At 33.7% G+C, this 72,089-nt stretch overlaps 4 protein-coding genes and 1 pseudogene across 8 annotated transcripts in view; 3 read left to right on the top strand and 2 right to left on the bottom strand.

The window, feature by feature from the left end:
• The first annotated feature begins 21,485 nt into the window (after nt 1-21,485).
• LOC142625767 (transcription factor MYB44-like) lies at nt 21,486-22,918 on the top strand. The gene has a single exon (XM_075799479.1). The coding sequence runs from the start codon at nt 21,617-21,619 to the stop codon at nt 22,568-22,570; it is 954 nt and encodes a 317-aa protein (XP_075655594.1). The 5' UTR covers nt 21,486-21,616; the 3' UTR covers nt 22,571-22,918.
• Nucleotides 22,919-24,484: 1,566 nt separating this feature from the next.
• On the bottom strand, nt 24,485-38,101 carry LOC142626102 (putative cadmium/zinc-transporting ATPase HMA1, chloroplastic). Its single transcript, XM_075799890.1, has 13 exons — nt 37,444-38,101; nt 35,332-35,482; nt 35,021-35,205; nt 34,348-34,494; nt 33,454-33,649; nt 32,294-32,406; nt 31,748-31,989; nt 30,246-30,351; nt 29,404-29,568; nt 27,044-27,260; nt 25,939-26,126; nt 25,772-25,858; nt 24,485-24,866 (listed from the first exon to the last, which is right to left on the bottom strand). The coding sequence occupies exons 1-13, from the start codon at nt 37,939-37,941 to the stop codon at nt 24,690-24,692; spliced, it is 2,472 nt and encodes an 823-aa protein (XP_075656005.1). The 5' UTR covers nt 37,942-38,101; the 3' UTR covers nt 24,485-24,689.
• Nucleotides 38,102-43,367: 5,266 nt separating this feature from the next.
• On the top strand, nt 43,368-46,131 carry LOC142626103 (putative cinnamyl alcohol dehydrogenase; annotated as a pseudogene).
• An 8,331-nt stretch (nt 46,132-54,462) lies between these two features.
• LOC142626251 (putative cinnamyl alcohol dehydrogenase) lies at nt 54,463-58,004 on the top strand. Its single transcript, XM_075800051.1, has 5 exons — nt 54,463-54,579; nt 54,661-54,774; nt 56,461-56,688; nt 56,934-57,373; nt 57,643-58,004. The coding sequence occupies exons 1-5, from the start codon at nt 54,503-54,505 to the stop codon at nt 57,843-57,845; spliced, it is 1,062 nt and encodes a 353-aa protein (XP_075656166.1). The 5' UTR covers nt 54,463-54,502; the 3' UTR covers nt 57,846-58,004.
• A 2,824-nt stretch (nt 58,005-60,828) lies between these two features.
• Nucleotides 60,829-72,089, bottom strand: part of LOC142626101 (protein MRG1) — an 11,770-nt gene continuing 509 nt past the window's right edge. Inside the window, exons 2-11 of one of the 5 annotated variants that reach the window (XM_075799887.1) lie at nt 71,493-71,546; nt 71,289-71,302; nt 70,365-70,510; nt 69,855-69,890; nt 68,127-68,167; nt 67,541-67,642; nt 67,243-67,322; nt 64,637-64,806; nt 62,042-62,126; nt 60,829-61,236 (exon numbers count right to left, since the gene is read on the bottom strand). In XM_075799887.1, coding sequence (XP_075656002.1) covers nt 61,146-61,236; nt 62,042-62,126; nt 64,637-64,806; nt 67,243-67,322; nt 67,541-67,642; nt 68,127-68,167; nt 69,855-69,890; nt 70,365-70,510; nt 71,289-71,302; nt 71,493-71,546 — 819 coding nt within the window. In that variant the 3' untranslated portion in view covers nt 60,829-61,145. Of the gene's footprint in view, nt 61,237-62,041; nt 62,127-64,636; nt 64,807-67,242; nt 67,323-67,540; nt 67,643-68,126; nt 68,168-69,854; nt 69,891-70,364; nt 70,554-71,284; nt 71,303-71,492; nt 71,547-72,089 lie in introns of all 5 variants that reach the window. The other 4 variants (XM_075799888.1, XM_075799886.1, XM_075799885.1 and 1 more) reach the window with 4 other exon arrangements.

Raw genomic sequence — 72,089 nt, 5'->3', positions numbered from 1 at the left:
TCTCAATCTCCCCTTGCTCAATAGTTAGTAAACTAGAAGAGGAACGCTTGTGGCGTTGTCCTCCGATGAAATTATTGACAAACAACTTACTCAACTCCTCAAACGAGCCCACAGAGTTTGGGGGTATTTTGCTGAACCACACCCACACTGGTCTCTTAAGTGTGGTAGGGAATGCTCTGCACAAAATCTTGTCCGGAACCCCTTGAAGGTGCATGGTGGTCTTGAAAGTAGCGAGGTGATCACAGGGATCTCGGTTTCCATCTTATGAATCCAAAAAAGGCATTTTGAACTTCGGGGGTAGCGGATGACTATTAATGGAAGCCATGAAAGGAGAGTTCGTTCGGTGAACTAAATCATCCACGGGGTTCGCTCGTCTCATATTCTCCTTCATTTCATCCATAGCTTTTCTCATATGGTCAATCTCCCTCTCCAAGTGTGGCACTCTTCTTGATGCAGGTTCCCTTGACTGATTTTCGAACTCAACATTTTCTCCTCCACCTTCCTGACTTTGGGCTCGTCCTTCCGTGTTCCCATCATGGCGCTGCCTCCTTAGATTGATCTCCCTATTCAACTCCTGATTCTGACGGGTCAATTCCGTTATAGCAGCAACCATGGACTGTATATGTTGAACAGAAGGCAGTTGCATGACAGGCGTTGACTGACGATCGCGGAGGGGATTACTAGTAGCATCCCTACTCTCTTGGTGGCCTGGGCTGGTAGCCCTTGATCTTGTTCGAACCATTCAGCATTTTGTCCAAGAAAGACTAATCGTTGAAAACAAGCAATCGAACGAAAAGAAAACTCTCCCCACAAATAGCGCTAACTGATGATGCGAAGAAAATCAGTAGGCTGGATGCTTCGGACTTGAAATGACTACTTGCTGTCTTGATGGCCTGAAAAAGAAAGGAAAGTAATCAAAGGTGACCAGGAGCTAGCCAAGAACCCTCCGATGGCGAAGTTAGTTTTCTCTCTATAATTTTGGAGTTCCAACTTTTTAGGAAATGTAAAGTGTACCTTTGATTTGTCTGAATAAGCGTTTATATAGTGTCCTAGCAACAGTTATTAGACTTGTAACCTCCCCTAGATTCGAGGAGGTGTGAGGGTTCAGGGATAACTTCCTCAACTGTTTAGGAGTTACATTTTTCTCACATAACGGTCACTAGGAGTTACGCGTGTGATACGGAGTTATTGTACATACTCATGAATTTTTCCCAAGTGTCAAGAGCTCGTCCAGGGGTCCTCGTCCGGAGGTCCTATGGACAAGCATATTTCACTTCTAAGGGAGGTCGTTCCTTTATGGACGGCCTTCTTAAGGACGAGGTTGATGGTTCCCTTGGACGGCACGGTGTGGTTTTGCAGAACTTGACCACGCAAAGTTTCGTCCAAACACCTTCATGCATGGATGAGCTCTTTATGGACGAAATTCTTACAACCTTGGCTTTCTTGGTCTTGCCCTGGACAACCTCCATGGACGGTATTAGAGTTTGTTCCCCATTAATATTAGTTTTGAGTTTTACAATCTTATCTTATAATATTCGTTCTATGATGATTGTTCCTTATCATTAAGTCAAGATTCTAATTGATTTTTAGTGTAAGCAAGATTTGAATTCTAGATTTCTTATTTAATGACAAGAGACATTATAAGTTCAGTTAATTGAAACCCATTATTGTATTGTTTATTTTATTTTAAAGGATTTGAGTTTTATCGGAGGAAGAAAAGTGATTTGTGAAGTGGAAGAAAGAAACTCTTGTGCCTGATAAGTGATATGTTGCTTAGAATTACCTATCCAAATTTAAGTCAACAACATGAACTTGGAGAGAGGCCAAGTACTTTATTGATCTTCTTTTTTTATTTTTATTCTTTTATACACAATAGAAATTATATTCTAATTGAATCTAAATGTATGTATGTATGAAACTTTTTTCTAAAGATTTGAACCTCAACTCTTGCTTCCCACACCACATAAACACTTATATTTATAGAGTGGTCACTGCACCAACAGTGCGCTGTGAAAAAAAAGTGATTTATGAAGTGGAAGAAAGAAACTCTTATGCCTAATATGTTGCCTAGAATTACTGATCCAAATTTAAGTCAACAACATGAACCTGGAGACAGGCCGAGCGCTTATTGATCGTTAACGTAACGTATGATGGTAAAACATATTCTGATGTCTTAATCACTTGGAGTTGGAATCATTGAAAATCATACCTAGCGGAAATGGGAAATTAGTGGGGAATGACCTGTCCATGAAGTTATTATCCTTTCTTTTATATATATATATATATATATATATATATATATATATATATAATCTGTCAGTCATTACATGCAAATTTTTATCTCTTTTTTGGGCTATTGGAATCTCAACTTACAAAGCTTTTGTTTCTAAATGCAATTGGTGTCACAAAGGGTTTTAGCCATTTAGATAGATGTCGTCATTTGCAAGAACCTGGAGAACTCTATATGCGCACTTGGGCGACAAAAACTGCCTAGCCAAAGTAGCCTCGCCACCAAAATTGTGCTAGGTGAATTATTACTTTGGCCACAGAGCACTTAAAAAAAATGAGGAAATACTGTATTTTAAAATTTTAAAAAAAAATCTCCATAGTGCTAAGCAGTGAAAGTCTAATGTATTTTTTTTTATCTGACATGTATTCTCATCACCAGTCTCCATTCTCCAATTAGCCATGATGTTGAGAGGCCTGGACACCTACTCTTTCCTTCTTGAGCAAGACAATTTTTTTATTTATGTAAACTTTAATTGCTTTATTTTTTTGGAAGAAATCAAGTGGGAGTTTTCTTTATTTTATCTTAGATTTGATTTTTTTTTTATCTCCTATAACTACATTTTTGTTTTAATAGGTGCTAATGAGTTGTACAAAAAGGAAAATTCTCTTTCCTTTAACAACTCTCTCATACATTGAACTTGAAACTTTTTTTTCAATATAGAAGCTGCAAGAGGTACCATTTCAAAAAAGAAAAAAGAATGAGATGCTAATTTTATTAGAAAGATTAATAATATATATATATATATATATATATATATGTGTGTGTGTGTGTGTGTATTGTTCCTTTTTTTTTTGCTGAAAGATAGTATTGTCCCTAAAACTGTGTACTATAATTCGTATGATAAAAGAGATACAAGAGCAGAAAAATGCATTGATTAACTCAGTCAAATTTGTTGGAGGCTGAAATGCCAAATCAGTTTTCAATTATATTGTCAGTTGTCACACTTGCTTCCACATTAAGAACATAGAACAATATAACACATAATGCCCAACTCATAAATCACTAACAACTCCCAACATGAGTATGTTTATAATAATAAAAGATTGGATCAAATGGGAAGTATTATACATTATATATACATAAAGAAGAAAAAAATACATAAAGTATTAAACCATAAGAGTATTTATTATGGAAAACAAGGAAGTCATATCTGTTTAGTATTCCATAAGATATGATCAAGATGAATCTGTTTGGTATTGCACTCACTTGAAAAAAATAAATAAACCTATTATACATTTGAATTTTATTAAAAAGAAGGTCAAGTGATTGCATAGTCGTAATATTGTAATAGCATCTTTTGTGGTACCCCATACCTCTGGTTTGAACCCTACCTCCCCTTACTTTTCTTCCATTATCTATTTATCAAAAAATAATTGTTAAAAAGTATGATATGTTTGGAACCAAGGTAAATAGACAAAAAAGAAAAAGAAGAGTAGATGAGAATATATTCAGAATATACTAAAATTAAGTAAATTTTTCTTACATTCCCTTCCCCTCCTCCTAATCTCCTTCCATCCAAACATAGGGTTATAACTAAAATTGGAATTTTGAATTTATTTTTTTGTATTTTAACTTTTGTTTCAATGGAAATTTGAACTAACAATAAGTTTTTGCACTATTAATTCAACTTTTGGTGGAAATAATGCTTTCTTTTCTTTTCCAAATGATCGTCAATGTCTACCTATTTTGAAGAGATAATAATAATAATAATAATAATAATAATAATAATAATAATAATAATAATAGTAAGCAACATTAGCCATTAATTGAATTGACTTTGTTTTTATTTATTTTTTCTTTTGCTAAATAAAAAAAAAGTTTTTAATGTGGACTCATCGACTTTACACTATGTAACATAGCGATAATAAGTAATATCACGTATACTACCGGAACCTTAATGGAGCTATTATCGTGATTTGTAAGTACAATATATTTGTTGAAACACTATTACTCAAACGGCTTAATTCCTACCCAGCATTCATATGAAGTAATATGAGAATTCTTACTACCAAGCCACATACTGCATGCGGTAGTTAATTGATGGAGTTCAAGTATGAAAATACAACACACTTTTATTATGTCAACTTCTTTCCAAGCCACACACTGCAGTGGTTAATTGGTTGTGTTCAAGTATAAAAATACAACACACTTTTATTATGTCATCTTTCATTCGCGGAATCGAAAACTCTTATCAATTTTGTTTTGAACCAAGGATGCTTCAAATCACATATCACTATAATTTACCAAACATTTTAAATGTCAAAACTCTTTTGGATTCTAATTTTTTTTTACTAGAAAAGTCTACGATAATTTCAAACGAACCGATAAGAAAGGAAGACAATGTCCGTTACAGTTAATTTGTTAGTACAACATTGGTTTTGGCCCTTTATCTGCAAAATGCAAATTTCTGGACTCTCTATAAAAGCTACCTGCAATCCTAAAGCAGAGAGAGTATTAAGGTGGAATCAAAATAATAATAACTTTTCAATACCAATGTCATATATCTAATCCAATAAGCATAAAAGTTTCATTGAAAACATTTTGAAAGGAAAAAAAAAAATTCTATATTAATAGACTACTTTCATCAGGTCCCTACATTCTTAAATTTAAAATGAAATTTGATCGAAAGGTTCAATCAATTTATTAATTAAGGGTCATAATCATATCGTTATATATTGCCCAACAAACTGAAGATTATTCATACAGATTTTCTATACGTATGTGCCAGACTGCCAGTAGGTTTTAGATAATATGATAAAGAGAACAAACTTATTGAGAAAGTTGAACGTGATATATAAGTTTGGTATTTTAATTCTTGTCTTGTGAACCAAGTTTGGTACGATTACTTGCCTGAGTTAAGTTGGGTGACAGAGAGAATGGAAGACTTCAAATTCCATTTCCCCATCTCCTGCCAGGGCCATATAAAGAAAATAAAAGATTGGAAGGTGGGCTTTCATGGTAGTGGACCCAACCCAAATTTATTATCTCCAACTTTGGACCAAGTCAAGCCGAGAATGCCATCATTTAAACATGATAAAGAATACAATCACCATCATTGAATAATTTGACATATTTTATTGTTTCCATCGAAAAAATCTCGGGTTTAAATCCTTCTTCCCTATTATATTTAACCAACTATCATATATATATATATAGCATTTAATACATTAAACTGGAAAAAGAAAATTATGCACTTAGACAAAAAGATCTTAACAGTTAATAGTCATTATCAATGAAATGAAACGAAACAAATTAAGGTCTAAAAAAAATAAAATTAAAAATAAAACAGAAAAAGTATCCTAATGATTACAAAGGCCAGAAGGTCACGAAGGCACAAACGAACAAGAAAGAGCCACCTTAAAAAAATTATAATTATAATAGTCCCTTCATTCCGAGAGAACAAAAATTTAATATAAAAGATAGAAAGTATCTATCAGGTTTCAACTCTGTGCCTATCCATTCACACTCAGCGCACGCCCCACACGACCAAACCTACCATCCAGTAACTGAACGTTGAAATCATTACGTAGTTAGGTACTATTAGGCGGCTTCCTTAACTTTGCTTTGTTTGGTTTTCAAGAAAAAAAATCTATAGAGGAAAGAAAATATGAAAGAAAAAGTGGTATTTATTAACAACCTTGACATCAATTAAAGTATTAGACCATACTTGTCACGTTTGTTTCTTTTTATAAGATAAAAATTTGGAATTTTGGCTGCAAATTAAGATTGGTTGCAAATTGCAATCATGAAATGTTGCTCGCTGACTATAAATATATGACTAAAATCATTTGCCATTACAATAATTCTTAATGTGTGACTAAAATCATTTGCCCATGTTACTATTTTAGCCAAACTGAAAAGCCATGAGAATGGATATTTCTAAACGAACTACCACATTCATTAAAATATAGAATATTCGGATAAGACTCTGGTCTAATTTATGATATTAACTACTTTGAATGGACTTTTTTGGAGTATCTAGCAGCTTGAGTTAAGAAACTTGCAGGATTGGCCTAATTAAGCTCTCTCAGATAGTTGGAGACAATGACCTCTGACCTAATCACAGGTTAGTCGAAAAGATGACATGGGGTTCAACCCCTTTGTCAAAGTTCATATCGTTGGGTGGCCAACGGTTACCTGAAAATCAAAAACTCATAACAGGTTTTGAGAAAGCCCTTTCTCACTATAAACTATAAAGCCTAAAGGAATTTTGTAGCTAAATGTATAAGCTAGCTAAGTACTTAAACCATACCAAACATGCGTCTATTGGTTGTCTTCTCATCCACTGACTATGACATGCATATACAATAGATTCTTTGCACCATAGTAATAAGAAATCATTGAAAAATATTACTCAGAAATGTCTGCCTAACCAATTCATTTGAATTCTTCTTTATTCAGTTAATTCCCTTCCTATTTAATTTTATTATTTTCTATCAAAATTTACAATAGCAATAGGATTAAAGCATAAGTACTCCAGCCAATGTTAACTAAGTAATTTGTAAAGAAGAACACAAAATAAAAGAGAGTTTTTCTAGTATATAGCCTACACCTTAGAAAACCCTTTGTTAGAACATAGGTTTTTTTTTTCCCTCCTCCATGGCTAGACTAGAGAACTTTAACATTGGCTTCCTTCTAAACTAATTCTATCATGAAGTTATTATCGCTACTTTTTTATAATTGCCAAATAACATTACTTTAGATAACCGTTCACAAATGAATTCATAAGAGCACTTACGTATTAGCCATTAGGCTATTCTAACTAAATTGCCTATCCAACGCCAAAAAAAAAAAAAAAGCTCACATTTAATTAGTCAACAAATAGGAAAAATGCATTTGAGCTACTGTCCTTATCCATTTTTGTCTAACAATATCGCTAAGCAATTTTTTTAATTCAATTTTATCCATTTCTCTTTCTCTCATTTATTAAAATATATGGTACTCTTTACGTGAGTAGCCGATACAAGCAGCAGGGATGGAGGCACTCTTTGACTTAGGGTGGGCAATGAGTACCCCTCCCACCAATTTTTTTTATAAAAAATTTTTAGTAAATACATAGGTTTTAGTAAATACATAGGTCCTAATTTTAGTAATTTTGTAATATAAAATTTCACTTTGCTCATCTTTAATAATATTATTGATTCTTTTAAGAGTAATGTCATAATTACTAACTTTTTTATAACATTTTTACAAAGTGTTGAAATAACAAATTCTTATTAATTTGCGTCTGAGCCCATTACTTACACCACTTTTTTACTTACTAATAATTACTCACCACATCAAAAAATGTGAAGAAAAAAAGTTTTACTTCTAGCATTTTTCTCCTTTTAAAGACTATAAAAAAAATTTATACATCTGAAATTTAAAACAAAATATACAAAATTACCAATAATGAAGTTAAAAAAAAATTAAGCCCAAATAACCAATTTTACCAAAAACAAACAACTTAGTCTTTTAAAAAAATTTAAACAAAATAATGTTGTTCATACCTAGCAGCAGATGCACACATTTAAAATAAAATTTTTAAAAAAAAAAAAAAAAAACCTCAGCGGTTAAGTAACTAGAGACCGAAACCATCTAAAACAGCTAGCAACAAAGCAACCTCAACTCCAAGTCCTGCCTCCATTCTTGACAACTAGGGGCGCCTGTGGGAGACGTTAAAAACGGTGTTCAGCGCCAAGCTCAAATTTGGTTTCTATGATTTTTTTTTTTTGGGCTGAATTTTGTTGTATGAGTTGATCTTTGTTTGCTGGTGTAATGCGTTGATAAGTTATTGAAGATTAAAGAAGATGAGATCAATGTTGATCTGTGTGATTGTTGAATCTACAACAACAAGGGAGCAAAGTAAAATTTTGCACCGAGAACTGCAAGAAACAGTAAAAGAAAATAAGAAAATGATAAATAAAAAAATAGTGAAAGAAGTAAAATATTTTTAAGAGTGCTGCCAGGAATACTACATTACTACATAAACCCTACAAAATGACTTGTTGCCAATCACAAAAAAAAGAAGTTAAATATCCATTTATTTAAATTGTTAAAGTGACATTAATCATATTTTTGACATATTAGTTTGTAAGCTTTTGTAATGATTTTTGCATTTTCTAATTTTTAAATGCCGATGTGGTATTGCTAACATGAAGTTATTCGGGTTATCTAAGCACTTATGTGAGTCTTTTAAAATAATTTAAATAAGTTTTTTATTATAATTAAATGACACATATACAATCTATTAGCCAAATCAACATTTTTAGTTACATGATAATAACTTATTTTTTTAAGAGAGTTTCAATATATGGTATCCACTCCTGATGATTGCTTTTTATCATCAGACAATCATCAGACCAAGATACCAATAGGTTTTTGGTGTAGGCGGGGATTAAATTATAGATCTCTTTTTTAATTATTCAACATGATAGTAATTTAGTAAATATGAAATTGAAACCATCTTAATACAAGGATTAAAGTGAAAAAGGAAAAATGTTCAAAGACTAAAGTGAAAATACTCATAAGTATAGGGACATATATTAAATTTTTGTCTATTAATTCTCATAAATTAAACACAAAGCAAAGTAACCTCCTTCCAAATAATTCGCATAAGAGTGAAAGTTTGTATTGGCACCGTAAGAAAAAATTTTAAAAAATAGTTTTTGTAGAATCATGTCATTTGTCATTATGCCTACAATCAATTAAAGTGATTAATTATGAATGATAAACAGTCACTTTCATATGAACCTATCTTTTTCTTTTTTATAGTTTTTATATTTTTTAATACAAGATAGAATTTCTACTCTAATCTAATCTAAGTGTATATGTGTATGAATCTCCCTCCTGAAGATTTGAACCATGATCTTTGCCCTTCTACACTCCACATACATTTATATTTGTGAAGTAACCACTGCACTAAAAATACGTGATAGTGCACTTATATTTATGAAGTAATTATTACATCAAAAGTGTGCAGTGGTATCAACCTCGCACTCATAATCGATTACATTAAAGTTATAATAAAAGTTGTCTTGCTAAAACATTAAAAGCAATAAAGGGTGAAAGGAGTAGTTGGGTGGGCAATTTCTAAGTCCTTCTCTCTGCGCTATCAAACAAGGGGCTCTCATCTCATGTCCTCAACTTTGGTGGTAGTCAGTTGAGGATCGCAGTTTCTAATTAAAAAATTATTCATAATCTTCCTTTATATTATATACTAACATGAACTGTATACTTTTTAGAGTTATACAATACAATACCACTAATATGGGTCACGTCTTACCTAACATATTAAAAACCTTAATTATTAAATAAAAACATGGAATAAAGTCAAGAACTGCTATAACTTGTGTGACTATTATTTTAAGATATCATATTCTCATATTGGTGAGCTTTTTTTAATGCGTTCAAATCAAACATATATAGAGATTCTTGCGATACGATTGCAACCTCTCTAACAGACCGGAGACATCTAACTACAGAAAAAACTAGTAGTATAGTTGCATAGTATTTTTTTTTTCTTTCCATTCTCTTATACTACATCATCTATTTTTGGCACAATTCCAAAGCAATTATTAAGCCTAATCTGCGAGGGGAAAAAGAAAAAAGTGTCACTGGTTGTAAAAAATAGGGTAAGAGTTTTGTGATGAAATATTTTTTTTTTCAATTTTTATTATCAATAAGTTTAGACGCAATATTTTTTACAAATTTTTTCAGAATCATTGACATAATTTTATTATGAATAATATATAATAAAAATAATATTTGTAATAAATCTTGTAAAATTATATTTACCACATTCTAAATTTATAATACTTTTAACAAATAGAAAAAAATATTACCTCTAGCATTATTTTGAATATTCTTCTTTTATTTGTTGTAAGAAAAATTTAAGTATAAAATAGAATTTTTTTAAAGAGATAATTACAACATATTGCTAATTTTATAATTAGAACTATTTTCTCTCTAAACTTGAAACATGTAATATATAGAAAAATGTTAATTCAGTTACATATATAGTCCTTAGCGCGTAAAATAAAACTACAATTAGCAAGAAAAAAGGCTAATATTTACACCTGAAAAATACTATAATACATGTAGTGATGCACCATTACAATCTTTTACAAAAATAAAAATAAAATTTTGCGATGAGATTCTAAAAAAGAAAAGAAAAGAAAAGAAAAAACAAGGGCACGAGGGAATGGGAAGAAACAAAGAAAGAGTTCAAAGTGGTACCATCCATGGGAATGGAATCATACGGTTTTATGAGACCGCGGGAATCATGGGATGTGTGAAGGTATCATCCTACCATCATCCACTTAACAAATCCCCAAGCTAACCTAAAAGAGATGCTGTCTTTTTCGGGAAACTCAAAACAAATATTTCCTTATTCTACTCCATATATAAAAATCCAAATTATAATAAACAAAACCAACAAATATAAAAAAAGACAGAAAAGAGTAATGCGTTATAGCTGGCGAGACCCCATGACGTGGCTTTCCTTAACCCTTATCTCATTGACGGTTCAAAAGGAGACAGCAACAGACTCCTTTGAAACATCCCATGAAATTAATATATAACCAGCCTCTGACCACGCCCTAAACTGCGTGATCAGATGCTCTTCTATTTTTTAGGTAAAAATTAATAATTTATATATATTATAATTTTTAATTTTTAATTTTTTTAATCACAAAAAAAAAATTTAAGAGTGTGGTAAATACGCGAGGTGAATTTTGTAGATTGGAGGAGTTTTAAAACTAACAAAAAAGTTATCTTATTTTGTAGGGAGTTAGTGAGTAGATGTAAGAATTTAAATCAACGGGAAAGTAGGAGATATAGGAATTTATTTTTTTTGTCAATTTACTATTTTAACCATATTTTTAAGTTTTAGATAGGGGTATTTTTTACAATAAAAAAGCAATAACTAACTTTCTTTTGTCAATTTACTATTTAAATCCCATTTTTAAATTCTTGATTAATTAATTCAGGGGTATTTTTTACAGTAAAAAAAGCAATAACTAACTTTCTGAATCCTCTTAATATATACAGACTACGCAGGTGTTCAGAGGCTCTTCTATTTTTGGGGTAAAGATTAATAATTTGCATTTATTATAATTTGGGATTTCTACTTTTTCCAATAAAAAAAAATCTGATGGTGTGATGAATACGTGGGATGAGTTTTGTAGATTCGAGGAGTTTTAAAACTAACAAAAAAGTGATCCTATTTTGTAGGGAGTTAGTAACTAGGAGTAGGAATTTAAATCAACGTAAAAGTAAGAGTTTAGTAGAAGTAGGAAGATATTTCAACGTCGAAGTAAGAATTTATTATTTTTGTTAATTTACTATTTTAACCCCATTTTTAAGTTGTTGATTAATTAATTTAGGGGTATTTTTGGCAAGAAAAAAGCAATAACTAACTTTCGGAATCCTCATAATATATACAGAAGATATATATATATATATATATTAATGTGTGAATTTTACTTATATGTATTTTTAGTGCATATAATAATAAATTATTTTAAGAATTTTTTATGAAAAGAATGAAAAAATTACAAAAATTTTAAGAAATTTAAGAGATTTAATAATTTCATTCGTAAATTAAATAGATAATTTTTGAAACTTTTTTCATAATTTTTAAAAATAAAAAAAATATTTACAAAATCAATATCTTTAAGACAACTTTTTGTAATAATAATTTGGTTAAAATTTGGAGGTGTTTAAATTTTAAACTCTAAAATTTTAAAATTTGAATTTTAGAGTTCTAAAGTTCTTTCCATTTGCTTTAGCTGTCTTTCCATTTATATTTTTGATTAAGTGTTGCATAAGCTTGTCATGTATGTTTAGTTTATTTAATAAAATCATGTCACATCAAAAATATGGATGGAGGGTTGGTTGATGCAAATGAAATATAACTTCAAATGTGTAAAATTTAAAATTTGAAACTTTAAAGAATGTTTCCAAAAAAAGTATTATTCTCTATTCATTTTTAAGTTTTCTGTGGGATCCACCACTATAAAACTGGTTTGATTTTAGTATTTACACTTAGTTTTCATTTTCAGTATCCTAAAAGTTTGATCTAAATACAAAAAAATGAAAATAACTTTTTAGCATTTTCGCTTTCTATGAATATGAATACAGTGACATATTCATAAATATTGTGAAACACAAAGTTACTTTGTTTGAGTGATATGATTGTACATAAGTGATAAAAGTTACTTTTTTTTTTTAATAGAAAACAATGACTAAACTCGATATGAAGTATTCAATATCAAATTATATATTCAAAACAACTTACCAAATAATATCAAATATAAATATACGTATTTTTTTATATATATATTCAAATTCAAGATTTAAATATAAAATACAAAAAATAGAAAGTAGATACATCATTTTTTGAAACCGAACAAGCACTTAAGTTCATGATGTAAAATTCAAACTACTTCCGATGTGTAGTTTTCAATTTTGCATAATAATTAAGATACAAGATTGCCCACAAGAAAAATAATAAAATTTTTGTGGGGGGTTAAGCCATGACGTTTGAAATTCCAAGTAAAAGGAAGAGTTGTGGGGTCCAAGTTCAACAACCTGGCGGGGTGGCGGAAAACCGAGAAAACGGACATGGGGACTAGCTGTCTGAGGTTGAACAGTCTATTCTATTACCGGTACTTACGTGGTAGCTGTTAGCATCTAGTTTTTTTTTTTTTTTTTGAATCAATGTGGTCTGAACAACTGTCGTCCTTGTCCGTTTTAAAACCACGGTGCCCGCCCTCTATAGGCCCACCTTTGGTACCCGTTTTCCACGTGCAAAATGTCTTATGCGAATAATTTAGGAGAGAGAAAGTTGGATTGGACCCTGTATTAAATTCTGGACTTCAATTTGGACGGTTGAGCTTCCCTCTCATGGATTTTACGCCATTTTCTTTTCGGGTAAGATTTTTGTTCAGTGAAAATTTTTATTGGACATGTACAGATTTAGACACGTGTCTAAGAGTGGATATATATCTATCATCTAACGTGTCCAGTGGAAACTTCCACTAGACACAAGCCACCCCCTTCCTTTTCAACTATTTTTTAATAAAAAAACATTTCATTGCTAAAATTGGCAACTATGAAAAATTATAGAATTTTGAAAAAAATTATAAATTACCTCTCAATTTTAAAAAGTGATTAAATTTTACACCTTAAAATTTTAAAATTTGAATTTTATCTCTGAAGTTTGAGATGTTTGGATTTCACACTCTGACGTTTTAGAACTTGAATTTTACCCCTAAAGTTTAGGATTTTTTTGGATTTTTCACCCCTAAATTTTGAAACTTTAAGGGGTAGAATTCAAATTTTGAAATGTTAGGGTGTAAAATCCAAACATCACCAAACTTTAGGGGATAAAATCCAAATTCTGAAACTCTAGGGTATAAAATTCAATCACTCCCAAATTTTAGAGGTGTAATTTGCAATCTACCCTAAAATTTTATAAAAGTATACTAATAAATATGTATTTATTCCTCTTATAATAATGGATCTTATTGTGATTAGGTTAGAGTAGAAATTTTATCTTGTATATATATATAATATAAAGGTCTTATTGTGATTTTATTTAATAGGACTCACTATTATATTAGAAGAGTGAGTTCTATTTATTGTATTATTGAAATAATCTAAAATAGGAAAATATGAAAATTATAACATTTTCTTAGAGTATACTAATAATTATGTATTTATTCTTCTTACAATAATGGGTCTTATTGTGATTTTATTTAATAAGACTCACTATTATATTAGAATATAGATTTGTTTTGATACTGCTTATTGCTGAAAACTGAAAATACTGTAGTAAAATAATTTTTAAATGTGTGAATAGTGCTGTGAAACCCAGTTTTAATGAAAATTTTGCTTAAAAAAGAGGTTTGTGGGTCCCGTGAACAATGCACAAGACCCCTAGACACCCATTGCAGAAAAATTCCAAACACTGAAGTTTTCATCATAATCCAAACATACACTATATAGTAAGTTCGTATTTATGGTATTCTTAAAATAATCTATAATTACTTACGTATTCCTTCATATAGTATCTACTAAAGGTAAAAGTATTTTAAATTATGTTCACATGTGAAATGAGTTTTACTTCTAGGTCAATTATGGAATTTCTTACCCACGTGAAATTTACCACTTTACTAGATTAGTGCTAATATATTGAAAATGTGAATGTTTATGGCTACAAAATGTCATGTCAGATGTCACTTGTTGGTGAAATCTACAAAGTAAGTGAACATTGACGCCACATTTTTGACCAAAAATAATCATCACCTCATTTTAAAACGAATGCATGTTGTGAGTTCGAACCCGTACGTGAGGCATAGACTCATCGGGAACAATAACTATTTAAGGTGTCGGTATGGGTTAAACCATAACCTCTTAAGATGTTCTTTCAAGTGAATGATAAATACTCAAGATGTTGGTTCTAGTTGACGAAAACCAAATAAGGTGTCGGTTTTATGAATTTTAGGAGACTAATGTTAATATTATGGATTTAGGAGAACAATATAAGTCATATAGACCTTTCTCCAAAAAAAAAAAAAAAAATATATATATATATATATATATATATATATATATATATATATATATATATATATATATATATATATAAGTCATATAGACTTGGAAGACTATTTTTTATCCAGTGAATTTAAGAGACTAATGTTGATTGTATGGATTTAGGAGGCTATGTTGATCCTATGGATTTGTAAGAGTAGGCTATGAGATGTGGAGTGGAAATTTACTTTTAAAGAATGTCTACTGTGATTTTTTTTAAACATGTTTGTCGTAAAAATTTTCCTTTATTTTCTTTTATGTTCTTTGTTAATTCAATATATTTTTGTGAGAATTGCAACCCAATGAAACCGTTTTTTTTTTTCGTGTGTTCTAAATTCTAATAAGAATTAGTGTTTTCTAAATAAATAAAAAACCCCGCTCTTTTTCATAAGTTTCTCCCCTTAAGAAGTAAAACGAAGATGTTATTAGGTTAAAAAGAAAAGAAAAGTAAAGATGACGATTCAACTATCAATATTATTTTGCCCCTAATCTAAGAGAATTATAATGAAGTGTTCACCAAACTATCATACAATTAAGTGATATAAACATCAAAATAGAAAAAAGACACAACAAATACTCTCCGCACGTGAAGTGTTTTCACATTTAAAATATAACTACTAACAGGCTATGATACAAGCAGGTTAGTCATGAGCCAAATGAATCGATAACCTATTATATTTGGATAGATTAAAAAATGATTTGAGTAAAAATATTTTAAGAAATAATTATGTATATATATTTCTTTTGTTAATATTGAATAACTACTAGTTTTATATATCAATTTTAATATATTTTTAATTTAATTTGTTCATGCTTTGATTTCCAAAGAAAAAAAGTTTAATTCCATCCTGCGGGTCACAAATTGTTTCATGCCCACATATTTATGAAAAAGAAATCATAAATATAATACAAGTGGCAGATGTAGGAAACAATTATTGAAACGAAAGACCCATGGTATTAATAGTGCATGGATGGCCATATCCTTCAATGTTTATAGATATATTTTTTGAAGAATCATATCCTTCAATGTTTAGTCCAATTTGTTAAAAAATGATGGACCGACCGTGTGAGTAGTTAACATAATCTAACAGTTTGGACGTTGTACTGTAATATCGGGCAATACTCTATTGAATTACAATTTAAAAATGTGAGGAAACCTCCTCGACTGTTCACTATCACGTGAGCCAGATTTTAATTCACCAACCATATAATATAATGATAATAATAATAATAATGTTATTATTATAAATTTCACCAGCCTCGAATTACTTTAATGCTCTTGGATTTCCTCTGAGAAAGGCTGACTATGGAGGGTTATTGTGTAAATTCGAGATTGCTCCATGCTGCTCCAGAGGTTGCAAGTCGCACGTGTGTCTCCGTTGCGCGAGACTTGAGCACGTGATAAAGTCTACTTTGCACATGTTGGCCTGTTTGAACTTTGAATGTAAAAACTAAAAAACAGGCTGCCCCAGGAAGAAAAGAAGTGGTACAGGTGCACAGCTGTCCCCACGTAACGGTTACAAAGCTGAAAGTGTGATTCTCCCATATGAAGGCAAATCACCCTTTTGCTTTGTAATTGTAACACTATTTTCTTCTTTTTGTTTATTTATTTTTGTTAAGGATGGGATATTAGAAGTCGGTAAATCCAAATTGCTTATGATACATCTGGATTGGTTATTGATAAAGTAAATATATTCATCATTGCTTGAAATCTCTCTTGTGATCTTTGAGAGGATTTTAAGAATCGAATTGTTATAATCAAATTGAAAATCGAAAATGAAAATTGACATCTCTATATTATTTTCTAAATAACAAATTATAAATATATAAATAAATCATAATCTCCGAACTTCAAAGTTATAACTTGTTAACGCTCAAATCATTCACGTGAAAGCGAAAAAAAAAGGTTTAATAATTATTATAGAGAAAAGAAAAAATAATAGCGAGTAAATGTATAAATGATTGATCATAACTCATAAATTGATAAATCAAAATATGAATAGTAACTTCATCTTATGTATGCGTTGTTTTTGTAGGTTTTAGTTAGCTTAATTAGTAAAGTTGTTTATGGTTGAATAAAAAATTTAGAGTTTAATTTTCGCCTACACTAAAACTATTTAATAACTTGGTCTGATAATAAAGAACTATCATCAAGAGCGAACGCTATAAATTGCAACACTTAAAAAAAAAATGTATGTGTTGCTTTCAAAGTTAAATGTTATCAAGTTTTCATATGTACTTGTGACAAAGGCAAACCCTTATAACAAAATATCTTTGAAATCAACTAAAGTGCATTTATTTGAACGAGTTTTTCCTTCTATTCTAGTACGTATCTCTGTTTATATTAACAAAAGAAGTTCGAAAACATTATTTCTTGGACAATTACTATAAAATGAAAGGGTAAAGAGTCATCAAACAAAGTTGATTTTGATTCATATTTTCACCATTAATTAAAAAAAAAAATTGCTTCATAGTTGCGGCACTACAACAACAGCGACAGTTCTTGACTCGGCAGTCGGCATACATTTCAAATGAGTAATTTTAAGGCTCCAAGTTATAGCTTTCGTAAAATGACCATTGGGAATTGAAGGAAATGAAGTTATCTTTTAAACCTTTTACATTTATTTTATAGACTTTAGGCCAACTAAAGGTTGCTTTTGGACCAGCCAGCAAAATCCTTTCATTTTAGGCTCATAAATACTAAAGGTCCATTAATAAGAAATTAAAATTTCCGTTGGAAGCATGCATGTATTGCGATTCCCATGTAGAATTTAATGTTGTGCCTTGCGATCTTTAATATATGTACAGTTTGTAGCCCTCTCAAAAAAAAAAAAAAAACGAAAAAGTTATGTAGTTTGGTATAGGAATTTGGCTTCTACAGAAGCTTGGGTAAGGCTATGTTGTGATGTATTATTAAGATTCGTTTATTTCTAGAGTAATATCAAAGAAGAAAGATTTAATGGTATTAAATTACTTGCTTATGAAATTAAACTTGCATTTTCTCATTAGCTGGGCATACAATGTAGATCACGATAGCAAAGAAAATTAACATTTCAATTGTTGGTTGATTACACGTATCCATTCATGTTGCATGTTGACCAAAATTGATGAATATGTATTTTACGTTTCATAATGGTAATCCTCTAATATGAATCGGTCAATGTAAAACTACTAACTACTAGCTTTTTATTTAAATATAAAGACAAGTAGAGTTTTACTTTGACAATATCTGTTTGACTTTGAGATAATCCTTAGATTACACATGCATAAAAACAACTCAGGAAGAGAAAGTATCTTATGTATTAAATATATGCATTATTTTTTTTTATAATATATGAATCTCATATAATTGTAGGGTTAATATATTATGAGATGAAGGATACATATATTCAATAGATAAAAATAATTACTATTAAAAAGAGGTTGTTATTTGATAAAAATATCTTGTATGAGCTGGATGTATATACCTCATTACGCTAAATACCACATTATTTCGATCCAAGAAGCTATAAGCCTTATGGATGGGGGAAAAAAAAAGTAAAAAAAGAAGAAGAGGAAAGTGACCCTTGGATCGAGTTTTAATGCTATAAAACTCAGCATTATTTGCAGTCACTGACCCTAAAAGGTCAATCAAAAAATAAAGCATAGCCATAAATAAAAGCATACGATTTATTTTTAGATACAGTACTAAAAAAAATTAAAAATCCTACGACCCCCACGCCCATGCGGGCATACGGCATACAAAATAACTTGTGGTATTTGGCAGTAGGTACGACGTACGAGTAACAGAAATCGATACGAGATCTCTTCATCATTTTTATTACAAGTCCACCCTAATCCCTCCATTATAATGAATCATCCCCCACTTTTTAAATACAAAATTTACTTTTAATATTAAAACTCCCTTAAACTCAACTTGAAAAAAAAAAAAACCGTTTTCCTTTTCCTTATTTTATACTAATCCTAAGCTAAGCTAAAGCTTAATTATAATGATTAGTTTATTTAAGGATGACGAAGCTAGGAAGAAAGTCCTTAACCTTAGCCTCTGCATCCAGTGCACTAAAACCTGTGTACAACCGGTTCCGTACAGGTTCAGTGTACCGGTGAGGCGGTTTTTGGTTGTCAGGAAAAGCAACGTGTTACCGGAAGATGTCGGTAAAAAAAATAAAATATGAGAAAGAGAAGTGTGGCCGTTAAAGAAGGTGGTGGCGATAGTAGTAGTGGCAGAGTTTACAGGCTGGACTGACAAAGAAAGTAATAATAATTCGCCTTCCGATTCGGCGACCACTTTTGTCCTTTTGTGCCAGCTCAGCCTTTTTTCCGTGCGGCCGTTTTTATTTTATTTTATTTAAAAATAAAGATATGGAAAGAAACTAAGAAAGAGAATTTAATATTCGAAGAAAAGAAAAAAGAAAAAATAAAAAAGTCCCACGCACACGGAAATGCTCTACAGCCTGGCTTCCTCAGTCAAACTCAGACTCGAAATCAAAAACCTTACCCAACCGTTATCGTCGTTATCTCGTTATTAATATTATTTTATTTGGTTTTTATTTTGTTTTAAATTTTCTATTTAATAAATTATATTCCCCCATCGTGATAATTCTGGTTCTCAGTGCGTAGCTTGTCTTTATATGCTTGCTGGTACAATACAACTTCCCAGCAACAAAGCAAATCATATATAGAAATTATATCTAGAACAAAAAATATTTATCTACGCCCTAGAATGGCGCGTGTAGTTTGGAAGTTTCTTCGTAGCAGTGGAAACCCATTTCTTTTCAAATGAATATATTTTTTGATAGGGTTGTGTTAACGACTGTAGTGCCCGTTAACAACACATTTTAAGTAATTTTTTAATAATTTTTATAATTTTTGACACTTTTTTAATTTTTGGAAATTTTTTTTAATTTTTTAAAAGAAAATTTGACAATTTTTTTTATTCTTTTTAAATGAAACACAAAAAAGAAAATGTTAACAAGTACCGCACGGTGCTTGTTAACATTTTCCTTTTTGATAATCCTTGAAGGAAGATATTAGTAGGTACTCGATTGTACTTGTTAAGAGGTATCAAATGGATATATTAGATTAAATTGGAAAGTACTGAAAGTAAATACTACTTAGTGAAGGAACATGTTAATATGTGTTTGATTGGAAAGTAACCAAAGTAAATACTTTTTAATAAAGGGATATGTTAACATGTGTTTAATTGCATTCCTTATGAAAAATTAAATAGGTTTTACTAAATTGAAAACTGCAAAAGTACATAACAAATACTTATTTAACCTAAGTGTTGTTCAACTCCTACAAAAAATTTGATCATTGTAATAAAATAAACTCAATTTATTTTATTTTATTTCCAATTAACAAATATTGAAGTATATTGATTAAAATTGACTTTTTTTTTATAAATATAATCAATATACTTCAATATTTGTTAATTGGAATCTAAAATGAATGTTGTGTGAGTTCTAAAAGGAGCTAACCGATTGTAAAATATATATAAAAAAAAACTCAATTTTAATCCATATACTTCTAAATACTATTAAAATTCAAGAAATTAATTGTTTTCATGACCCAAACAAAAGCTTCTAAACAAGTACTAATACTAAAATTTTCCAATCTACAAAGTAAGTTTATCATAAAAAGAAGTAAACTTATTAAAATGAATTTTAGTTAGCTCAATTTTTTTTTGATACAAGATAAAATTCTACTTTAACTTAATTTAAGTGTATATGTGTGTAAAGCTCCTTCTTGAAAACTTGTACCCTGACCCTTGCCACCCTCACTCATTGTGGAGTGACCATCACACCAAGAGTGTGTGGTGATTTTAATTAACTCAATTAATAGTAAGATTCATCAAATAATATTTATAACATTACGTTTTTTTTAAATTAATTTGGGGCACTTGGGCTCTATTTGAAGGCCCAAAACAAGCAATAAATAAATAAATAAATATTCATTCATAATACTCTTTAGTATTGTTATGAAATCGAGATTTTAAAAGATTTTAAGATCTTGATTGAAATTCCACCTAAATCCCACTACAGTAAAAGATCTCAATAAAATCCACAAAGTTTTAGGAACATAGAATCTTAAAACCTTATCAATGACTATGTTTGTTCTGAGATAATAAAATGAGCTACTTAAAATTTGAAATTCTAATACAGTAAATGCCTTTTAATTAATGAACTATCAAAGATATAGGTAAAGGCACGCTCCAACTGACAACGGTCATTATCGGAACTTGATTGTGCTATTATTTGGTACAAAAAAAAAAAAAAAAATCCTCTTTTTTATAAAAAAAAATTTGAGTGCACGAGACGCTCCTATAAGGGAGCGTCCATTTTGAAAAAACGAAAAAAAGAAAGATAAAAAAACAGAAAAGCATAGGGAGGGATTCAGAAAAATTTAAGAGAGAGTAGTGAGTTATGTAAATCAGTGCAACTAAAATCGACGCGTGTACATTAGCCAGCTGTATTCCAAAACCCAACCGCTTCCTTGGTAGAAGCGGTGCACAATGTCCCATTATCTCCCATTTACACTCCTCACTCTTTACCTGCTCAACCGGTTACTCTTCTCCTTTCCCTTATATATCTAAGCTCTCCTTCTCAGCCCCACTCTTGTCTTTCATAGATTCACTCAAATACAATCCCAACAAAAACAAAACCCAAGCTCTATCTCACTCTCTCTCTCTAAAACAAATTTCAATTTCACAAAATCTCAAAATTTTTTTTTTTATATGATCCATTGATGGCTATGAATAAAATGGAAATGGATCGGATCAAAGGCCCATGGAGCGCTGAAGAAGATGAGGCTCTTCAAAGGCTGGTTCAAAAACACGGTCCACGAAACTGGTCCTTGATAAGCAAAGCGATTCCAGGTCGCTCCGGAAAATCTTGCCGGCTCAGGTGGTGTAACCAGCTTTCACCGCAAGTTGAACACCGGGCCTTTACTCCTGAAGAGGACGAAACCATAATCCGAGCCCATGCCCGGTTCGGAAACAAGTGGGCCACAATAGCCCGACTCCTCTCGGGTCGGACCGACAACGCTATAAAGAACCACTGGAACTCGACGCTCAAAAGAAAGTGCTTCTCCGACGGAGGGTACGATGGTAGTTTCGACCAGCAACAGTTACAGCCGTTGAAGCGGTCGATGAGTGCGGGTTCGGATGCACCCGTGCCCATTTACATGAACCCGAGCAGCCCATCCGGATCCGACGTCAGCGATTCGAGCGTGCCGGTCGTGTCTTCGTCGCACGTGTACAGACCCGTGGCGAGAACTGGGAGTGTCGTGCCTCCGATCGAAACGACATCGTCGACGACGGCAACGAATGACCCTCCGACATCGTTGTCGCTGTCTTTACCGGGCGTGGAATCATGCGAGGTATCGAACGCGGTTTCACAAGTGGCAAATACTTTAAATTTGATGCCGGAGAAGGAGAAGGTGGGGAATGGGGAAGAGGATCGGAGTATAGGGTTGGTGCCGTTGAGTGCTGAGTTAATGGCGGTGATGCAGGAGATGATAAAGAAGGAAGTGCGGAGTTATATGACCGGGTTAAAGGAGCAAACTGGAGCTGGCTCTGGGATTTGTATGGGTATGAACATGGCTATGGGTGTGGGTATGGGTATGGGTATGGGTATGAGAGGTGAAGATGGGTTTAGGGAAGTGGCTGTGAAGAGAATCGGCGTTAGTAGGATCGATTAGTTGTGAAGGGGATGAAAAAAAAACACCGGGTCTTTGGTTTTTTTTTTTTTTTTTTTTAATTGTGGTAGTTAGCGAATAAGTAAATGTACAGTGAGAGAGAGAGAGAGGGAGAGGGAGAGATTGAGGATGAATGAATCCAAGCGAAGAGGATTTTTAGAAGGGACTTTGATGGAGCAGAGTGAATTTTTTTTTCAAATTTCTGTTTTGGCTTCTGGCCTTGTTCAGAGAGCTGGTTTAGGAAAAAAAAAACATGCTGCCGCAAAGGAACAAAGAAGGAAAAAAAATGGAAAAGAAATTCGATATTTTTGTCGAATTATCAAAATATATCGTTTTGGGACTTTTCTTCAATCGTTTTCTTGTTTATTTTTCTCCATGGTGTCCTTTTTTTTTTAATTATATTTTGTTATAGTTTAAAACTTGAATCTGAAAAAATGTAAGTGTTTAATATATAAATGAAAGGAAGGAAGGAAGGAAAAAGAACTGGAATGCAGCAGGACAGTGGAATAGACATGAGTGAATTTTTGTCAACAATGATTTATCATACTTTTTATTTTGACAAGGCATGATATATACTTTGGGTAAATGATAAAAACAAAAACTATCAATTGTCAGTTACTGCTCATGTCATGTGTACAAAAGCAAGTTAATGGCTGGGAATGGTAGATCATATCACGCTTGTCGGTGTGTAATTTTAATCAGAGAGTACAATGATTTTTTTAGTCAATCGTTCGTGGCCAGGGCTGTGTCGATTTGGGTTGGTGAATGTGATGCTTAAATGGATAACGCCCTCCTAGTCCTAGTCCTAGTCTTAGTCCTATCTTTGTAATGAGAAATTACCCAATTTTCCTTTGGATGGCTATAACTATAAGGGCGTCGGTAAAAGTTTCTTTATCTGATATTTTATTAAGCTTGGTGTTTACCTCACAGTTGTAGGCTCTACTATGGTCCACACGCTCAATTTGTCCGATTCTCGAATCTCGGAATTTGTGCATATGTATGATATTTGCAACTAAATTCAACGTTGAAAACAGTGAACAGGATATTTGATTATTCCCTTCTATTTAGGCACGGTATAATTTTTTTTATTTTTTTTAAGGAATAGGATAATATTGCATTAAGTAAAATTAGAAGAGTTGAGACATAGCCTCTCATAATACAAACACCCTCTCTCATAATACAAACCTCCTGACTCATAATAATAATATGCAACTGAGTCACAATACATGAACAAAATGATATGCAGCACTATCAAACATAGCTTCATTTCTTGTTAACTTGTCTCATAGCTCTCCATTCTTTGCTAACTCTTGTTTCTCGGAAGCAATGTTAGGAACAGTATAATCATCTACGTTATATTTCACAACCAATATTAACCTAAAAGTATCTCCTCATTCACTAATAGGGGTGGGATATTTAGTTAATATTTATAACCACTATGAAAAAAAAAATAGTAATAAAAAACTCTTTCTATGAAAGATTAGTATTCAATGAATGATTAGCGGGGTGAGAGAGAATTTGTATTTGACAGGACGATTATACGTGAGGGTCCTTTGGAGCCGTAAAGAACAAGGACAGTTAGCAGTTAGAAAATGACATGCATATTTCATTGATCATTGTTGTTGAACAATATAATAGTTCTATCAACTATTGTTCTGATTTCCTAGTTTATATAATATTTTTTCCACTAAAGTGGACTTTTATTTTTGTTCACATTTTTTGCAGTTGCGTCTTATTTGCAGTCCATTTTACCGATTACACTGATAAGAAGCACGGCTAAAATGGCTAGAAGAAGTCTTTGCCAAACAGAAATTGACTAACACATTCTGGAATTAAAACCAAGGCTGTCTTAGAAAAAATAGTTTTAAGGACTAAAATCAAAAACCCAAACTGAATCTTGAATAAAATAGAGAAAAATTATTCAACAGAACCGAGGTTTATTTATCTTTTTCTTTTATAAAAATTAGATTCCCTGAAATATATCTGGTAATTTAACCATCTTCTCATTATACACATCTGAGAATCAGCAAATGCTAGCTTTCTATATAGACCGACGTAGGAAAAAGAATTAAAGGGAAATAAGGAAAAGATTTTTTTTTGGTTTTTGTTTTTTAAAGATGAATTACTGAGTTGCAGCAGCCTGGATGGAGCTGGTGTTACGTCTACTCAAGAACAGTAGTCTAGACTTAAATTCATTAATCAAGTGCAGCAAATCCTGTCTCCAGGACCATGTGGGATCATTTAGAGCACGTATCGAATTAAGGCAGACAAGAAGAGTACCTCCCTCATGTAAAAGAACCTGCACGTTCATAGATAGTAGATCAATCATAAGACAAATAAGCTTTTGATTAGAGAAGTCAAGTTCTGAAATTGGAAAAAAGCAAACTGCACAATTAATTATAAACACATGTTTAGTGGTGTTATTCTAGGCAAGTTATTAATGTGCTTGTGTCCTGGTTAGCTGCGTATTGTTTGGGAATAGAGATCAATCTCAGTATTGCGCAAGTGATCTCATCCTCCCTTGATTTCACCAAGAGCTCGTTTTTAAATTTAGGAAGACATCAACATGGTGTGCAGATTTCATCTATGCCAGGATCTACTGATATTACAGATTAGCGATCCTTGTGTACAAGGACAATTCTCTTAAATGTAATTTGATTATCTCTACCTGAGATTAATTTGTTCAAAAAAACATATAACTCCATGTGCTTCCATGTAGAACAGAACCAATAATTAGGGATGGCGGACAGGAAAGGGCCCCCAGATGTTGGGTGCCCCCGCCCCATCCCCTTTTTGAGGCAAGGAAAATCCATGTGTGATGAAAGCAGGGTTGGTTGGGGTGGGATGGGGCATGCCTTTTAGCATCCCTGATGAGGTGACACCAATGTTAATGAGGATAAAGAGGAGGGACACCAGAGAGAGTATTGAGAGAGGTGTGTTTTGAGAGTAGGGAACAAGATGTGTAAGACACAAATTTGGGGTGGAGCGGGCAAAATCCATCTCCACCTTGTCCCATCTTCAGACTCAAGCAAACCCAATGGGGCAGTGCAGAACTGGACGGGCCAGCATGGGTGGAGTGGATATACTTTGCCATCCCCTACCAATAATGTCCATTCAAGATATTTTCCATGTTCCTGCATGATAGATTCTGAAAAACTTGAATAATGAAAAGAAAAGATATTGAATCATCAAATTGATTCATACCGTTAACCATAGGGGAAGGAATCCCAGAACGGAGGGAAGAGATGCCAGAAATATACAAGATAAAGCAAGGGCCACACTTTGTTTAACCTGCGGGTACATATAATTAAAATCAATAAGAGTAAGAACAGAAACCACCAGATAATGAAGAGACTGACAGTAGCAAGTACCAGTGAAGTTGTTTGGCGGGCCTTGGCAATACAGAAAGGTACACAAGAAATATTGTCCCGTAGCAACAGCACATCTGCCACAGCTATAGCAGTTGCACTAGCACGTCGAGCAAGCACAATACCCACAGTGGCAGCAGCAAGTGCTGGTGCATCATTAATACCTTCACCGACCATGATTAGACCTCCCCCTAAAATCCCAAAACATTGTAAGTTGCACAACCTTAAGGAAGTGGTAAGACTTTATGTAACCAGAATGAGTCAAACATAATGAGTCAAACATAAAAACCATGTGTGTAAAATAGATTCAAATAGCAAGAAGAAGATTCAAATAGCAAGAAGAAGGCCAGGGAAAATAATAATGAACCCCTCTCTCTCAAAAGATATGTCTATGAATTCTTGAGCTTCCATCATCTCAAAAAGTCCATTCAAATAAGAGACATAGTGCAGCGATAGTCGCTATTTCCCTTCTCGATGTTTAAAGCAACAAAAGCAAACATCATGTGTAGATATGTATGTCTGTGCCTCTGTACATATATTTTTACCCAAAAATTTATAAACATGGGCAACTATTGCTGTATTACATGTGTGCGTGTCACACACAAAATAGAATAATAGAGATATAAAATAGCTGCATATAATCAATACTTGAAGAGCTCACTTTAAAAAAAAAAAAAAACTCGGGGGAGGTAAGAATTAGTAGATTATTCAGATGAGGTTGTTAGTGTCAAGAAAAATACATGCTATGATGCTAAAAAGGCTGGAATGGAAAAACCAGATCTGCAAAGCCTTTCCTCTCTTCCAAGAGGACCAAGATAAAACAATGAAGATGATAATGATGAGGAAGTGAAACCTTAAATTTATGGAAGTTACTCTCAAGATCCAGTGTAAATGACATTAAAAAGATGATTTATCCAAATACACATCCATGCACACTCAACAAGATGGAGACACAGTTAACAGACGAAGTAATTAGAACCATTGCCAATACAAAAAAGAGGAAATTTACACACCCATTATCTAAAGACATGTATGCAGACATAACATTCTATTTAATGTTAGACATGAATATAATGAAGATTTCCAGATTGCTGATAAGAAAACTCACCCATATCCCTTGACGCATCTTTCACATGACTCAGTTTATCCTCAGGCTTCAAGCTGCAATAAACCTCTTGAATCCCCACAGCATTTGCCACTCTCCATGCACTTGACTTATGATCGCCAGTTAACATCATTACACGTAGCTTTGCTTGATCTCGTAACTCAGCTATGACATCTGGAACCCCAGTTCTAGGTCTATCCTCTAGGTGAATCAGTGTAACCTGCATGGAGTTGGTGGTGAATACAATTCAGTGTACTGGTATTTTGCACCACCTAGGGAAAAGGTACAATATAATGTGATATAATAATATCAGAATTAAGTTATGATGGAAATGCAAACAAACTCCACATCTTTTAGCTTGTGATCATCAAAGTACATATATAGGTTTTCTTATCCTAATTTCGTAATAAGCCACAAGAGCCTTTCCTAGACACAAACAAAGAAGGGAACGTCTTTGAGAGACCCTCACAAAGTTGCTAATCCTATGCACAAGCTAAGGCCACAACTCCCAGATAACCTCACATTCGAAATTGAGCATGCTTTCATTTATTTTACGGTTACATCTGAAGTGTGTGCCCAAAAAGTTCCACTGCTCTTTCATGCTAATTCAGCACATGACCATATGTTAACCATCACACCATCAAAAAACTAAAAAAAAAAAAGGAGAGAAGAGGGAGGGGAGGCATATGTTAGCCTGATCTTGTGCTGATATAGATAGATACTATCCTTTTTTGAACTAGCATGACCACAGCATTTAGCAACAGCAATATGTTACCTATACTAACCATAAAAAAAATTTCAATGATGCATGAAATCTAGATGATCAATGCTAACAATTTTAAAGTGCAAACGGCAAATTTTGGGTGATCTTTCTTTTGTCACTTCTGAAGGCAAAATGGGTTGCATATTTATGCAACAGTGAGAGCATCTCCAATAGCTTATCTAAATTTTTGTACTGTTTGGATAATGAACAGCGACATTTAGCTTTTACCTACCTATTTTTTTAAAAACATTTTCCAACAGATTCTCTATCATTTTCTCCATCTCATTTAAATATTATTTCTTCATTCATTCTTTATTCTTTTTTAATCATCATTTATTCTTCCTATGTTCATTCCCAACAACTATATTTTTCAATGAGAAGTGTTATATCCACAACATTTTTCGCAATACTTTCACAAGAATCACATCAAAATCTTATGTGGAAAGTTGTTACTAGTTCTAATTTGAACCTACCACTGAAGTGTTATATCCATTACTTAAGATTTATTATGAAAATATTGTAATAACATTTCTTAATTGTCGTTTCTTATTCTTTATATTATTTTTCCTTTCTTCATTTCATCCGTACATTTTTTTTCTCCACCACACATCCCACTCCTATCTCTATCCTCCCCCCCCTTTTTTTTTTCCAGATCACTTTCCTCCAGCTCTCTCTCTCTCTCTCTACCTTTTCTATTTCTACTTGATTCTAGAACACTCTCTAGCTCTCTATGTGATAAGAAACAGAGAAAGAACAAGCGAGAGATATCTTGCTTGCTCCACCGTTGATCGAAGGACACAGGCAAGCGCATAATCGGTGTTCACTGTGCCAAGCTGCACCTTCTGCTTCGCTGCCGCTCATCTTCCTCCCCAACGCAGCCCAGATGGGTCAGATGCTTTTGTCTTTTTTTTTTTTTTTTTTGCTATATTGTTATGATTTCATTAATTTTAAGATTGTGTTTTTGAGTTTGTATTTTGATTATGCTTGAGTTTAGAGATGTTTAAGAGAAAAAATTGTTGTGTTCATAGCCGTTGTGAATGTTTGTAGCCGCTGTGAGAGGAGAGAGAATTTTTTTATTGAGTTGTATGATTTTTTTAAGTAGAAAAATTCATATGGACTTGCTACAATGTTTTCTACATCTAGAGAAGTACTGTAGCAACTTCAAAAAAATTTTGGAAAAGTTTTGCATTTGGAGAATTTGTTGTAGCTGATTTTTGGGGTCTTTTCTCCAAAAAATAGATTTAGCTAATCTATTGGAGATGCTCTCAGCATGGAACATGTTTTTCCTTCTCTTCTTCCTGGTTTTGTATTATTTAAATAGGTTTCCCCCCTAAAGTTAAGAATTAAGGAAGATGAAATTGATTGTTCAATTGGGAGATTTGTGAGTTTAAAAATGAGATATTTCCAAAAATAAAATAATAAAAGAAGCAAATTTAAGAATTAAGGAAGATGGAATTGGTTGTTCAATTGGGAGTTTTGACTTTTCGGTGTAAATTTGAGATATTGCCAAAAAAGAAGCTAAATTTGAGAAAATATCAACCCCCACACACCCCACAAAAAAAAGAAAAAAAGAAGAAAGTCATGTAGAAAGGAACGTCACCTTTTCATTCACAGAAAGAGCAGCATGAACAAATTCACTTCCATATGAAGATGCATTTACAGCATCCTTGATCTTTTTTGATTCATCTTCTGATTTACAAAACGAAGTGATGAAGTCCACAGAACCAAGTGACGCTTTCAACAGTTTAACCCCTCCAGTTCCTGACTATAACAAGAGAAAATTCAATGTAATGTCACTGACCAAAACACAGTTAAATGAAGGTGGGTGGAACAATATAGATGCATGCATATTATCATCACCATATCAGATGCATGTGCAATGGTGTCAATGACTCAATAAGCCATTAGAAAAGCCAATCAACATGCATACTATAAAATGTGAATAAATGAAGAAAGTTTACCATGACACAGAACTGGCCATGTTTGATGCGAACAAATGTCGTGAAAGAAAGGTAAGGAATGTAATTTTTACCAAATCCACAGCATAAAATTCTCATACACATTTATGTTTTCTATTTTTGATAAGTAATCAGAAAATTACAAGAAAAAGAAGAAACACGTACGAGAATGAAAAAAGGCATAATTGTGTTTTAAATATCAAAGAACAAATATAATATTAACAGTGCCATATCTAATATAAAAGTAAAGATTTGCATCATACCTTGATGATATACAAACATACAAAGAAAACAGCAATGGCACCGATACGTATAACATATACCACTAAAAAAAAAAGAGTAAATAAATAAATTTGGATAGTAACAGAAATATAGAGATTTGAACAATAAGGTCATCTTTTTGAAGCATATAGGCTTAGTGTTTCATCATTAAAGTTTGCTAAGGTATATGAACGCTAAGATATATGATGATAAAGAACATTACCTCAATGCTATTGAGAGTTGCAACGAGACCTCTGCCAGGAAAATACTCAAAACGTTCAACAGAAACAGAAGGAAGATCTTTCCCTACACTGTGGTCTACAACAGCTCTGAAACAAAGAAAAGTAACAAAAACTTTAACAAGATAAAATAAACATTTGCAACATGTCCAACACGTTTGATAGTAGATTTGTTCTCCCCCCACCGCTTTTTTGAGCAAGAGCAACAAAGTAAATTAGGACTAAATTAGTCAGACTTAATGCAAGATCAAGATATTATGATTACTGATAACTAATATTACTTCATTGTTTCACACAAGAATATGTGTGCATACAGAAATTAATAAAGTTGAATTTAATAAACTAAATTATGAAATTTTAAAGATAAAAATATAAATAAATAAGAGGGTCTCTAAGAATTATGGAAATCAGGCTAGTAGCATTTTCAATTACTGGATCAAATTCAAAGCAATGGTTCTTGAAGCATTACAACAATCAACCTAGCAAAAGTCCATCATAAATACCAAATTTCAATGGAAAAATGGGAATTATACAGTATTCACAACAGAGAATCACTGATTCTTATACAAAGAATACCATGTTTATCAGTTACATCCTAGGAATGCTTCCAAACACATAGATACTTATAGGGAAAATGAATGCATCACATTTCCTTCTTTCTTTCTATTTTTGTTGTTTGGGGGGGGGGGGGGGGGGGGGGGGGGCGTGATATGCCTATTTATATTGGTTCCCCATAATTATTTATCTCAAGTCTATGGCCTCATCCATATGAATTCTTAGCCACAAGTTCCATCATTTAACGTCATGTACAGGAATCCAAGAGATTTTTATTTATTTATTCTCTTTCTCCATCTTACAGCTTATAATATGGTGCAATAGGTTATGCCCTGGAGTGTGGTGGACAAGTTGGCTGGATGGACATGTTTGGCAAACTTAGGGGTGGCAACTGTTGGAAGCCGTTTTTTTGTGCCTTATGTGGGCCACTTGGCGTGAACAGAACAATCAGGCTTTTGAAGGATTGGAACGTATGACAACAGAGCTTAAGATGATAGTATCAAGATCATTGTTAGATTGGATGGCTGTAACGCCTACATACTGGAGCTCCAATTTTTGAGTACTGGGGTTGTACTCTGCCCTTCTAATAAATTCTCTTATTTAACAGCTTATAATGCTTATATCAGTTATATGTACATCACAAAATGTGTACATAAAATATATGTGCTATCAGTGACATAGATACACTTAAAACCAAGCTACTTTTATCCATTCAACTAAATTACAGATTTAATCTGGTCATGCTCAACAAAGAAATGGTAGACCCTGCTGCAAACAGGTGACGTCAGCTGCAGCAACAAGAAGTTGGTCAAGGTGTCCAGTTTATTACCTGGAGTTGAGTAAACACTACTACCTAAATAAGTCTTAACTACAAGAATTAATCTAATCAACCATTTAAACCTAGGAAGGCATTTCAGTTTAACAAAACTACCTTCCAATAGGGTGAGTAGTTCCCTTTTCCATAGCAGCAGCGACAGCAAGAGCTTCTTTCTCACAGTTGGGAATGCAACAGGAAGCAAAATTTGATCTATTGTTTCCGACAAAATGTCCATAAATTGGTTCAATGGCTTTGAAAACAAGCCCCCCCGTTGTCAATGTCCCAGTCTTGTCAAATGCAATAGTATGGCAAGAAGCTAGGGCATCTAATGCATGCCCACCTTTCAGCAGTATTCCCTGAAAGGAAATACAGTAATGTATCACAACTGTTACAAGGGGTGCCTCACACACAGAATTTTTGCCGAAACTGACCTACAATTCAGCATCAATAAGAGCTATTTCAATAAGAAATAGCATATCAGTAGTTGGACAAAAGCAGGAAAACACAACAATAGTAGGTATCAGTATCATATTTTCAGAAAAGTGTACCTCTAATATAATTCAAGTCATATGCAGTGGAGTGGAACATAAAACTGTTTATAATATCTAACTAAGACCAAACCAATTCAGCATTTAATTAAGGAATTCAGTTGACTGATACCTTCCTTGCACAGGAACTGATTGCAGTAGCATACGCCAATGGAGCTACAGCCAATGCACATGGTGATGCTGCAACCATGAGCCCCAATGCTCTGTAAACAGATCCTCTGCAAGCTACATAATTAACCAGACATTGAACAACTAGAAGATGAGCATTCCTCCAAAATGGAAATCCAGACACAGTGAAAAAAAAATCATTGAATATGATCATAAATGAGAGAGAGAAGCATCAAATTCCAAGAAAGATAGAACACTGAAATGGCAAGAGGATATAAGAATAAATAAAATAAAATAAAACTAAGAAACAAATTATTCAATCACTACTCTTATAACATTTTAATCAAGTTGTATTGCTTGAATATCTTGACAGCTTAGTGAAGATATAATGCTCCTGTTGTTTCAGCAAAATACAATTTTTAGCAGTTCTCAGAGGGGGGAGGGGGGGGGGGGGATTCTTTATCTGTCTCATGAATTATTTTATCATGAAACATTACACACTAGCAAGGTTGTATCTATTAAATCAGGAAATTTATTTTTAGGTTGCTTGGGAAACCAGTTACTGCTATATATAGAATCATTGATTTTCCTGTGAGATACTGAGGAGCAAATTTGTAGTAACTGGGAAATTAAAAAACTCAAGTTATCTCAGTTGATAAAAACAAAGTAGGAATGACTTGCCTACCAAAAGGGGGAAAAATTACTGGATCTGGATGCAAACGAAAAGGAAACAATATGATAGGAATTTGGAAATGTTTAAAAAAAGGCTAATGATTTTTGAAGTTATCTCTGTCTCTGTCTCTCTTCCCCCCCCCCCCCAAAAACACACGTTTTTTGATTGATAGATAAAGGTTAATTTAATGTCAGGTAACCCACTGGGTCACGTATCAGAAACATACACACACAAAACAGACAAAAAAACCATTAATGATCTCAACAATTCAAAACAGCCGTGTCATTACAACTTGAGAATATGAAACATGATGAATGACTACATTCAACAGAATTGGGACATATTGTAGCATTGAGCACTTTTGAGGAAAATGAAGTGAGCATCCAACAAAACTAACAACATCATCAATATAACACACTTTAACACTAGTGGTAAGAAATAATAAATTATTTTGAGCATTCCTATAACTACAAGAACTTTCTCCACATTACCTGACGTACTAATGAATGGCCACTTGAATAAAAAGGGCCCAATGACAGCAATTGCAACAGACAACACTACGACCACCTTGCTGTAGCGCTCACCAAATTCATCCAGCCATCTTTGAAGCTTTGGTTTATTCAATTGTGCTTCTTCAGTTAATTGCACAATCCTGCTCAGTGTTGACTCTTTCCATGTCTTTGTTGCCTGCAACAAAGTTAAAACTTATGTGAATAAGGAAGGAAAAAAAGAAGCACAAATCTACCATAAATACTGCCAACTTAGAAAGTAGCATCACAAACAACCAGCTAGTAGTAGCACCATAACCTCTAGTAAATATATATTTTTTAATTGGTAATTACATAAGCACCTGGTAGGTCTTCGATTGAGGACCTCACCCTTCACCTTGCTCTTACAAGGAGGAGGTGCTATTTAAGCTAGAGATCATTAGCCCATAACCTCTAGCAATTGAATCCAATGTGTCATAAATATCCCTCTAGAAGAAAATATCCAAGCATCCAATCCAACGAAAATAATAAATTATCCACAGAGTAAATTTTAAAAGCAAAAGTTTAAAGAGTCATGTAAGAAAAACGAAAATTTGGGCTTGATATTGCTATATCTTCATTGGGGGAAAAAAAGATAAAAGAAATCAGAAAATTGTAAATAAGCCATAATAACAATCTGGAATGTTATGTGTAAAGAGAAAAATTTAAACATAACTTTCGAATGTTATTTATGCACTGGAGGACATAAAAAAATAAAAAATGAATAAAAAATCATTTGCAAAAGCAAAATTAAAATAAAAGGTAAGAAAAATTTTAAAGATGAGTAAAAAAAATAAATGTCATTCTACCTATCCATTCATGATAAAAATTTAGAAATAAGTAGTCTCATGAACGTACCTTCACAATCATTCTACCATCTAAATTTCTTGCACCCCCAGGAATTCTGTCTCCAACTTCTGTCTCCAAAGGTTTGACTTCCCCTGTTAAATGCTCGACAGTAATTGTGGCATTGCCTTGGAAAACTTCACAATCTACAGGCACAGACTAATCACAATACCATCCCCCATTACAATGCTTCCATAATCTAAGGTATCACTTTGCCACGAAAAAAAGTAAAATACATAAATGCCACATAAAAGACTTACTTATACATGACAAGAAATAAAACGTTTATTCTTCTTATATTTATCCATATTACAGATATGCAGTGTATGCTAAAGTACATGAAGCTTGGATGCACACTTTTTAAATTCCACCCCCCCAAATAAGTTCTAGCCCCATGACAGAGAGGAAGGGGAGATAATAGCTGGTGATACCTGCATCATGAGGTATGGTCCCCATCTGATTGTGCTATTGAGGTACACAAAATCCTTAAATGGGGACTGGGACCCACTAATCATCATGTTTTGTGATGAATCTGGCTAAAGCATGCCTGTCAACTTTTTACATTTTCTAAAGGAGTTGGTAACAAATACAGAACTATCATCATGATCTACTCATCTCTACTGGAATTTTAATGTATAGAGATTATACTACAAGAACAAAAGGAAATCAAGCTGCTGACACATACCTCACCCGCTCCAACAAAGAGATATGAGCCCACTTCTACATCGTGCACAGGAACCCTTTGGTATGCCAAATCAGAAGTATTAGGAAGGTTATCATTAGTAATATCCAGCACAAGAGCAAAATCTGGATAGTTTTCCTTCAATTCTTTAACATCAACCATTGAGCGGCTGGTAAAATACTCTTCAGCTGCAATCACCATACACTTCAAATGATAAAACTTAAACCTCTCATTGGAATATTTTAATACACACACACACACACACACACACACACACATAGTTGTTACTGAATATGATAGTTTGAAATGTTTACCGATATGGGCCAAATTAAACATGGCAAGAAGTAATCCTCCTTCTAAGGGGTTCCCCATAAATACTGACGCAAAGGCTGCAAGTGCCATTAATACATGGATATTTACTTTTCCACCAAAAATGTCAGTAAGGGCATCAAGTGATGCAGAGACCTGAACACAAACGGCACGTAGTTTAATCAATTACAGCAGTATCAAGATACTTCTCAGGAAAAGAGGAAGAAGAAGATAATCCTGTGATGACAACCAGTAGAAAAGCCTAAAACAATAAAAATAAAACAAATGGCATACGTATGTACAACCAATTGCCGTCAAAACTAGAGTCCTCATGAGGATAAAAGAAAACAGAAAGGATACACTACCACATGATTCACATTGAGCAGCTGAGCAGGCAAGTTAGCACACTCTTCTCATATCCAAAGGAGAAACAGCAGCTATCCTAAGTGTGTTTTTTTTAACTCCACATTTGTCTATACTTAGTGTCATATATTTTGTTCACAACCGTTCCTGAGTATGGAAAGGGGAGGAGAGTTGTGTTAGGTTGATGGCCAGTATAAAATTTAGACTAAAATCTATAATGGATACTTTATATATATATACAAGTAAGATTTAATTTATTGCAAAAAGACTACTCCATGTAGAAAGGACATAATAGAATTATGTCCTTTCTACAAGTAACCTAAAGAATACAAAATAATAGAATTATGTACAAATGGAGAATGACTATAAATTTAGGGATGGAACTAGCACTAGGGAATCCCCATGCTCTAGACCAATCAAATAAAGAACCACAAAACAGAGCTACCAAAAGTATTCATGTAGTCTCTGTGTCCTCAAACGTACGATGATTTCATTCCCAACAATTGTCCACAATATACACACTGGGAATAAATTCCAAATTTCCAAATTTCCAATGAATGCTTACCAAAAAAATGAGCATTTCCAGTAACAACCATTGACTCCCAAAAGATCAGAATGCACAACTCCACAATTCAGATGCAACAGAATAGTGTAACAACAGATAATCAACCATCTCCCCTTATACCGACATATATAACACCACTCTACTAGTGTATAACCGCACTTAATGAGATGCTTGTGCTAAAATCTTCTCCCAAGCCACAGTCCAACAAAAAAAGAAGAGACTCGACAAGTGGCTTAACACTCCAAATAATCTTCCAAGGATATGTCAGAATAAATGCACCTATTAATGCATAATAATATGAGCGCACATCGAAACCTCCGCTTCTTTTCAATCTCCAACATATTTTGTCTCCTTCCCTTATAGGAGTATTAGATTCAAGAGCATTGAGAAAAACAGTTACTAAATCTAACTCCCAACCATTAAAATCTCTAATAAATCTCACATCCCAACACCTCCTACCCCCCATAGTTTGACACACAAATATGGAACCCACTGATGCTTCTTTATCTATTGAGCACTCATACAAAGCTGGAAAAGTATCTTTCAGAGAATGATCGCCGCACCACCTGTCATGCCAGAATTGAATTTGGCTAACCATTTCAAACATCAAACCGAATGTACTCCAAAAATTTATCCAACCCCATCCTAATACTCTTCCATAACCCACAACCATGAGTTCTCCAAACACTATTATGGGTACACTACATTCCCTTCAAAAAAAAAACAAGCCCAAATTTCCTGCTCCGTTTTTCACCTCTTAAATTCCACACCACCAAATCAAAATGAATACAAAACACTAAATTAATGTTCATGAAAGTTTAAAGTGCCTAGACTCAGAAGCAAATGAAAACAACCTACCACCAAAATCACAAAACCCAAAACGCAATTGCCTCTAGCTGTTAATATGGTTAATAATTGATACACTATAAGTCGTCCCAAAAGCCTAAGCTAACTTAATCACTATTTTAGCGATACCATGTAAGCAAACTAAAAACCAATCATGAAATTTCTATTCACACAGAACACTGGAAATTCAAGTTCAATTGATATATAATAGCATCTGTGTGTATTTTCAGTCACCTGACTTCGTTAGTGCGTCATGTAACTTGTTTAAATAGAGTATAGATAAATAGTATTATAAACTGCCAAAAAATATAGCTCTAAACAAACATTGTTCATATAATATTACCCCGACGAGAGGGAAAGCAACGAGCATGAAAGCATTTTGCAGAGCCTTGACAGCCGGCTTCGGCACGACGTAAGGGCAAGCAGCAGCAGCTAGAAAAAGCGCAGTGGAACAGCAGCACAATTGCAAGTGCTCCCTCAGGAAATTCGCCAAATCGGTCCATCTGATCGCTTTCGCGACCCCAATCAGCGCTCTCTGTGCCCCACTCAGCTCCGTTTCCTCATCGCAGTGATGGTGGTGGTGGGGATGATGATGATTATGATGGTGGTCATGCTCGTGCTCGTGCTCGTGGTGATCGCTGGCTTTAGCGACGCAACGGAGTTGAGAGAATCGACGATTCTGGAAATCGAGAGGAGGAGAAAGGGATTTGAAGCGAAATATGGGAGAATGGAGGGTTTGATTGAAAATAGGCTTGGAAAACGAGTTGACTCGGAGGCGAGTTCTGGGACTCGGAAGCGCGCGGAATTTTGTGGCGCCGATTGGATAAGGGAGGGTTTCCATTTCGTGTGAAAGGGTTTGGGGCTTTTGCGATTGGGGCCCCTCAAGCCATGGTCGAGTTCGACGAACGAAGAGAGAGAGAGAGAGAGAGTTGCGGAGCCTGTTGCAGTCGGAGACGGAGATACTCTGTTTATAGTGTGTTTTGACTTAACTGACCAGTGACAAGCTTGGGGCGTTGTTATGACATCCACACTTCACCATGTGCTCATTCACTTGCTCGGGGCTTATATGGAAATGTCTGTTTCACTGAAGAAAGTGTCGTTAATAGTTGGAGAAAATGGGCAATTAGCCATATTTATGGAAGAATATAGTTAGTAGGCAGTGGTTTAGAAGAATATAGATTACTAACATCTCGACTCTTAGAGAGTCGATTTTGAGCCTATAAATCGACTCTTATATACTCGACTTTCATGGTCTGATCACATCTGATGTGGCGATTTTTCCACGTGGCGGCCACCTAGAAATCGAGTCTCTAAGAGTCGATTTATATATCGACTCTTAAATACTCGGTTTACATGTGACGTGTACAACATGTGGAAGTTATTGAAGTGTGTTGAGCCACCTGGAAATCAAGTCTTTGAGACTCGATTTCTAATAGGGGTTTTTCAAAATTAAGCCAAGTCTAGCCTCTCGCACAGACCTGTCCTCTCTCTCGCGCCTCTCTCCACTCTCTGTCACTCACCCTTTCACTCTCCCTCTCGCGCCTCTCTCACAAGCTCTCCACCTGACCTCTCTCTCGCGCCTCTCTCCACTCTCTGTCACTCACCCTCTCACTTTCCCTCTCGCGCCTCTCTCACAAGCTCTCCACCTTCTCACAGTCGTAGCTCTCCACCCACTGCCGCTAGTGGTGCTTCTCACTGGCATCAAAACGGTTGGTGCTTCTATTCTTTATTTCATTTTTTTTTATTTTTGTTTCGATTTTTATTTGTTTTCTAGACAACACTAGCTGAATAGCATTTTGGTTTGACTCTCCATTCAGGGTATTTTTCTTTGGTAGCTTAACCATCCTTATTTCAACCTTTGTCAGTTCCTGAGTATAAGATACAATTCGGCAATCTCTTAAATTAATAATCCAATGAATTTTATTAATCTTTTCCTACCTTCTGTGATTATTTTGTGGTTAATAGTTAATACCATTAACTTTAGTTGACATTAATCGAGTAAAAGGGTTTCACAGGCTCTTCCAGCCACCTTACTTAAAATTTTGTGCATGAATGCAGCTGCACAAGCCGACAACTGAAGATTTGGTTTTCGCATCTATGGCTCTGAAGAAAATGCATTGAACGATAATTGCAGGGAGTATTTTGTCATCTTCAGCCACTGTTTGTGTAATACTTATTCTAAAGCAGTTTCTTCTATTGAAATTAAGTAATTACTCATCTCTATAAATCTATCTGCCTCTCTCTGTCAATATCTGTCTATTGTCTATCCATATACCTGCTCAATGTGTATTGAGATGTCTATGTGTTCGTGCATGAAGTAAATTTGCTGTGTTTATCTTCATAGGTCTCAATCTAACAAGTTTCCGATTGGTATAGGACTTATAGCTCATCATTTTCATTCCAAAAGAAAGCCCCAATTAAGTCTTTCACTAGCATTTTCTCCATAAAAGATTTTGCAGTTTTCAAGAAAAAATAATTTGATGCTCCAAAATATGTGCCTGTAGCAAAAATTTTCTCAAACCTCCCCTCTACTTTCCAAAATATGCGTATATTATCAATGCACGCTTCACCGCCTCTTTATTTGCAAAAGTCAACCCTTTATTAAAATGCATCCCATCTTCCCAAGTAGAAACAAATGGTATCTGAAGACGTGAAGGATCAACCATATTTTCCCAAGTATTTGCGGAGAATGACTCGGCAGGAGGTGTGTAGGCAGTGGTCGTATTTGTAACATGCTGGACACCAATATCATCGTCCGCATCACCTTCATCATGGCACTCCATATTTTCCTCTTCAAAATTGGGAGCAAGTTCATGGTCATCCACATCCTTCTCAAAGTCGCCTCGCTCAATCCTCTCTTCGTACTCATCCATATCATCGAGTTTTTCATCATTATTCGCAAAATGATCTTCGTCCTCCACCCCTAAATATGTCTCTTGAGGTTGAAGTGTTTCACTAGTATTGGCAGCATAATCTTGAGATGGGAATGTGTAACCTCCCATTGTAGTGCATCCATCGTCTAATTGCAAAGATGTAGTTGTTTGTTGCTGCAACTCCTCGACATCAACTTCTGCGAGTGGCTCGGAACTTACGTACAACTCAGCAGCATTTACTTGTGGCATTTTATGGATTCTATTAAACATGACCTTTACATGTTTATCTTCTTTGATCGCCATGTACTTGTAATTTATCCGCTCATGAAGGACTTCTTGTGGGTAACGATATAAAATATTTATGTCATAACAAGTAGGGCTCAAACTCAGTTCTTTCATTATTTTCATCTTTAAATCATTCAATGTCTTCAACTTACGACGTATCATCATGTAATAGCATTCGATACTCGGCCCTTGAAATGCGAATTCGTCAATCTGTTCAGGATTGAAAAGGGGACCACCGTAGTATACATTTATGTCAATATTCTTCAGAGATTGTGAACCTATTAGAGTCAAGGGTAATATGTTAGTGACATATTTTAACACAATTACAAAACATTTTTATGTACTCAAAGTAGGAAAATTACAACTTCTTACATCCAACACACCCCACATTTGCATATACTCACTCCACATCACATACAAACACACTCAATCATTATTATTTCATACTCAAACAAATAAAAAAACTAAAGACAACACTTACCCCCACTACAAAATTTCAAATCATTCTAACAAAAAAATAATAACAAATATTAAACCAAACGACAACAAAAATAGCCATGATAAAAGCCTAACAATACAAATATATATCTTAAATATTTTTTACTTCTTATAAAAAAAAATTAAAAAAAAAGCCTAGCATATATACACTAACTTGTTACATCATATGCATATACAAACCCCACATTAACATATATACTCAATCATTACCATTTGTTTCTAAACCAAAAAAAAATTCATTAATCATACTCAAATTTAAAAAAAAAAAAACTAAATGCACAAATATTCAAATCATTCTATAAAAAATATAAAGAAAAATTACAAACCAAATAAAAAAAGTAATGATACATACCCATAAAAAACCTAACATTACATATATGTAACTAACAACTACCCATAAAAAAACCCTAACATTACATATATGTAACTAACAACTATTCAAAAAAAAAAAAAAACTAACAACTAGAGAGAGTGTATAAAAACCTTACTTGACATGAGAATGTGTAAATGGAGGGTGAGTTTGATTTGAAGTTTTCTATGAGAGTGGGAGAGAGAGAGTGAGAGAGAGAGAGGAAGAGAGAGCTGCTGGATTTTGTTTTGCAATGGCAAACGACAGACCTCAGAAACTTATTATTGGGTGATAAAAAGCAGCTGCCCTAGCCACGTGGACTAAAGTGGACCAAACATTGCAAATCGAGTCTCTGAGACTCAATTTCCTGCACAAGTAAATCGAGTCTCTAAGACTCGATTTCCAGGTGGCCACCACGTGAAAAATGGCCACATCAGATTTGATCAGAGCATGGAAATCGAGTCTTAAAGACTCGATTTTTAGGTTGAAAATCAACTCTCTGAGAGTCGAGATGTTAGTATGTTATATACTTTCCTTCCGGAGCCTACTAACTATATTCTTTAGCATCCATGCCTAATGGGCCATTTTCTCCTTAATAGTTTGTTGAACTTTGTACTATCCTTTCAAAATGGTCCACATTGTTTAAAAGCTTTCATTTTACCCCTTTTTTCTAGAACGAAATATTCTTCTGCTGCCAACTATTTCACTGCTTTTTTTTTTTTGTTATAAATGTGGTGTAATAAAGTGTGAGTGGTAAAAAATATCGTGATTCTATGTGTAACTAATAGGTAGTTATTCATAATTTATCATGTCAGAATTCTAAAAAATTTGTAAAATAGAAGGCTAGAATCACTTTTAAGTACTTATATTCTTTGTTGTTCATAGCCTAACTCCCAATTCTAAAGGCACCCTAGAAATTGGATCGAAACTTCTCTATCACCAAACAAGCATAAAAGAAGCAAATAAAATATTTGAATAATCAATTCATTCCCACTGGAAACAATAGGAGTCATCTGAGTTACAACTTGCATGGCTCTTTGGTAGAAAAGAATAACATGTACAAAGACGGTCACCAAAACATTGTAGCCAATTCTCACAAAGGCAATGGAGGTAAAATGATGTTTTGGTTCACTTGGGCCTGTTTGGTATTATAACTCAAAACTCATATTTTTACATTTTAAACAATTTTACACATTTTTTCACCTACACAAATTTTAAAATACTACAAAAATTTCATTTCAAACTACTCAACCCAACACCCTCTTGGTTTCTGTAAAAGTCAGGGCATTAGAATAATATCACATTCTCAAAATAATAGTATAGATAATAACACATTCATATCAAAAAAAGCGCACAACAATTTTTATGAATTAGCAATTTTTCTACTATTTGTGCCTGAGATATATCTTTTTACTTATTACGTAATAATAATTTACCAACTTGGTAGTTATGAGTATTTTTAACCTCTAAACTTATTTATTAAGCTTATTTGTTGAAGTGTTTATTTCGATGACATGTGCAATGACCAATGAGGATGAGGTATCTACTTTGGTCTCTCATACCACTAAGGTCCAACGGAGACTTGAAAATCAACCATTGTTTCTGCAGTTCGGTTCATGTCAATCACATAATTAGAATTATGATTATAAAATGGGGGCAAAATAATGATAATAATTGTTTTGGATTTATATTTTTGAGAGGAGAGGGATTTGGATTTATAACCTGATTGGTCAAGAAAACCTGTAAGTTATCACCACGAAATTTGAAAACATTTTTAGAAAGAATTGATAACTGACATAAAATTTTTTAAAAGCATTTTTTCACGTCAAGGTATTTTGATTGGAATAGTAATATCAATTTTACTCGAATTTGAAAAAATATTTTTAGGCGCACTAACCAAATAAGTTATAAAAAATTTGGTATCACACTTTTTCATTTTTTGAGATATTTTTAGAAAAAGTGACTAGAGTCGCAAAATTTTTCACAACATTCTTTTGCAATTCGTAATTGGTCATGGCCGCCACTGATGCCTTGCCTGCATTATTATTATTATTATTATTATTATTATAGCAAAGCCTGCATTATTTAAGTGCGGTATTTTGACTATTCTATGGGTGGAATGCAGTGCACCTCCTTAATAGAGTTCTTTTAAAAATAATTTTTGTTTGAATACATTAAAGAATTGCGAGTACCAAGGCCAAGACTCAAAGACCATGGAGCTTTCCATGGATATAAAATGCCAGTACAATCATACCGCACATTCATGTTTCTGAGTACAGTCTTCTCTCTCTCTCTCTCTCTCTCTCTCTCTCTCTCTCAATTTTTCTGTTTAGCGTCTTGTTTTGAAGCATAACGAATGGAGGGAAGAAAGGTCATTGGTTGGGCTGCTAGAGACCAATCTGGACACCTCTCTCCTTACTCCTTCACTCTCAGGTTCCTCTCTCTCTCTCTCTCTTTCTCTCTCTCTCTCTAGTCTCTTCGGTGAGTAATTCATTTTTCTATGCTTTTGTTAAACAGGGAAACCGGTCCAGAAGATGTCGTATTCAAGGTTTTGTACTGTGGGATGGACCACACAGATCTTCATCAAATGAGGAATGAGATTCACTCCACTAACTATCCTTTGGTCCCAGGGTAGGCACCTTTTCTTTCTCCAATTACATAATTCGCTTACAACTTTAAAGACCAAAATCAGAGAACCACACCTTGTATATTTTTAGGTTGATCATGCTACTATGCTTGAAATCTGTCTCTTAATTTGTCAATCACGTTTATTTGATTTGAAGGCATGAAGTGGTGGGAGAAGTTGTGGAGTTGGGATCAGAAGTAAAAAAGTTCAGAGTTGGAGACATAATAGGAGTTGGGTGTATAGTTGGGTCTTGTGGGGAGTGCTTTTCTTGCAAATCAAACATTGAGCAATACTGCAACAACAGAATCCTCACTTACAACGGCACATACAAAGATGGAAGACCCACTCAGGGAGGCTTCTCTTCTGCCATGGTTGTTCATCAAAAGTATGTGCAAGCAGCAAACTATTAATATTGTTGTTCTTAAAAATAATTAGATTTTACCCAATTAATTACTTTGATATGGGTCCATCAATCAATTGATTGATAATTGATATTATTCATCAAAACAGTTGCGAAAAATATCTGCCCCTAGACTTAGTGATTAATATACTTGAGGCATTGCAGGTTTGTGGTGGGGATTCCTGAAAAATTAGCACCGGAGCAGGCAGCGCCGCTACTTTGTGCTGGGGTGACAGCTTATAGTCCCTTAAAACAGTTCAATAGGTCTGACAAGGTTGTCAAGGCTGGAATTTTAGGTTTAGGAGGAGTTGGTCATCTGGGTGTTCTAATAGCAAAGGCAATGGATCATCATGTAACTGTTATAAGCTCTTCTGATAAGAAGAGGGTGGAGGCATTAGAACACAGATGCTTTTCTGGTGAGCTCCAACAGTGCTGAGATGGAGCAAGCAGTGAACAGCTTGGACTATATCCTCGACACTGTGCCGGCTGTGCATCCTTTGCAATCCTACCTTTCACTTCTCAATGTTGACGGGAAGCTAATTTTAGTTGGTGTAGCTCCTAATCCTCTGCAGTTTGATTCAGTGGACTTAATCCTAGGTATGCCTGATCCCCACTGGCGGCTCCAAAGTTAGAGTCAGGGTGGTCCTGTGTGACCACCTGTCCTGGAAAAAAAAGTCATTAATATATATAAAATTTAAAATTTTTATGATTATTTTACTTAAAAAAAAAGGGTGGCCATCTTAGATTTTTTTTTTTCAAGTAAAATATAATTAAACTTTGGGCAAAGTTTAGCAATAAACTTGATTGTAGATTAAGACTATAACTACACTCAAATTTTTTTTATTAGATATGAATTTTAGCAGTTTTACAATTAGATTACATTTTTTTTCTTCTTATATTCTTCATACTTGCAAAACTTCAAGAAAATTAAAGATAAATAGCTTATGTTATCAATTAAATGTTTAATTTTCTAGTTTTTAAGTCTAAAATTATACGTAAAAAATAAGTTTATGGATTAAATAATAAATGACATCTGATTGACATGTGTTTTAAGAATATAAAAAACATACAATTCAACAGTTAGATTTTCAAAATATGAAGTCATGTTAATTTGTTTAATAAAAGTTGTAGTTTTAAGCTACAACTAAGTTTATAGTTAAACTTTGGTCATTTTAACAATATATTGAGCATTTACAAACAAAAAGAAAAATTCAAGAAAATTTTTATTCAACTAAAATTTTGAAAGAGATAAGCTTGCAGCATTGATAATGAGATAAAACTGTCTTTTTTATTAAATATTGTATGATTTAAGTTTTTTAATGACCAGTTGACCACCCTAAATTCTTGGAGCCGCCACTACTGTTCCCTTTACAAAGTTAAAATAACATGTGTAGGACCTACTTTGTTTCTTATATTCAAACAATCTTCGCTAATTTGTTCAATAATGGAGACCAAAATTCCATTTTATGCTTGCCATATGTTTAGACAGGATGTCATAGCATGGTGTGGCACTGACTAGATAATAAAACCTTGTCCTAGTTAAATATCTTCATAAATTTGGGTGAACATTGTTATGAACAATAATGGCAACTTTCTCTTGCTATATAGGAAAGAAGACCATATCTGGGAGTTTCATTGGAAGTATAGAGGAGACGCAGGAGATATTGGAGTTCTGGGCTGAGAAGGGTTTAACATCAATGATAGAGGTAGTAAAGATGGATTACGCGAACAAGGCATTTGAAAGAATGGAAAGGAATGATGTGAGGTATAGGTTTGTGCTGGACGTGGCTGGCAGCAACATGGAATCTTGAAGCCCATATTTGTGCCTACATTGTAAAATTTTCTGTTTGCAATGGCAGTTTCATTTCAAGAATAAAATTTTCTGTTTCATTTCAAAAATAAAATCGTTGAGCCACGTCAACGTAGCATTCAGACTACTTTGGTCAATTTCAATTGTAAGACCTATTACTAAATAAGTTAATTTAATTATTTTGTCTAAATCTATTAGTACATAAAGTCATTGAAGCATTTTTTTTAAAATTAATATTAATCAATTATAGTTAGATCTTTTAAATAATGCATCTTAGGAATGTTTTTATCTAAATTTGTAATATAAAAAGTACATTTAAACGATGTCGTTTACTAACTAAAAAATTTATAAACTGACATGATTGGTTAGTTTTATATGAACAACATAATAAAAAAATTCATAATTATTTTTTAGTAATACTATAGTTAGTACAAATTTTACTACATATAAATCTTATAAATCTATATTTTATTTCATATCATATCATATACTATATAATATAAGTTGAGCTTAGAAATCATCGTTGTGCCAAGTGGCTTCACTAAATTGCAGTAATTTTTCAAGTTGTACGGTGTTGTACCAAGTGGCTTCACCAAATTACATTTATATTTTGGATAAAAACATTATTTTAGATAGAGACAACGGCTTATTTGCTCTTATCAATTTCTTTAGATAAAACAACAATAATTGCTTTAACAAAATATGCAACATACATCTAAGTTTCAGTTGATTGAGACAACAACTTATTGTTCTTATTAATTTTTTAAAATAAAAATAACAATAACTATTTTAACAAGACATGCAACATGTATCTCAGTTTCAATTGATAGTCTTATTAAAAAAAGTTACAATTGATAGAGACAACAACCTATTTGTTCTTATCAATTTTTTTAGATAAAGTAACAATAAGTATTTTAACAAAGCATGCAACATGCATCTAAGTTTCAGTTGATAGAGACAATAACTTATTTGTTCTTATCAATTTCTTTAGATAAAGTAAGAATAACTATTTTAACAAAATCAATCATGAAATTTCTATTCACACAAAAGATTGGAAAATTCAAGTTCAATTTCTCTAAAGCTTAAAGAATGAAAGATATATAATACCAAGCCACTATGTAGTAATTGAAGAGACCATCTATGTGTAGTGTGACTTGTTTAAAACTTTAAATTGCATATAAATGAATAGTTTTATTGATTGCCACGTAATGGGTTGGAAAATGTAACTCCAAACAAATATTGTTTCATATAATATTTCCTCGACGAGAGGGAAAACAATGAGCATGAAAGCATTTTACAGAGTCTTGATAGCAAGCTTTGGCATGACGAAAGGGCTAGCAATAATAGCTAGAAAAAGCGCAGTGGAACAATAGCACAATTGCAAGTACTCCTCAGGAAATTTGCTAGATTAGTCCAATTCCAATTGATCGCTTTTACAAATCCAGTCAACCCTCTCTATGGCCCATTTAGCTCCGTTTCCTCATCGCAGCGGGTGGTGGTGATGATGGTGATGATTATGATGGTGGTCATGCTCGTGGTTGTGGTCATGATTGCTGGCCTTAGCGACGTAAGGGAGTCGAGAGAATTAACGACCTTGGAAATTGAAAGGAGGAGAAAGGGATTTGAAGCGAAATATGGGAGAATGGAGGGTTTGATTGCAAATAGGTTTGGAAAATGAGTTGACTTGAAGGTGAGTTTTGTGACTTGGAAGTGTGTGGAATTTTGTGGCATCGATTGGATAAGGGAGGGTTTCCATTTCATGTGAAGGGTTTGGGGATTTGCGATTAGGGCTTCTCAAGCCATGGTTCAAGTTCGACGAACAATGAGAGAGAGAGAGAGAGAAGTTAGTTGCGGAGTCTAGTGCAATCAGAGTCAAAGATACTTTGTTTATAGTGTGCTTTGACTTAACTAACCAATTACAAGCTTGGGGTGTTGTTATGACATCCACACTTCACCATATGCTCATTCCACTTGCCTAGGGCTTATATGAAAATGTCAGTTTCACTAAAGAAAGTGTCATTAATAGTTTTTTGAACTCTAAGATTGTTTGAAATCTTTCATTTTACTCATAATTTTTAGCACAAAAAAATCTACTACCTCAAACTATTACACTACTTCTTTGTCACAACTATTATGCGTTAGAGTTTGAATGGTGGGTCTATATGTAACTAGGGGTGGTCACCTCACCATGTGGCATGTGGAAGGTGTAAGTCTCGGGCTGCCATCGCTCCACTAAGGCCGTTATCATCCCATGATCAATCTCTCTACCTGGGGTCTTAAGGAGTCCCTCCAAACAACTCCCTTAATTATGTCAACCACACAGACATCCACCATTGGCTCTAGATTAGTATACTCTTCATTATGACTGCGGCAGATAAGTACCCCTAGATCCTGCACACGATAGAACCATGGAATAATATAGAATTTATATAAAGTTATACTATGGAAAGTTAAACGACATAATGTGTGTCTACATTCTTTGAATGAAATGGGGTACCATATGAAGGATAGAATTCATATGAGTTTTAGTGTTGTGTTTTACTTACCCATTCCAAATAGCATCTGATCGATGTCGGGCTTGCAGAGTCAACACCGAATCATCAATGAGTCTAGGCCGTGCAACCTCAATCTTGTCAGCATTCACAGCAGCCATACTGCACAAGAATGATAAGCCGTTAGTTTGATAAATGAACACACAAGAATCACATTACAATTAAAACCAACTAATCATTCTATCAACTTCCATTGTTATTATTATAAAGGTTGAAAAAACTTTCATACTAGAAATATGCTGACCTAGCTCATAGCTTGAACTAACACCCTACCTTTGCTTCATAAACACTTAGTACCAACTCCCCAAAACGGTGAGGTAGTTCAACTTCCATTATTATAGTCTAAAGCCTTGTAACTTTTAGTTACATTATCCAATTCTATCATGAAGGGAAAACTAGTTTCGAATCCCCCATATCATTTAATAGTTAGCAAAACAAAATTTCCTATATTTTTCTTTTCTTTTCTTGGTAACATTTACAATCATAAACTAATTAATAAGCTAGTTGACATTAACTCCATGATTAATTGGTGAGATCAGATTTGGCTTTGATGTTGCTTATATTTTTAAGGTTAAATGTAGATGTACACGTTTGTGGGGGAAGCATATTAGAAATAAAATAGTTATTTCTATTTGTTTTAGATATTATAATTGTAAGGACATAATTTGCACTCGGACCCAACCGTGTGAAGGGTGCAGGCCCAAAAGGCCTTATACAATGAAATTTGTAGAGCATGAGCTTGAAACCTAGGTTTTATGGATATTAGATAACAAGTATGGTGGGCTAGATTGCCAATACATGCGCAATGAAATGATTATATGACATAAATTCTCCTCGGACGTAAGCCAATGATAACTTATATTGCTTTTCATTCTTTTCACAATAGATTATAGTTGAAGGTGGTGTGTACAGTGATTTTCTCTTTCTATTTTGTCGATTCCTTTTCTTGAATGCCACCGTTTCCTCTCATATTCTCTTCATTTTTCCCACCATCTTCCACGTATGGACCAGATCACCAATCTAGATATTTGTCCCATCCACCGTCTTCTTGAGGCCCTCAAACAATAGCTGTAACACTGCTTACCCCTGTTTAGAGGTTATTTTCTCATTAATGCGGCCAGAGAGATAGGTGTAGAGTCTTTAATGCGGTAATAGCAGCTTTCTCTAAGATATTTCTTATTTACTCCTTTTCTATGTGTCTTTGCAGAATCCGTCTTCATTGACCATACCTCCCAAAACTTCATCACAAACATTGTGATGAACAGTATATTCTCCACGTCGTATAGCAGAGAATATGCCCCTCCTCGGACCATTCCCACTTAACTTCTGTCGCAATAGTTTGCTTGTGGGCCTTTGAGTCCAATATCTTTATTATTACTAAACCCTTCTCGGACAGGTCAATATCCTCAGATCAAGCCCAAGGCCCAAGAACATATTCTGACCCTTCTGCCCCCACAATAACAATCTGTAGATTTTGTGTAAAATGGTTTTGTATAATTTTATGATTTTGTGTAAATGGTTTCTATAACTGTTAAGTAAGAATATATAATTATTTTTCTAAGTGAAGATCAAGGGAAAACTAGCTAGTTTCAAACCCCCCATCTCCCCTTATGATAAGGAAAACAAACTTTCCTATCATTTTTTTAAAAAAAGTAAACTAATTAATAAGCTAGTTGACATTTACATATTCTATCTTCACTTGAAAAAATAATTATCTATTCTTAACAGTTATAAAAACCATTTACACTAAATCATAAAATTATACAAAACCATTTTCCACAAAATCTACAGTTTTGTCATAATATCGAAAGCAAATAGAAATAGGTATTTTATTTCTACCTATTCAACCTTAAAAATATAAACAATATCAAAGCCAAGTCTGTTCTCACTTCTCACCAACCAAGACCAAAAGTAATTAATTTATACTAAAGTTTTACCTTGGTGGCTCATCCCCATCTGTAAGAGACTAAAAGTTCAATTTATAATCTCTTTTTGATAAACAAAAGTCCATTTTATATTCACATCCATAATAATCAATTAATTTCATACACTCAGTGACTCAAGCTTTTCACATTTGTTTTTTGTACTCACATCTACAATAAAAGACAGCTGAATAGTGAAATTGTAACATAAACTGTCATTCTAAATAAACCTCAGACCCATTATTGACATTTACACATCCTCCATACCTCTTTATATAGCCCTCAGTCTCTCTATTCAAATTGAAAATAAAATCATAGTATGAAGTTAAAATCATAGGGGCATGGATTAACCTATGAATAAGGAGAGTTAAAGGTTAGGAAATGAGTGTTAAATGACATTGACTCTCATATGAAAGGAACATTTAATGAAGCACAGAGGAGTTGTGAGATGACAACAACACAACCGAAACCTAATTCCTTAGTCCACGTTTTTGTGTAGGCGCTGTTTTGTGACCCTATATGTAGGCAAAATATTTTGAATGCCTAGTACTGGAGAAAATGGGCATTTGTCCATTTCGCCAAAACTTTTCAGTAAAATACCCCATATCTAAAACTAATTAGGGAGATGCTCATATTTTGAAACTCGATTTTTGGACAATCAAGTTATAGCAAACTGAAAAATTAAAAAAAAAAAAAAAAATTTGGTACTCAAGTTCCTTGAAAAAATTCAAGTGGAACTTGAGTACTTTATATGGTACTCGAGTTCCAAAAAAAAAAAAAAATTCTAAGTTCACGTTCGCTATAACTCGATGTACCAAAAATCGAGTTTTACATTTGAAACTCGATATTTAGAAAATCGAGTTTCAAAATAAGGATATTTCCATAATTAGTTTCAGACGTAGGACATCTTGCTGGATTTTAAAAAAAGAAAGGGCAAAAGCCCATTTTGGCCGCCTAGTACTAGCTTTTAACTTATGCTTAGTTTTGTGGTTCTTACTACTATTACAACAGAACCCACTGCTATAAAATTGATCTCACTATATGCCAAATCAAATTTAACTCTTACAAGCTATTATTGAAATGAAATGCATATCATAGAATAATGCATAGAAATTTGATAGAAGATCCATCCAACTCACATTGCATATCACAGAACAATGCATTTCAAATTTGATAGACATTTGAAATGTGTTCCCTTTTTTTGACAAAATACAAGATAGAAATTTGATTTGCTTGATATACATGATTCAATGATTTAAGCATATGTCAACAGTTCAACCCACCAACACAAAAAAGCATAAAAAAAAAAAAAATCAAACCCACCAAACAAAAAAAGCATTTAACAAGATGGATTACCTGGTGTTTCACGAACTTCTAAAGATTGTGGGTTTCAACATGGGTAGTGGGTTTCAGTGAGACAAAGTGTTTGGAGTGTTTGGGTGAGTGTGTGGGTTTATGGGGAAGAGCTGAGGACGACAAATTTCCTTGTTTAGAATTTGGTGGAGGACGACGATTGAGAGTGTAGAGGAAGAATGAGAGTGAGGAATTGAGAGTGTCTATGTGGTGAGTGTGAACGAGTGAGAGTGGAGAGTGGTGAGTGAATGATAGCGTTAGAGTGTGAATGAATTAGAGGGGAATTGTGCCTTTATGAAATCGAGCCTCTAAAGGTTGAGTTCTGATGGACTCCACATAGAAAAAAACCAAATTAGAACACAGAAATCGAGCCTTTGAGGCTTGAGTTTTTAGGGGTAAATTGAGTCTCTGAAACTCAAGATGCTAGTTTAGTATATAGTTTCAAAACGTTGCCAACGAACTATATAGTCTGGGAATTGGTGTTAATTGCCAATTTTTCCCTAAAAGAAACAAATAAAATATTTAAATAATCAATGCCTTCCCATTGTAAACAATAGGAGTCAATTGAGTTACAATTTATGAGGCTGTTGGCAAAATAGTTTAACATGTAATCCAATAATAATGAGATAAAATAAGATTGGTATAGGAAAGATTATTAAATACAGCGCACCTTTAGTGTGATGATACTCCACAAGTTTAAGTTCTTGTGAGGTAGAAGGGCAAGAGCATAGGTTCAAGTTAGTAAAAAGGAATTTTACACACATATACATGCAATTAGATTATGATAGAGTAGATTTCTAAGACGACATAATATTAATCATGTTTTACATTAATCTCAATTGAAGGTACCATCAATGGGCCAGTCAATAAGAGATACAAACATTTATGGGAAGAATGCTATCTCCAAATATAGCTGTAGAATAAGGCACATATACGATATACCCATAGACACTTTGAAGACAGTCACCAAAACATCATCCAATTCTCATGGGGTTTATGGAATAATGGGAATGAGGTAAGGAATGGTGGGGCAAAGAAAAAGGTGCAGGCAGTAATTTATTGTGCTTTGGATTATTTGGTGGAGTACCAGGCCAGTCAAGCAGCCACAATTATGCAGGAAGTGAAATGCCCTGCATCGTGGTCCCCTCCTCCTCCAAATTCTTACAAGATAAATGTGGATGGTGCTGTTTTTGCTGCTCAAAAATCGGCTGGAGTGGGAATTCTTATTCGGGATGATGGTGGCAGGCTGATTGGGGCTTGCAGCAAGATGATGTTAGCTCCCATTGGTGCAATTGAGGTTGAAGCGAAGGCCATAGAGGTTGGTTTTCAATTTGCAAAGGATATGCTCATTTAGGATTTTGTGATTGAATCAGATTCCCTAACTTTGGTCAATGCACTTAAGGAAATCTCGCCTCCCCCTTCTGCTGTTGCTGCACTGATGTACTGCTCTCTAGCTGCTTCACATGAGTTCCGTGGGGTAGTCTTTTCACATGTAGGAAGGCAGGGCAATAGGCCCGCTCACATTTTAGCAAAACATGCCCTTCACATTGTTGATTTCTCAGTTTGGATTAAAGAAATTCCTTGTTTTCTTGAACAAGCTCTTCTTCACGATGTTATTGTTGACACAAAATAATGGAATTGTTTGCAGTTTCTCATCAAAAAAAAAAAAAAAAATTCTCACCCGGTACAAAGGCAACAGAGGCAAAATGATGTTTTGGTTCACTCAACTTCTGTAAAAGTCATGGCATTAAAGCAATATTACATTCACATAAAAAAAAAAAAAAATTTTGACACAACAATTTTTATGTTTTAGCAATTTTTTTACTAATTGTGCCTGAGCTTACTACTAATATTATATCTTTTTACCTATTATGTAATAATAATTTACCATCTTGGTTGTTATCAAAAATAAAAAATAAAAAATTTACCATCTTGGTAGTTATGAATTTTTTTGCCCTCTAAACTTATTGATTAAACTTATTTGTTGAAGTGTTTATTTCCATGACGAGTACAATGACCAATGAGGAAGAGTAATCCATTTTTGTCTCTCATACCTCTAAGGTCCCATGAACACTTGAAAATCAACCATTGTTTCCGCCGTTCGGTTCAAGTCAATCAGATAACTAGAATATGATTAAAATGGGTGGAAAATAATGATAATAATTGTTTTGGATTTATATTTTTGAGAGTGTTTTGGATTTATAACCTGATTGATCCAGAAAACCTATTAGGTAAGGACACAAAATTGGTAACATTTTTAGAAAGAATTGATAACTGACATAATATTTTTTTAAAATTTTTTCATTGTTTGGAATAATATCAATTTTACTTGAATTTGACAACATTTTATTGAGGTGCACTATAGAAAAAAGTTATATAAAAATTTTGTAACACAATTTTCCTTTTTGAGATTCTTTTATAACTGCATCTATTGAATTTTAAATCGTTCCTCATAATTTGATCATGGCCGCCACTGATGTCTTGTCTGCATTATTTACGTGTGGTATTTTGACTATCTTCTGAGTGGAATGCAGTGCTCCTCCTTAATAGAGTGCTATTCAAGTTATTTTGTTTGAATACATTAAAGAATTGCAAGTAGCTAGTAAGGCTAAGACTCAAAGACCATGAAGCTTTCCATGGCTATAAATTCCCAGTACAATCATACCGTACCTTCACGTCTCTATTTCTCTCTCTAAATTTTTTCTGTTTAGTGTCTTGTTTTGAAGCATAACAAATGGAGGGAAGAAAGGTCATTGGTTGGGCTGCTAGAGACCAATCTGGACACCTCTCTCCTTACTCATTCACTCTCAGGTTCCTCTCTCTCTCTGTTCTCTTGTCTCTTCAGTCTTTAGTGAGTAATTGTAATTCAGTTTTCATTGCTTGTGTTAACAGGGAAACAGGTCCAGAAGATGTAGTATTCAAGGTTTTGTACTGTGGGATGGACCACACAGATCTTCATCAAATTAGGAATGAGATTCACTCCGCTAACTATCCTTTGGTCCCAGGGTAGGCACCTTTTCTATCTCCAGTTACACAATTCGCTTACAACTTTAAAGACCAATATTAGAGAACCACACCCAGGAGTAAGGTTGTAAACGAGTCAAGTTTTGTCAAGTAGTAAATGTTCAAACTCGACGACAAAAATAGTGTTCAAGCTTAGTTTGAGCGCGCTATAAAGTATAAAAGTTTGAGCTCAGTCTGGCTTAACTTGATTCCTTAGTTAAGTCAAGCTCTAGCTTAACTTAAGCTTAATATCATACTTTTAAGCTTGAGATCCAACACAAGTATATTATTAAATTCTTATCAAGTTTATCTAGCCTATTTGGTTTGGATGAGTAGTATCAATTTTTAATTAATTAAAGTCTTATAAAGATATGAGTTTATTTGTTAATCTCATATTAATTTTATTACTAAACTTATAAATAAGTTTAGGCTCAACTTGTTTATATCGAAGCTCGGTGTTCACGAGCTTGTTTATAAACAATATTTTTTTCCTCAGGCTAGACACGTTTATTAAACATGCCTAAAACTAAAACTTAAGTTTGACTTGTTTATAAACAAACAAATATGAGCAAGTTTTTTTATTGAGTCAAGCTTGAGCTATCTATAAACGTTTTGGTTTATTTATAGTCCTACCTAGTGGCAACTCAAGGCCTAGACAAGTTAGGTCAAGGCCTAAGGCCCTCAATTTTAATAATATTTTACCCTTAAAAAAATGCCCTATTTTATTATAAAAATGCCCTATTTTATTATAAAAATGCCCTATTTTATTATAAAAATGCTCAAGATTGTAGAATGATGTTAGAGATATTAAAATTTTTTGTCGCCAATAAAAAAAAAAATTAAACATTCACTATTATGTGGTTGAAACCCACCAATTATATTCATTACCACATTAATTTATGTGTTTTATGTAGTAAATTTTTCTTTGGAAAATGCTAAAGATACAAACTTTTTTACAAAAAAAATATTTACAAACTGCTGATGTGGCAACTAGCAAGTGATTATAGGTAAATGTAAAAGTAATGTTGGTGGTGGATCTAGACGAGAACCAGTAAGAAGTTGGACACAACAACAATTTGTAAAAATGTTGTAAAATAGTTCGTGTCTGTAATATTATTCTTTTTCTTTTTTCTTTTTGAGAATAATTTTTATGTAGTGAGGTTTGTAGTGATTTTAGCATTTATCAAAATTATATGATAATAAGTAGTTTAAAAAAAACAGGTTGCATACTATTTTTCTTAACTCCAAAAAGGTCTCCAAAATATTATACCAACAAAAACTCAACCCAATTTAAAACCATAAATTTTTGGGGAAAATACAATTAATTTGATGCTTTAATTTTTGTAAGCTACTATTCTCGCAATAAATAGTCAACATTACCTATCTAATCTATCTTTTGCATGGCTACAAACCAAACAAGATCTATTTCTTTATTAACACCAAAGTCAAAATTTATTATGATGCACTACCTTATCTAAGATAGAGTATACCTTCGTTCTAATAGAATAAAATTTTTTATTAATTTTTGAACCATGATGTTTGATATTTAAATACAAAAGTCCCGTATAAAATTATCGCCTTAGGCGCCCGCGGCCCTGTCCACACCTTGTATATTTTTAGGTTGATCATACTACTATCATGCTTGAACTCTGTTTCTTACTTTCTCAATTACGTTTACTTGATTTGAAGGCATGAAGTGGTGGGAGAAGTTGTGGCGTTGGGATCAGAAGTAAAAAAGTTCAGAGTTGGAGACATAGTAGGAGTTGGGTGTATAGTTGGGTCTTGTGGGGAGTGCTTTTCTTGCAAATCAAACATTGAGCAATACTGCAACAACAGACTGCTCACTTACAATGGCACAGACAAAGATGGAAGACCCACTCAGGGAGGTTTCTCTTCTGCCATGGTTGTTCATCAAAAGTATGTGCAAGCAGCAAACTATTCATATTGTTATTCTTAAAAATAATTAGATTTTACCCAATTTATATTGGGTAAGCACACTAATTTTTAATACTGTTAAACATTAAAGTAACGTTATTTTGACATGGGTCCATCAATCAAATTGATTGAAAATTGATATTATTCATTAAACCCAATAGGCTATGTTAACAGTGGCGAAAAATGTTTGACCTTAGACTTGGTGATTAATATTTGAGGCAATGCAGATTTGTGGTGGGGATTCCTGAAAAACTAGCACCGGAGCAGGCAGCGCCGCTACTTTGTGCTGGGGTGACAGCTTATAGTCCCTTAAAACAGTTCAATAGGTCGGACAAGGTTGTCAAGGCTGGAATTTTGGGTTTAGGAGGAGTTGGTCATCTGGGTGTTCTAATAGCAAAGGCAATGGATCATCATGTAACTGTCATAAGCTCTTCTGATAAGAAGAGGGTGGAGGCATTAGAACACTTAGGCGCAGATGCTTTTCTGGTGAGCTCCAACAGTGCTGAGATGGAGCAAGCAGTGAACAGCTTGGACTATATCCTCGACACTGTGCCGGCTGTGCATCCTTTGCAATCCTACCTTTCACTTCTCAATGTTGACGGGAAGCTACTATTAGTTGGTGTATCTCCTAATCCTTTGCAGTTTGATTCTGTGGACTTAATCCTAGGTATGCCTGGTCCCCTTACAAAGTTAAAATAACATTTCCATAATAGGAAAGTTCTTAGTTTATGTTGTATTAGCAGTGTAAACTTACATTGTAGGCACACAAAATATGTATAATGTTATACACATTATATACAAAATATGCATATAATGTGTACAACATTATACACAAACTTCATTTTGTTCCATAAAACTTTGTCCTGGTTAAATATCTTCAAAATTTTGGGTGAACATTGTTATGTACAATGATGGCGACTTTCTCTTGCTATATAGGAAAGAAGACCATATCTGGGAGTCTCATTGGAAGTATTGAGGAGACGCGGGAGATATTGCAGTTCTGGGCTGAGAAGGGTTTAACATCAATGATAGAGGTAGTAAAGATGGATTACGCGAACAAGGCATTTGAAAGAATGGCAAGGAATGACGTAAGGTATAGGTTTGTGCTGGACGTGGCTGGCAGCAACATAGAATCTTGAAGCCCAAATTTGTGCCGACAATTGTAAAATTTTCTGTTTACAATGGCAGTTTCATTTCAAGAATAAAATATTTGGTGTATACAATATAATAATTTTTGTTTCTACATTCATGTTGAGTACCATCAATGCAGCTTTTCAGTCCATTTTGGTCCATTTCAATTGTAAGACCTATTAGTAAATGAGTTAATTTAATTATTTTGTCCAAATCTATTAGTACATGAAGTCATTTAAGCATTTTATTTTAAATTAATATTAATCAAACAATAAGATCTCTTAAGTAATGCATCTTATGAATGTTTTTATTTAAATTTTTCATATAAAAAGTACATTTAAACAATATCGTTTACTAACTAAAAAATTTACAAAGTGCCATAATTGGTTAGTTTCACATGAACAATTTAATATACAAATTCCTAATTATTTTTAGTAATACTGTAGTTATTACAAATTTTACTACATATAAATCCATATTTTATATAATATCTAAAAGTTGAAGCATATCATTTATTATTAATACGCTCTTTTTGAGCCATATTAGCGTAGCATCTAGGTTCATTTTGGTCTATTCGGTTCATTTCAATCTAATTTGGTCTAGTTTGGTCCATACGGTCTATTTCAATTATAAGATCTATTAATAAATAACTAAATGAGTTAATCTAATTATTTTTTCCAAATATAATAGTACATGGATTCATTTAAACATTTTTTTAAAATTAATATTAATGAAAAAAATAAGATCTTATGCATCTTATGAATGTTTTCATTTAAATTTTTAGTGGTAAAATGAACATTTAAACTATATCGTTTTCTAACAAAAAAATTTATAAAATGACATGATTGGTTAATTTCACATCAACAACATAATATAAATATTGTAAGTGATACTATTGTTAATACAAATTTTACTATATACAAATCTATATAATATCTAAAAGTTAAAACGTAACATTTATTATTGCAATACTATTTTTGAAAAAATTATTAGGTACTCTCGGATTACTATAAATCATTGTTATTGATTCCGTTCCGTTCCGGCCGGAATATTTCGTACCGGCATGCAAACCGGTACCACAATACCCTTGTTCCACCTCGGGTCAAATTTCGGCCTATTTCGGGGCGTTCCGGCCATTCCGGCCAATTCTGGCTAATTTTGGCCAAAATACAAATTTCAGCCGGTATCAGATTTTGGCTTTAAAAAAAAAAAAAAAAAAAATCATACCTTCTTCTTCTTGGTTACAAACCTTTCTGCTTCTTGTTTTTTTTTTTTTTTTTTTTTTACCTTCTTCTTCTGGGTTTCAGACACTTCTTCTTCTTCTTTTTTTCCTTCTTCTTTTGGTGGGTTTCGGACCCTTCTTCTCTTCTCTTTTTTATTTTTTCTTTTGGTGTGTTTCGGTCCTATTGCGGGCTGCCACTCTGCCTTTCCTTTTTTTATTTGTGTGCTGTAAAGGTAATGTATGGGACTACTTGTGAGCCTCCTTACTCTTCATTAATTGCTATGTCCTTTGTGTTGATTTTTTTTATTTGTTTAGTTTTTGCCAGCCGACATGCTCCCTTTTGTTACTTGTATTTTAAAATTTGAATTTTTTCTTTGTTTTGTTTTTGTGTGCCCCACGTGATTAACAATAAAAATGAATGTGGGAGCTTTTACCCTCTTTCACTGTTCCAACTTCCGATATTAACTTCAAATTTTTTTTTTCATATTATTACTCTTATTATATTTTATACATGATTTAACTGATATTTATTATTATTATTATTATTATTATTATTATTATTATTATTATTATTTGGACTTAGAGATTACATATTAGTTGAAATATGTACTTATAACTTCTTTAAAACCTTTAATAATTTATAAAGGTTTTTTTTATTAATAATATATATATTTTATTATAAAATATCGTAACTCCGAAATACTCTGAAATGGTACGCCGAAATAGGCCGGTACCGAAATATTCCGTTTCAATGGACAAATCGAAACGGGGTCCGAAACGGTATTCATAACAATGCTATAAATGCGTACTCCCCCCTCTCACATGAATAGTGGGTCTCACCATAAATTTAATTAGTGGAACCCACCATTCATGTGAGATGAAGGAGTATGCATTTATGATACTCTGAGAGTATAAAATAATTTCCCCTATTTTTGAGCCATATTAGTGAAACATTTTGCCCACTTCACTCCACTTAGGCCCATTTGATCTATTTCAATCCACTTTGGTTCATTCAATCAAATTTGGTCCACTTTGGTCAACTTAGGTCCATTCAGTCCAATTTGGTCTATTTCTTCCAATTTGACCAACTTCGGTTCTTTTGGACTAATTTTCGTCTTTTCAGTTTTTGGCTTAAAATTCATTTTTCTCCTTTATTTTTGGGTTGAAAAGTATGGAACTATATTTCTCTAGTTTTGGTCTAAAAATTCAAACAAAATAGACAAAAAATTAGAGATATGAGCCCCAAAAAGCAATAAATATGATAAATATTCAAAAAATTACCTAAAATTCAGTAATATTCAGAAAATTATCCTAAAATTCAGTTTCAAATTACATAGTTATATTTTTACTACAGAAACAAAAGTTGGGAAATTAGTTTCAATCTCCACTTTTTTCATACATAATTCCCTGGTGGTAAAAGGTAAATGCCATACAGTTCGTCTCTAAAACTTGAACAAATTCCCCTACTGGTTGAGAAAACTTAGAGCCACTCAATCTCCCTTCATTAACCCATCCCCAAACCTTGTTCCCCCACTAAAACAACCGTGAACATTAGCTTCAGCCAACCACTTAACAGAAAGCTTCCAGCCAGGAAGATCTCATTCTTTTTTATTTGTATGTAGGTGCAATCTTGAACATCAGGCAATTCACAAGTAAAAGTCGTAAACGTTTGAAGTGATGCATACACGTGCATGTGTGCAATATGACTGGTGAGTTGTATCATGTCAAGCAACCCACCCACATGCCCAGAGATCAATTGCATCATGACATTTTGCAATCCAATAAAATACAACCATTAAAACTTAACTAATGCCACAAAAGTTTTTGGTTTCTAGCTTCTACAAATGCTAATCACACCATAACAATAAATTATCAGAACTTACAATAGATAGCACTCTTCAGGGTACTACAAAGTCCCCCAAGAATGTCACTTCAGATAAAAGAATGAGCTACAATTACTACTGTTACAACAACAATTGGATGTTCCATCTTCCTGGATTGTTAAGCCAGAAGTCAACACGCCAACAAAGGTTCCATTCTCCATCGGATTGTGGCAGCAGAGCAAAGGTGAATTTTCTGTAGATGGTCAGTCATCTTTTCCCTTGCCTTTTCCTTCAGAAACTTTAGAGCCGTCATAAGCAGAAAGGAAGAAAGTACTTTGATTTTTCTGCAAAAACCTGCGCAATGGTTTACCATATACCCAGTAGTTAGCATTGGAGCACATAAGGAATTGAAATATTCGAAATTCACAGCCCATGTTATAACTTGTAGCAAATCACTTAGACAAATGAATGCACTGAAATTCTAGACTAACTCAAAACAAACATTTGTTGACTAATACAATGATCCTGTTATTTTTCAATTTGTAAATGTACCTTTCAATATTATATTTCATTTGTTGAAAGCAAATCTGACATGCAATTCATTAATGATTGAATATCACTATTCCACATATGATTGCTACAAGTAAATTAATTATACTTGCCCATTTGGCATGGAAAACAACTGCCCGTCCCCAAATAAAGACCTGGAGCAGTTTTTCAGAACTTATAATTGAGAATATGATGTTTATCTGGACCTCAAACACGAGCATAGCATACTCATGAACTGTAATTGAAATGATTTTGGCATGTTTGTAGGAGCTTCAAGGGAGAATGTCTTCTGAGTTTTCATGATACTTAAAATATAGAAACTGAAAGCATATATATCTAGAAATGCAATGCAATTTGCACATTTTCTATATAGCTAAATTGCCTCACCTTAAGTTCTCCCCTAAAGCATCTGATATCAATTTTTTGTTGGATTTATTTGGTTTTTAACAGAAAGATCACTTCACAAAAATGCAATTGTGCCCTAGAACTTGATGAAGTAATTGAGTAGATGAGGATGCACTTGTCTTATTTTCACGTATTGAATTAATGGCAGATAAAACATTAAAACCCTCCAGATATTGCACATAATATATAAGGGTTGAGTTGATACTTGAGAAAATCAAGCACTTTCTGTTGCAAGCGGGTCAGCGTTTCCTCTTCAATATTTACAAATGCCAAAAGCTCAGGCAGCTTAACTGCAAACACAAGAAAATTTATTTGAATTAGAACAAGCCTGAAACACACAAACATCAATTAAAAAGTTTTTTTTTTTTAAACCAAAGAAAAGAGTCACTAGCTGTATACAAAAGGAACACAGGAAAACAAGGGCAAAATTAAAAAGAAAGTTTCCTTTCAAACAAAACTGAGGCAAGTCCACAGGCATATAATCATGAGTGGGCAGAGTACTTTGAGCAAAACTTAGGTATAGTTTCTTAGGTGTCGTACCTTAGGTTCCTGCTCCCCCAATTGAATGCAGCCACATAGTTGTATTGACAACAAAAATAAAGTTGTCCTTTTCAAGGACAATTAAATTCAACCATGTAGTTCATTGGCCAATGCAACCCATGGTTAAATTTAATTAGGGAACCTAAGTTCCACACTTAAAAAACTGTACCTAAGTTTTACCCATAAACTTTTTTATAGAGATTTTGAAAGTCTTTTGAGTTATCAATGCAAGGATTAAACCATTAAGAGTCCGAATATGAACAACTTGCTTACAGCCTTAATAGGAAACCTTTCACATGGACTATATGCAGGGATTTCAACAAGGTGTTGTCAGTACCCGTGGTCAAAAAGAAATTCTAACTCAATTATGAGTGTGAAAATCAATGGATTAAAAAATTCCAAGTTAAACTACTAGTTAAGAATTTGATCCTTCCAACAGTCTAGGATTCAATTGCTTAAATGTAGGATTCAATTGCTTAAATGTCAAAAAAGAAGAGAACATTTGGTCATTCAACCAAGAATGTGATTAAGAATCTAGGGAAAATGCACCCTAGATGAAAAAAATACGGTAGTCCCTGAAAAAGAAGCATTGTTGTAACAACCTAAGGAAAAGCGCTAGCCACATCTGCACTATACCTCAAAAAGACTAGTTATAATTAAAGCTCTTTGTAGTTGTTAATAAAGCCCAGATCACCCAATAAATGCCCTATGTGGGACTCATCACACTCACACAACACACACTTAGACAATATCCAAATCAGATATTCAGCATCACAATTGCCCTCGGGCTTTGACTCAAGTGATATATGGTGGGGTGGGATGGGTCTTAGGATGAGAGAGAAGGAAAGATATGAAAAAGAAGCATTGGAACATCTAGTTTCAATGGAATAGGTGTCATCTTTGAAGGGTTATTTGTTTAATTTATATGAAACTGATTGATGTAAAATGCGTAATTCAAAAATTGGATACAAATGCTTGTTTCAAGGTGGAAAATGAGAAAATTTTCTATTGTCCCAAAAAGACACAAGGATTTAATCCATGACCTCACCCATCCCTCATTACATGGAGGACATCCATTTGGTCCAAGAACCATTTGTAGCAGAATTGACAGAATTTGATTCAAAAGATATTGAATGCATAAAATTTGAGGTCATCCATTGATGAAGACACATAGCTATGAAGTATGCATAGGAATGGCGCGTTTGGACTTCGAACCCAGTTAGAGGTACTCTTGCTTGTAGCCTTTGGTGGAGTATTGGGGCAGGATGGGATAGGTTCCATCCATGTGTGTCTATCGAGGTGGAGGACATCACACAAGGTTTTAGCATGATGTACGACGTGGAAATCAATCTCTTAAAAGAGTTGTATCCTAACCTGTATGCTTGCTCAGTTAACCAAAATGCCTCAGTCCATTCAGTAATGGATAGCCAGTTAGGTGGGAAAGGGTGGACCTGGAATGTCAGATTTCACAAAGGGTTTTCATGGTTGGGAATTGGGGTCTGTAATTTCTTTCCTAGATGAAATGGAGATTGAAAAGGAGTGGTGGCTATTATGAGACTATCCAAGGTACACTGACTAAACTAACTCTATCCCCTGGAAGAGTATTTGGTGTATTAAGGCCTAAGAAGGTCTCATTCTTTGTTTAAACAGCAACTTCGAGGAAGATTCTTACTTGATAATCAAGTGAGGTTTTTCTTTAGTGGGATGGTGTTGCATGTGCCCATGTTATGAAGGGATGATATATCATTTGTTGATCCATTGTGATGTAGCGTATGTTTCATGGACTCCAGTATTTAGAGCCTTTGGGATTCATTGGGTGTTACTAAGGAGGGTGGCTGGTCTTTAATTTGGACAGGAAGCACTCCTTGGATATTTGAAACCTTTTCCCATTATGTTTGATGAGGCTATTGCTTTGGAGTGAAATAGTTGTATTTTTGAAGATATAGAAAGATCAAAGGCTCAGTTGGAATCATTGCTGATTTGCACTATGCATGATTGGTCCCGTGCGTGGGGCCTTACGATTTGTAACTCCCTTCTAGATTTCACAGAATCACTTAACTTTTGTGCATGATTTTTTTTTTTAAATTCTTTTACGTTACAGTATGTTCATCATTGTGAGCATGCAGTAATCTATTCTAATAATAAAATGCCATTGCTTATTAAGAATGAAGGCATAGATGCTCAAGAGAACATCATAATCCAAGCAGGCTGCGTCAGTTCTCATCAGACAGAACATATAAAGCCTTTCTAACAAACATACCAAAGAGGCGCAGTAGATGTTCAGCACCATAAACAGTTGATGGAGAGACATTATCCACGACTGCTTCATGATATTGTTTGCGCTCCTTCTTGTATAAGAGCATCACTGGAAGTGCTTTGTCGAAGTAACACCTTATTCCTTTCAAGATCTCTCCTATTGAATCAGTCATCCTGTATTTAAGAGAAAATGACCATGCCACCGTTATCAGTATTGCTGGAGGTTCCAACCTTCATCTTAAAGTAATACAAACAGACAGGGATTTGATTCTAAAATGAATTTAATAGAGCCTACTTGTACAAAATTAAGTAGAGCATCATCATAACTTCAAGTGTTGTGGAAACTTATATACAAACCTGGATGCATGTCATAACATGAATGTATGTATGATAAAAAGCTAACCTCCCTACTTAAGGAGTAGGACACAGCAACCATTTTTATTTGGGAATATTTCACATTTAGCTCCATCTAAGCACAGACATGGACATGACACTATACGGGACATGTCGACATGGCAATTCTTAAAAAATTTAGACAATATACGGCAGTGTACATGGCAATTAAATTTTATATATATATATATATATATATATATTGAAGCATATCTTATGTTTATTTTAGGTTTTGAAAATAAATAACACCCATCAAAATCTTTGAAAACATATCTAAAATTAATTTAAAACATCAATAAATTGTAATATCTATTCGTGAGAAGGAAAAAAGAAAGACAACTTGAGGGAAAAAAAAAAAAAAAAAGAGAATAAGAAGAATAACAGCATTTACTGACTTAATAGTGTAGTTTGGTACTGGCCAGCCACTATCGGGAGACATGAGAGTGTTTGACTAGTATAGAAATAAAGGGTTAAAACAAAAAGAAGAAAAAAGATGGAGGCAAAGTTTTCCCCCAGACCAATTTGGAGGAGTTTCCTTCAACCCGCTATGTGGCGATTGGTAAAACCATCCACATGCACTATTAGTCACATGACTTATTTAATAAATCATGAGACTTGTTTAAATAATACACATGGAGGGTTTTATGAGTTGGGACAGTTTGGAGGTAAACTTTTTTGGGGGAAAAAATGAACTTGAAGTTGAGACAGTGTTAAGGGTCGGCAATACTTCTATAAGCAGATGAAGAGCAGCATCACACCAGACAGAGTAGCACCGGTGAGCAAAGATGAGCACTGAGGAGCCAAGTCCGAAGTCTCTAGGCGCAGCTCAAAAAGAGAGAGATAGAGAGATAACAAACTCCAGTGTTTCAGAGCAAGAAAGTGAAAGGTTGAGAAAATTTACAGCCTTAAAGCCTAATTGAGGTATCAGATTGAGCTAGGTTGTAAAAATCTCTTTTTCTACTTTTTTTAATTAATTTTTTCTCCTCTGTGTTGGGGACCATGTCCCAGCCATGTCTGAAATAAATCAATAAATACACTACAAAAACTTGTAAGCAACCATGTCCCAGGCATGTCAGTGACCAACATGGACTCTCTAAGCATTTTGCCATGTTCATGCTTCCTAGTGCTTCATTGATCAAATAAATGAAAAAGAAAATTTTCTTTGAAAATCACCTCCATGTTGAGACCATGTTGGGACTGTGTCCCAGTCATGTCTAAAATATTTATAAAAAAAAAATTGCCAGACACTACACAAACTTGTGGGCAACTGTGTCCCAGGAGGGTCTGTGACCAACACAGACACTTTGGGCATTTTGCCGTGTTCGTGCTTCCAAGTGCTCCATCATCTTTGAAAATTATCACAATCTGCAGGAAGATTGTTAAAGAGAATATTGACCTATTACAAAGGCAAGGATTTCAAAAAACTGAGAAAATTAAAAACTTTGGTGTTCAAATCTTATATTGTCCTATCAGATGCAAATGAGAGGTGGAAACTGAATGTGGATCTCAATTTTCCTTATAGATATGAGAGGAATGCAGCTGCAATAGGCCCCCAAACTAGGAGTCACTCAAAAGATGATACTGGTATTGTAGCATGGGCAGATTGGCCCAGCTCAACCCAACTTGGGCAAGTAACACTGTGAGAGCCAACCTAAATGAAATACAACACCAACTAGATTTTTCAAGCCTGCTTCAAACTAAGGTCAGACATGAGAGAAGTCTCACTTTAGATAGTTAAATATAAATATAAAGAAACTTAAAATAGTTTAGGCATGCTATGAAATACCATATTGTTGATAAGCACCCAATTTGGAACTTAAATCAGCAAATGATATTCGTTTCATGTGCGCGTGAGAGTGTGTTGGTCCTAAGGGAAGGGAAAGGTGAAATTTTTTTTTTTTTAAGTAGAGGGGAAGGTGAAATCTGAACTAGTGACTTTTGCTTTATGAGGCATATTCCTTAACCGATTGTGCTACCCCTCAGGGTTAATCCAGAAAATGATATCCTAGCAAGCAACCAAATAATTCCCCCCCCCCCCCCCCACCCATAACAACGTTGCAAGAAAAAAGTAACATCTTAATTTATCATTGCAAAACAAATTATAGAAGTGACAACAATTCAAATCACAACCACAGACACAAAAGGAAAAGAATCTAGAATATGGATTTAATTATGATAGACACCAAGCAATTCCAACAGGAATTAAGTAAATCTTACATGCCATCCTTCTTTGCCCTGTACTCAAGGTACTTCGTCAAAATGTCATCAACAGTTGGTGAACGAGGAAGTTTAACAAGCTGCAGAAAAAAGAATTTTCCTTCAATATATTACTGAATTACATGCTTTTCCCAATATACAAGTACATTACTAAATTAGGATTTAGTAGGAAAATGTGTCAGCTGAAAAAAATATGTGATTATTTTTCAAGCATCCTTGCGGTAATAATAGGAGAAAAGTGTTCCAACACTTTGTAGGTTCCTTTTTTCTATTGTGTTGAATAACATTTCAAGCTTACCTTGTCCTGCTGAGTAACAAACTCCCAATCATCAACCAGTTGCTTCCTTAGAGTAGATGGAATTTGAATCTTGACAAGCTTTTCCAGAGATACATTGTCCTTCTTAAAATCATGAAACCACATTTAGTCTAGCATTTATGATAGTTTCATCAAAAACAAAAAGAGCAACTGAAATTAACATTACTATGAAACATCTTTGTGTATGTATAATCTTATGGGCAGTTTCACCTCAAGCAAAGTCAACTCAACTCAAAGATTAAATACATATACCTCACGCAAAAAAAAAAAAAAAAAATTACAAAAAGAACAATCAATCTCCAAATAGTGAAATCATATCTCTATATTTCTTCTTATTCATTTTTTGCTTGAAATCTGTGCCAGTAAAGCTTATCGAACAATTTACATAATCATTACAGCCCTAAAAATTACAATTATTAGCTGTAAGTCTACCAGAAGGGAGGAAAACTAGAAATAGCAGAGCAACCCAGAGATATAGAGCATGTGAGAACCAATGCCTCTGAAAATATCCAGAATATGAAAAACAAGAATCTTTAAGAAATATATTTGACCATAATACAAACCAAACCTCAACGCCTGATTCACTCTTTCGCTTCTTCCCTTTTGACACTGCAAAAAAATTTCAACATGTTAAATCATTAAGTAAACCAAGTTTTCAATGATTACAAGCATATATTTTTTGCAATGACTCACAATAAATCACTTGAGAATAAAAAAATAAAAATAATATTATGTTTGAGTGAGATGGAGTGAGCAACAGAGAAGGGAAAGTGAGGGGGAAGCCCACCTCTCATTATGCTATCTGCTAGAAGGGGGATGGGGGAACACAGAGAGAGAGAGCATGAAGATGTATTTTTACCAGCATGCCCTGATTAAAATGGTTTAAAGTGAGAAAAACATGACATTTCACACATTTGTCTTAAGAGCCCATTAATAGCTTCTCAAATCAGCCCAATTTTTGGTGGATTGATTTCGTAGGCCTGGAGGGTTTGGCCTCCCCCTCCCTCCCCTTTTTTGCCCCCTACCAAACAAGGGGATTTCATCAATCTCTTCCCTCTCCTCCTCCCCACTTTCATCCTTCCACCAATTCCCCAAATAAACATGGCAATGGGATGTGTTTGCAATTTTTTTTATTTATTTATAAGTTTCACACGCACTTAGTGGGTTTTGAACCCATGACCTCACCCGCCATCCCATTATTAAGAGATACGGAAGTGGGTCCCAGCTAGCACAACATGTAAAGTCTCTTGTCATTTAATAAGGGACATGGGTATGAATTATGCCTACACCAAAAACCAATTGATATCTTGACTTGAAGATAAAGAACAATCATCATAGAGATGATGCCCTAGGATCAAATACTATTGTATATATTAAAAAAATAAAAATAAAAACTATAGCTCATTGGCAAGTTTGAGAAGCCATGAAAAGTTGAGAAATCTAATTTGGTTTGACTATGAATGAGGGATCAAGGGCATTAAAGAAAATGGAAAAAATTAAAGTTGATGGAATGGATGGGCTCTAAAACAACTGGAGACAACGTCTCATGAAGTGGAGGTCGCTAGTTTGAATCTCCACTTCCTCCTTCCCTTGGGGCCAATATATATTTATCACAAGATAAATAAAGCTGACAATATGGAGTACAGGTTTCCTAATACTAATTCCAATTTTCAACACCTTGTGGACATCATGGATGAAGTCCCCATGGACTCTTCTATTTTTTGTATAGACATCCAATACTGATAAACAATTAGCAATTAATTTCTAGTTGTTTAGTGTTCCAGGAGAGAAAAACCCATATTCTCATAATTTCTTGAGTCCAAGAAACTTGAGAAGGCTTGGTGAACATAATATTATATCCATGCTCCATCTTGAAGGGGATTAGTTAAAAAGTATCACATAGAGTACAAGTGATAGTATCTTTTACTATTTTAAGTAAGCAGTAAAAGGGGACTTAACTAAACTGGTCAGAAAGCCTAGTTTTCAATATCCCTCCTGTTGCAGAAAAATGTTACACAAACACATGAACTTTTAGTTTTACAACCTTAAAAGAGAGAAAGAAAATAGAAACAAATTTTATTCCACTTTTAAAGTACAACCGCCCTAATTTCACAGCAGTTTGATAGGACCTCCAAACAAAGTAAGTATAAAACCAACATATAACAGAAAACAACAACAACAGCAGTAGCAACAATACATATGATATTGATGATAAAGAATAGTTAGTCAATTAAATAATGAAAAACAACCAATTTTAAGAAGAGAAAAGGAAGTGAGATGTGGAATAAATGGATACCATTATTCTTGAGGTCTTCTTTCTCGACTTTCGCATCTACAATTTCAAAAGCATAATAAGTTATATTAATAGCCATATGAGTAATAAAATAAGGTATTACCATAATAGGAAGGTAAGACTAGACGGAATGAGCTTGTGCAGTAAGTTTCTAGTGAATATGATGACAGGTGCATATGCGTGCTTTTGTTGTTGGTGTTGGGGGGGAGGTGTTATATGCACTTTGTCCAGGTTAATTGTTTTAAAAGGGAAAGAAGTATCACCAGGTAGAACCTTTATGTGTACTCTCCTTAACATGATTACAAGAGTGTTACCCACTTCCCTCCCCCCAAAAGATTTAGGGGGAAAAAAGGAATCTTACTGGTCAATTAAGTGATTATTAGATATGGTAATTAAAGGGCCTAATGCATATACACAAACACAAATGAATGTCCAAAGGTAGTGAAGGCTCAGTGAAACTGCTACTTGAGCTTTTAACAGACTAATGCAAATCTAAAAAAGAATAAAGCTAACCTGTAGAGCTTTTTGGTTTAGTCTGAGCCGAACGTCCTGACTTTACATTTTTGTCTACACCCTGTTTTTTGTCAAGAGCCTGCTGTTTCAGGACATTCTCTTCAGTATGTTTCATCAGACGGTCCACACCTACCCATTCGTCCCAACTGTTGGAAAGATGTCGAAGCCATTGTAATGATTTCTGTTTCCCTTTTTGAAAAGGGGCATAATTATTAATGGAAGCAGACATTTCCAGCTAAAATAATAAAAGTGACCAAGTTCCTTTCACAGAGATATGATAAATTATCAGAGGTTATTCAGTAAAAATATTAAGAAGAATTGTGGGCTGTTGTATATAAAATATGCTCATGATCTATGTAGGTAGCCACTAAAATCATACAAGCAGTATTCTAGTAAACCATAAACCGCATTTCTATGTGTCTTCAAAAACAAAAAGGCGATGAAAATAGGAAGTAAAATAAGAAAAACAACATATAATATCCTTTTTGCAGCATTCATGCATTGCAACTGAAAATGTATATATTCAATTTTAATCCTTAAGTGTAAATTTAATGATTAAGTAACAGTTTGAACTTCAATAGTTCCAATGTCAGCATTGTGAAACTTTTATGAAACCAAACCTTTTATCTACTTCTCATTAAATTTATTTTCAAATGGTATGACGTTTCCACTCTGATAATTGTGTCTTAGGTGACATAATTATAAATAACATGCTTTGAAATTCATATACCACATTTCAAATAGCAACATCCAAATTGCAGATTACCTGGTACCAGAAAATAACACAGGAACTTTTTGTTGATCAAAATAGTTGAGTTTCCAATATATTAGCGTTGCTCTAAATTCTAATTTATGTACCTCATTACTTTTGAAATCCGAAATCAAACAATGTAATAAAGTAGGTAGAACAGAAGACATACTCACTTTTTGTTCCAACCCTGCAAAATAGCAAGAGTTATGTCACTTACTACCATAATCACATGATTCTTTATTCACCCTACATTTTCAGCTAAACCAAGCAGTCATATTTGCCTGAATTAAAATTTAATTCTATCACAAGCCATTATATGCCCTAGGCAACCATAAAGAAATCAGGAAAGATCAAACGAAAGAAAAGGCCAAACTTACAAGGTAGTGAACAAAGTATCTCCATTCCTTCTTCCTAAGTTCAGCCTTTTGGACCTATAACATCGAAAAATCCAGTTCATTAGACTAGTACCACAGAAGTTTTTTTTTTTTTTAATTTTAAAGTAAAAAGAGAGGGAGAGAGTGATTAATTCTAACATGACAATAAATTTAAATTACATAGTACCAATTATACAGGAACCAAACCTTTTTCTTTCCTAATTAAGCTCCATTTGGTTTGCGATTGCATTTGGAGCGTCTGCATCTGGGGTCCTTTTTTTTTTTATGTCCAACGCCTGTTGCACTGTTCATGAACATGAACAGTGCAATCAGGCCTATGAACAGTAACCAAAGCTCAAACAGTAAATTTTTTTATTTTTTATTGTTTTCAGTTTTCAGCCAAATAAGCACATCTAAATTGACCCTTAGTATACCAAACATTAATACTCATGCTAACCGAGCCTCGTCTTCGTTTTTGTGCAAATTTGAGACCACAGAGACCAATAGAGCCAGTTAAGAAGCAGATTCAAATTAAAGTCGCAAAACCCACATTTGAAAAAACAATTTGAAACTCAATAAACCCTAATTTTCTCATCAACC

The sequence above is a fragment of the Castanea sativa genome, chromosome 2 (assembly GCF_040712315.1).
Source record: "Castanea sativa cultivar Marrone di Chiusa Pesio chromosome 2, ASM4071231v1".
Lineage (NCBI taxonomy): Eukaryota > Viridiplantae > Streptophyta > Magnoliopsida > Fagales > Fagaceae > Castanea > Castanea sativa.
Note: the sequence above shows the minus strand (reverse complement) of the source record. Positions and strands in the feature narration are given on the sequence as shown.

Bases quoted from the DNA above. Each gene is read 5' to 3' on its own strand.
- LOC142626251 (XM_075800051.1), top strand. From the start codon at position 54,503: ATGGAGGGAAGAAAGGTCATTGGTTGGGCTGCTAGAGACCAATCTGGA. The intron at 54,580-54,660 runs GTTCCTCTCTCT...TTGTGTTAACAG, and splicing joins CCTTACTCATTCACTCTCAG to GGAAACAGGTCCAGAAGATG. The intron at 54,775-56,460 runs GTAGGCACCTTT...CTTGATTTGAAG, and splicing joins AACTATCCTTTGGTCCCAGG to GCATGAAGTGGTGGGAGAAG.
- LOC142625767 (XM_075799479.1), top strand. From the start codon at position 21,617: ATGGCTATGAATAAAATGGAAATGGATCGGATCAAAGGCCCATGGAGC.
- LOC142626102 (XM_075799890.1), bottom strand. From the start codon at position 37,941: ATGGAAACCCTCCCTTATCCAATCGGCGCCACAAAATTCCGCGCGCTT. The intron at 35,483-37,443 runs GTAATATTATAT...GTTTGTGTTCAG, and splicing joins TTGCTTTCCCTCTCGTCGGG to GTCTCTGCATCACTTGATGC. The intron at 31,990-32,293 runs GTATCAGTCAAC...ATTTCCTTTCAG, and splicing joins TCAGTTCCTGTGCAAGGAAG to GGAATACTGCTGAAAGGTGG.